Source organism: Bidens hawaiensis, unplaced genomic scaffold (genome assembly GCF_021521415.1).
Source record: "Bidens hawaiensis isolate Kalapana, Puna unplaced genomic scaffold, B.hawaiensis_p1.1 tig00000458_1, whole genome shotgun sequence".
Taxonomy (NCBI): domain Eukaryota; kingdom Viridiplantae; phylum Streptophyta; class Magnoliopsida; order Asterales; family Asteraceae; genus Bidens; species Bidens hawaiensis.
In genome coordinates this window covers 3,272,650-3,343,987 of record NW_027491030.1, presented here as the reverse complement: position 1 = coordinate 3,343,987, position 71,338 = coordinate 3,272,650, and the positions used below count along the sequence as shown (strand labels likewise).

General features: G+C 33.6%; 7 protein-coding genes and 1 long non-coding RNA gene across 10 annotated transcripts; 5 read left to right on the top strand and 3 right to left on the bottom strand.

Moving 5' to 3' along the window:
* The first annotated feature begins 16,520 nt into the window (after positions 1-16,520).
* LOC143628456 (ribosome-binding factor PSRP1, chloroplastic-like) lies at positions 16,521-20,042 on the top strand. The gene is made up of 5 exons (XM_077098054.1): positions 16,521-16,897; positions 17,876-18,019; positions 18,458-18,733; positions 18,833-18,941; positions 19,652-20,042. The coding sequence occupies exons 1-5, from the start codon at positions 16,652-16,654 to the stop codon at positions 19,768-19,770; spliced, it is 894 nt and encodes a 297-aa protein (XP_076954169.1). The 5' UTR covers positions 16,521-16,651; the 3' UTR covers positions 19,771-20,042.
* A 2,463-nt stretch (positions 20,043-22,505) lies between these two features.
* Positions 22,506-26,232, top strand: LOC143628442 (uncharacterized). Of its 2 annotated transcripts, XM_077098049.1 has the most exons (7): positions 22,506-22,648; positions 22,744-23,082; positions 24,214-24,376; positions 24,467-24,643; positions 24,722-24,805; positions 25,509-25,590; positions 25,665-26,232. In XM_077098049.1, exons 2-7 carry the CDS (start codon positions 22,787-22,789, stop codon positions 26,135-26,137), a joined length of 1,275 nt encoding a protein of 424 aa, XP_076954164.1. In that variant the 5' UTR covers positions 22,506-22,648; positions 22,744-22,786; the 3' UTR covers positions 26,138-26,232. The 2 variants fall into 2 exon arrangements, with proteins under 2 accessions (XP_076954164.1, XP_076954161.1); XM_077098046.1 differs by lacking the exon at positions 22,506-22,648 and having other exon boundaries at positions 22,655-23,082.
* A 6,377-nt stretch (positions 26,233-32,609) lies between these two features.
* LOC143626849 (large ribosomal subunit protein P1-like) lies at positions 32,610-34,643 on the bottom strand. The gene is made up of 3 exons (XM_077096801.1): positions 34,544-34,643; positions 34,263-34,478; positions 32,610-32,789 (listed from the first exon to the last, which is right to left on the bottom strand). Exons 1-3 carry the CDS (start codon positions 34,610-34,612, stop codon positions 32,736-32,738), a joined length of 339 nt encoding a protein of 112 aa, XP_076952916.1. The 5' UTR covers positions 34,613-34,643; the 3' UTR covers positions 32,610-32,735.
* A 1,526-nt stretch (positions 34,644-36,169) lies between these two features.
* LOC143628427 (serine/arginine-rich splicing factor SR34A-like) lies at positions 36,170-41,292 on the bottom strand. Of its 2 annotated transcripts, XM_077098033.1 has the most exons (14): positions 39,191-39,279; positions 38,722-39,070; positions 38,426-38,544; positions 37,855-37,920; positions 37,676-37,750; positions 37,458-37,587; positions 37,291-37,337; positions 37,149-37,206; positions 37,022-37,071; positions 36,872-36,928; positions 36,651-36,724; positions 36,509-36,580; positions 36,352-36,394; positions 36,170-36,259 (listed from the first exon to the last, which is right to left on the bottom strand). In XM_077098033.1, the coding sequence occupies exons 3-14, from the start codon at positions 38,510-38,512 to the stop codon at positions 36,245-36,247; spliced, it is 774 nt and encodes a 257-aa protein (XP_076954148.1). In that variant the 5' UTR covers positions 38,513-38,544; positions 38,722-39,070; positions 39,191-39,279; the 3' UTR covers positions 36,170-36,244. The 2 variants fall into 2 exon arrangements, with proteins under 2 accessions (XP_076954148.1, XP_076954153.1); XM_077098038.1 differs by lacking the exons at positions 38,722-39,070; positions 39,191-39,279 and adding an exon at positions 41,243-41,292.
* Positions 41,293-48,978: 7,686 nt separating this feature from the next.
* LOC143626840 (polyadenylate-binding protein-interacting protein 11-like) lies at positions 48,979-52,929 on the top strand. Its single transcript, XM_077096794.1, has 10 exons — positions 48,979-49,195; positions 49,279-49,658; positions 50,460-50,612; positions 50,710-50,782; positions 50,873-50,985; positions 51,086-51,145; positions 51,219-51,266; positions 51,365-51,433; positions 51,989-52,050; positions 52,705-52,929. Exons 2-10 carry the CDS (start codon positions 49,341-49,343, stop codon positions 52,760-52,762), a joined length of 954 nt encoding a protein of 317 aa, XP_076952909.1. The 5' UTR covers positions 48,979-49,195; positions 49,279-49,340; the 3' UTR covers positions 52,763-52,929.
* A 3,743-nt stretch (positions 52,930-56,672) lies between these two features.
* LOC143626833 (uncharacterized) lies at positions 56,673-58,315 on the top strand. Its single transcript, XR_013152495.1, has 3 exons — positions 56,673-56,729; positions 57,566-57,642; positions 58,236-58,315. It is a non-coding gene; the product is annotated as an uncharacterized LOC143626833 (long non-coding RNA).
* A 40-nt stretch (positions 58,316-58,355) lies between these two features.
* On the top strand, positions 58,356-58,926 carry LOC143626822 (uncharacterized). The gene has a single exon (XM_077096783.1). It carries the CDS (start codon positions 58,434-58,436, stop codon positions 58,749-58,751), a length of 318 nt encoding a protein of 105 aa, XP_076952898.1. The 5' UTR covers positions 58,356-58,433; the 3' UTR covers positions 58,752-58,926.
* Positions 58,927-61,082: 2,156 nt separating this feature from the next.
* On the bottom strand, positions 61,083-66,348 carry LOC143625639 (uncharacterized). The gene is made up of 15 exons (XM_077095925.1): positions 66,047-66,348; positions 65,874-65,924; positions 65,210-65,437; positions 65,023-65,121; positions 64,888-64,943; positions 64,623-64,734; positions 64,319-64,498; positions 63,955-64,191; positions 63,655-63,858; positions 63,082-63,174; positions 62,738-63,007; positions 62,545-62,643; positions 62,056-62,438; positions 61,394-61,426; positions 61,083-61,290 (listed from the first exon to the last, which is right to left on the bottom strand). Coding segments are annotated over exons 1-15 (2,166 nt in total). The 5' UTR covers positions 66,167-66,348; the 3' UTR covers positions 61,083-61,289.
* Positions 66,349-71,338: the final 4,990 nt, after the last annotated feature.

Below are 71,338 nucleotides of genomic sequence, written 5' to 3'. Positions count from 1 at the left end.
ACACACTGCAGACCAAAAGCTCTGCGCGTGTTCTGCGCGACGAAGAGGAAAGTGGTCTGGAAGAGCTTTTGAGGAAAAACAAACAGCCCCTAAGAGTAATGCCCTTTAGCCTAAGTAATACATTCATCAGAGAATTGAGTAACCTAACAAAAAATAATTTTATTGAAAAGTTAATCCACATACAACTTGTAACAAAACGAAAAAAAAAAGGTTATTTTCTTCTCCAATTAAGATTTGAACTCTGTTCACCAGTTGTTTTAGTATAACTAAAAAGTAATAACCCTACAACAAGAAAAACTTTTTTATACAAGTTTAATTACACTTGGTCTGAATTTGTATTTGTTTTTTAAAAGATCAAGATAAATGAGTTTTCATTATACAACCGATGTGATTGTTATGGCACATTATTGACAATAGCCATAACGCGCCACAACAACCACATCGGGTGTATAATGAAACCTCATTTATCTTGATCTTCTAATAAAATGAATACAAGCATAGACTAATCATAATCAGACCCGTATTCAAAAACTTTTTCTTGTTTTTTCTTTATATAAGGTTGTTATAGTAGCACTAACAACATTGTGAGTACTTGCATTAGACATTTTGTTTAGAGACTCAACAATCAGAAAAATAATCTAAATTAAAAAAAATAAAAAAATCTTACAAGTCTATATGAGGTGTTTGTATCAAACTACTGATGTGCTCGTCTCAATCTTATCCAAACAAAGGGATAAGATAAAATCTTGGCTGTGTATGGCTCTTTCAATATGTGCTTTGCTAGTTGATTACTTGATCAACCAAGGAGAGTATAGACATTAGATGTAGGACATTAGTATGAAAACCGTCCAAATAACAAATACATGGTTGGTGGCACTTTGTTACTAAAGTAATAATGGTATGTAGTAATCCAAAATCTTCGAATGATTTAGAGTAATGAAGAGATATGGTACCAAATCGGCCTGTTTCGGTTTGGATGGGAGGATCCGGACTATGTCAGGTTCAGCCATGGCGTTTTCCTAGGTGGCAAAATGGTTATGGCCTAAGAAGAGCACGCATCTACTTGACAATACGTAGTATAAATACTAGTGACCTCATGCAATTCAGGTCATTGATTTTTCATCATGTGGCGGGACTGATTAGGGTTATGTTTCGTAGATATAATCATATAATCATCTAATGGTTCTTAGAGTCAATCATCTCCATGGAAGCCGGTATTAAACCATTCTATAATCAATGCTTATTTTTTCATGTGATTATTTTTTAATATGCCTTGAAAAATCCTCGAACACGTTCTCCAAGCGATATATGTATAGTCGATGCTAATGATTATCCCTAGAAAGCTCCATCTAGCTTCATGTCTGTCTTATGGCCAATAACTCTTAAAGTATAAAATAATAATCGAATTACAAAAATATTTTAGGCATTCATGTGAAGTCTTAGAAGATATAGCTAATATTTATCGTATTTGTTAGGAACATTACCAAATACCAATTGAGACTTAACAAATGACTTGCGTGCATTACCATAACATCATGAAACTCTTTTTAAATCGGTAGCTGTAACCTAGTTAAAACCATTCAAAATTGGCTTCCATATCCCCAAATTTTTTTAAAAATAATTCCTTTTGTACTTTGGATTTTCGATGAAGTAAACATTCATAAGAACTTGATGAGCCTCTTAATGGTCTCGTGACACATCGTTTTTTTTATCGTGTTGAATCTTCAAGTTTGATTGTTGCAGCGGCCAATTTGGCCATAAACTTAAGATCACAAGAATTAAACCAGTCGGAAAGCAAGACAAGAAAACTAGAATTAGAAAGCAACCCGATATCACTAGATTCGGCTCAATCCACTGTGTTACTTTGAGTTAAGAAGTTGATTAGTAGAATATTTTAATTTGGTTATGTATAAAAAATGAATGAAAATGAATTAATTTGTTGAGTGAAAAGATGGAAAAGTTTTTTGTTTTGTTTTGTTCTTTTAACGGTCATTTGACCGTTGTCCAATGACACATTCCCCATATTTCTTCCCGAGCTGCATAACTCATCATTTAAGCGACTTTCGAAACCTGCTTGTGGCACGGGGGTTTACCCAACCCACCTAACTCATCCAACCCGTGTCTTTGAGTACCTTATTCCATTCACTCTAACAAAAGATGTTCAATCAAACTACGGTAGAATTACTGTTCAACGAAACCTATCATGAACTTGAAAAAAAAAAGAACAAAATAATCTCTTGTAAATTTAACACTTCAACTTTCAACAATTATAAACATTAATTGAACTGAGGTTATGAGTGACCATTGATGTGTAAAATATTGCACACACTTTTAGTGCCGATCTAGAGAACCGTTTATGCTAAAAGTCACTACTCTTCTTATTTAATAACAAAAAGCATCTTTGTTTGTTAGACTTAATAATAATAAGAATATACTAAGCACATGAAGTCATGAATACAAAAAGCCAGGAATATTTTTATCATGTCTCTCCAAGCCTCCGAGGTTACATTTACTTACATGTGAAAATTATAATTTTTTTTTTCAAACAACCATTTGAATCACTAACGAACTAATAACTCACTCGATCATCTCGATTCTTCCACCCCTAAAAATAATCCTAACATAGTATGCATTGATGTATTATACTAGTAATCATTTGTTAGAAAGTTAATATATCACAATTAGTTATTGACTAATTGTGGTTATAACTAAACTTTTGTATGCTTTTGGATTGATTATAGGATTAGTTTGTGGCATGCTAACGTTGTGAGTTTGGCTTTGTTTGGAAATTTGAGCATTCGTTTTTAACGTTTCTTAACATGTACATGTTGATGATTTTACTGTTGTCACACTATTTGCGGTAATCGAGATTTACCTCTAGAGCAAATGAGATAATATTATATATATTGTTGTGAGTTGAGAGGTGTAGAGTATACACTCGTTTAATGTTATTATGTGTTCTGTACTAATGAACCTTTATGGCTTTAGCATCATAAGGGGGTTTGGAGAGGAGAGTAATTCAAGTGGTGCTAGAATTTGATCCACGTACCCAGGGCCGACATTTAAGGAGGGTAGGGTGATCGACGGACCCTGGCTTTACATCCCGCTAGGCCTGATTTTTTTTAGTTATATATATATATATTTTATGAAAAACATGTATATTTAATGTTTAAACTCAATTACACAACCACTAGTTTGGATTGGTGGCGAATAGGTATGATTCCGAATCAAAAGGTTGTTGGTTCTAGTCTCACTTGAGATATGTTTAAGCTTAACTTTTATACAAAAAGTTATTTACACAACCTAAATTATAACCAAATATACTATTTAAAAATTAAAAATTTTAAATTACACCCCCCCCCCCCCCATTTTTACTTAAGACCTGTTATGAATTACCATTTTATTATTTGGATGACACCAATTATTTGACCTCACCGACAAACCTTTTACATGCACCAATTATGTGTTTTTTGTCCCCTCCCAAATAGTGTATATACAGTTGATTTTGTACTATAAATACGAGGTGATTGTAACGGAGATTTGCATCCCAGTAAGACTAATAATTCTTACTTTTCTTATTCTCTTGTCTCTTGTTAACTCCAAAGTTCATATATTATTCTAATAAGCTTGTTATAATTAGAGCTAATATTATAACACGTTATCAGCACGAGCCGCTTATATCCTAACCAAGAAAGGTAATAGACACAAAGGTATCTACATAAGCATCATAAACACTTCTTTAATTATGTACATTAGATATATATCTATGCATATACATATACTAACTAATATACTGAGTAATAGCAATAATGTGTATAAACATTGTTATTAAAATTTGATAACTATTCTAACTTTTATTTATATATGCACACTAATATCTCATTTAGAAGTTAGATTTATTTACACTAACAATTCTATTCTTATTATTGTGCATACTAATTATGTATTTTATAAAATAAACTGTATTTAATATCTTATTTATTATCTTACTTTAAAATAATTAATATTATATATTATATATATAAACACACACAACAAACGGTAATGTTACCGTTATAAACGGTAATGTAACCGTTGTAAAAAGGTTATAAATTTTCACTATAAATAACCAATCATTAACCCCATTTCATTTACAACAAACATTCTTCTTATTAAATTTATCCAAGATAAAGTTCTCAAAATGATTCACCCGGTTTTGCTGTTGGTCACTATAATGCTTATACTACTTCTCATTCTAATTTTTAATCTCCCATCTGAAGATTTCGGCATTTTCTTTTTCTTTTATATGTTTATAGCTCTACCAATGTATTGTATCTCATTGTTAATTGATATATATGGATTCTAATATTTATCTTATTATTTGCTCTATTATGTTTAGCAACAAAATGTCAAATATAGCAAAACTCGAATTCCCTGCACTCAACATTTCTGGAGAAAATTATATGTCTTGGACAGCAAATGTCAAAAGACATTTAAAATCTATGGATGTGTTAGAAACAATCCAAGAATACAATAATTGCTCTGACCAGGATAAAGCAAGAGCTGATGTTTTCATCCATAAACATATTGATGAATTACTGCAGCATGAGTATTTTAATTATGATAACCCATATATGATATGGGAAGATTTGAAAAGCAGATTCGGTCATCTAAGGGAAGTTTTACTTCCTACTTCTAGAGACGAATGGAACAGTCTTAGGTTCCAAGATTTTAAGAGGGTAAATGATTACACCTCTGCTTTATACCGAATTTGCTCAAAGCTAGAATTTTGTGGGTATCCTGTAACAGAGGAAGAAAAGTTAAAGAAAACTTTCTCCACGTTTCATGCATCAAACATAAACTTGCAAACACATTATCGTTTGCAGAATTTTAGGAGATACTCTGATCTAAATGCATTGCTCCTTGTAGCAGAGAAAAATAATGAATTATTGATGAAAAATCATCAATCTCGTCCCACGGGTTCATTAGCAATACCAGAAGCATATGTTGCTCACAAAAGTTCTCATAAAAATTCTGGTCATAAATGGGAACAAAGTCGAGGACGAGGCCGTGGACGTGGCCGTGGTCATTTTGACAAAAGACATTTTAATGATCGTAAGCTTTCATTCAAATGGAACAATAATTCTTACGGTCGTGGTCGTGGTCGTAACCAGAGAGCCAATAATTATCATGTCCCACACAATACCAATTCCAACCACCAAAATAAATGGAATGAAGCTGGTAGGTCCGAAAACAATGGCACTTCATGTTTTAGATGTGGAAGTACAAACCACTGGGCAAAGGCTTGTCGCACAGCTCCACATCTGTGTGAACTGTACCAAGCCTCTCTAAAAGGAAAAGAGAAAGAAGTGAACCATGTTGATAACTTTAATAATATCAATGCTGAGCTGAGCGTTGAAGACTTTGGGGTGGAACTTTGAAACAAAGTTGCTTGACTACTATAATTAGATGCAATTATTAAGTGTGTTCTCATTATCTTTAATTATGTAGTTCCTCTTTCATGTACTACTTGTGTTTCAATTAAATAAAGTTCTTATTAAAATATCATATGTCTTCGTTATACACTTATTTTTTTTCTTAATATTTTTCAAGATTTAAAATGAAAATCACCGGAGCACAAGATCAAACAAATGAAGAAGATATATGTATAGCGGATAGTGGAGCCACGCATACTATACTTAGATCTAAAAAATATTTTTATAAACTGAAACCAACAAAAGGGATCATCAATACAATATCAGGTCCTACAAACTTGATAGAAGGAGTGGGAAAAGCTAATTTATCATTACCAAATGGTACAAAGCTCAAAATATAAAATGCTTTATTTTCCCCAAAATCAACAAGAAATTTGTTGAGTTTCAGAAACATATATCATAATGGATATTATACTCAGTCAATGACTGTTAGTAATAAAAAATATCTGCATATCATAAGCAAAGATCAAATATTGGAAAAATTGCCAATGCTCCATTCTGGTTTGCATTATACATATATAAATGTGCCTCAAGCACATATGGCAGTCAAAGAAAATTGTTGCGATTCTGGTATCATAAACTTATGGCATGACAGATTAGGCCATCCAGGATCCACAATGATGAAAAGGATCATTGAAAATACACATGGGCATCCACTGAAAGGTCAAAAGATCCACAAAATAGATAAAATGCCTCAATGTACATCTTGTTCTCTTGGAAAATTAATTACAAGGCCTTCGCCATTAAAAGTCGATAAAGAAACACCAATGTTTCTTGAAAGAATTCAAGGTGACATATGTGGACCAATTCATCCACCATGTGGACCATTTAGATACTTCATGGTCTTAATAGACGCATCCAGCAGATGGTCTAATATCTCTTTATTATCGACTCGTAATGTTGCTTTTGCAAAATTTCTTGCTCAAATTATCAAATTACATGCACATTTTCCGGATTATACCATTAAAAGAGTAAGGCTTGATAATGCGAAAGTTTTACATCACATGCTTTTGATGATTATTGCATGTCTGTGGGGATTGTTGTAGAACACCCTGTTGCTCATGTACACACACAAAATGGCTTAGCCGAGTCGTTGATCAAACTCCTACAGCTAATAGCTAGACCATTAATAATGAGGACAAAACTCCCTGTTTCTATTTGGGGTCATGCAATTATGCATGCTGGATCGTTAATCCGCGTGAGACCAAGTGCAAATCATAAATACTCTCCCACACAACTTGTTTATGGAAATGAGCCAAATATCTCTCATCTTAGAATTTTTGGTTGTGCTGTGTATGTTCCTATTGCACCACCACAACGCACAAAAATGGGTCCCCACAGAAGGTTGAGAATATATGCTGGATATGAAACATCTTCCATCATAAGATACCTTGAACCTTTAACAGGTGATGTATTTACAGCACGTTTTGCTGATTGTCATTTTAACGAGACAATGTTCCCGACATTAGGGGGAGAAATGAAAACGCAAGAAAGAGATATATCATGGTGTGTGCCATCATTGTTACACCTAGACCCAAGATCAAAACAAAGTGAGACAGAGGTTCAAAAAATAATACATCTACAAGAAATTGCAAATCAGTTACCTGATGCATTTACTGATATAAACAGGGTCACTAAATCTCATATACCAGCTGCTAATGCTCCAGCTCGAGTTGAGATTCCAAGCAAGCAAAACCATAATAATGCACCTCATGAATCTCAAAAACGTTTAAAACGTGGAAGGCCAATCGGTTCAAAGGATAAAAATCCTCGAAAAAGAAAGGGTTCTGAGAAGGATACTGACCCTAAGGAAGGAATGATTGACAAAACCTTCCCTCATGAAAGAATAAATGATATAACATTTCCTCAGGAAGAAATAAATGATTCCAATAAAGAATTATCAATAAACTATGGTAAATCACATATAATGTGGGATCGAGATGAAATGGAAAATATTGATGATATATTTTCTTATTCTGTAGCAAGCGATATCATGGAAGAAAATGATGACCCTGAACCAAAATCTGTAGATGATTGTAAAAATCGACAAGATTGGAACAAATGGAAAGATGCTATGCAAGCTGAATTAAACTCACTAAACAATCGAAAGGTTTTTGGACCTATTGTCATTACACCAAAGTCAATGAAACCTGTAGGATATAAATGGGTTTTTGTGAGAAAACGAAATGAGAAAAATGAAGTTACAAGATACAAAGCAAGACTTGTAGCTCAAGGTTTTTCTCAGAGGCCAGGAATTGACTATGAAGAAACGTATTCTCCTGTTATGGATGCTATTACGTTTAGATATTTAATCAGCTTAGCAGTCTCTAAAAAGTTAGAGATGCGTCTTATGGATGTTGTCACAGCTTACTTGTATGGATCACTAGATAGTGACATCTATATGAAAATTCCCGAATGGTTTAAACTCCCTGATGCAATAAGCTCAAAGCCTAAGGAAATGTATTCCATCAAATTACAAAGATCCTTGTATGGACTGAAACAATCTGGAAGGATGTGGTACAATCGTTTGAGTGATTATTTGATAAGCAAAGGATACACAAATAATCTTATTTGTCCATGTTTCTTCATCAAGAAGACAACATTAGGATATGTGATCATAGCTGTGTATGTAGACGATCTAAATTTAATTGGGACACAAAAAGAAATTAATGAAGCAATTGCTCTTTTAAAGAAAGAATTCGAAATGAAAGATCTTGGAAAAACCAAATATTGTCTTGGTTTACAAATTGAGCATATGCATAATGGGATACTTGTGCATCAGTCAACTTATACTGAGAAACTCTTAAAACGTTTCAATATGGACAAAGCAAATCCTTTAAGCACACCGATGGTTGTTAGATCACTCAATGTTGACAATGATCCATTTCGTCATTGCGAAGATAATGAAGAGATTCTTGGTCCCGAAGTACCATACCTTAGTGCAATTGGAGCACTTATGTATCTTACTAACTGTACAAGACCTGACATTTCTTTTGCAGTTAATTTATTGGCAAGATTCAGTTCATCCTCTACTAAAAGACATTGGAATGGCATTAAACATATTTTTCGGTATTTAAAAGGAACTGTTGATTTAGGTTTATTTTATCCTAACGATTCAAAAGAAGGGTTAGTTGGTTATGCAGATGCAGGTTATTTATCTGATCCCCATAAAGCAAAATCTCAAACTGGATACGTATTTAAGAATGGAGGAACTGCGATTTCATGGCGTTCTCAGAAACAAACACTCATTGCAACATCTTCAAATCATGTTGTAGTCATTGCATTGCATGAAGCTTCAAGAGAATGTGTATGGTTAAGATCTATGTCACGACACATATTGATTTCTTGTGGTCTAGAGAAAGATCGAATCCCAACTCCTATCTATGAAGATAATGCAGCTTGTGTCTCGCAAATGAAGGAAGGGTATATCAAAAGTGACAGAACAAAGCATATACCACCAAGATACTTTGAGTATACTCGGGACCTTATTAAAGACAATCAGGTTGAGATGAGATATGTCCAATCCAACAACAACTCAGCTGATCTTTTCACAAAAGCACTTCCCACAGCAACATTCAGAAAACATGTCCATGATATTGGCATGCGTCATGTACGAACGATGTAACGACCTGCAACTTGAGGGGGAGCTATATGCTGCACTCTTTTTCCCTTAGCTAAAGCTTTTTCCCATTGGGTTTTTCTTTAGCAAGGTTTTTAATGAGGCAGTACTTCAAGACCCCGAAGTTTTGAAAAGGTGTCATCCAAGGGGGAGTGTTATGAATTACCATTTTATTACTTGGATGACACCAATTATTTGACCTCACCGACAAACCTTTTACATGCACCAATTATGTGTTTTTTGTCCCCTCCCAAACAGTGTATATACAGTTGATTTTGTACTATAAATACGAGGTGATTGTAACGGAGATTTGCATCCCAGTAAGACTAATAATTCTTATTTTTCTTATTCTCTTGTCTCTTGTTAACTCCAAAGTTCATATATTATTCTAATAAGCTTGTTAAAATTAGAGCTAATATTATAACAAGACCCAATTTTTTTCTTTCATATTCGACCCAAATAATTTTAACAATTCTTCTCAGAAACGGCTCTGCACGTACCTTCAAAATAGATTCTCTCCTCACTAGTTAAGTACGGTTTATATTAAATAAGTTTAAAGGTTCAACAAAAGTGTGATTGTTAAGCAAAAAAATTATGTATAATTTTGTTAAAAGTTAGGAGGCCAAAGTAAAATTTACTTTCCACACAGACCATTACTATAACTTGATTATAAAATAATAAAAGTATCTTTCTACTAATACATTTTGTAATTTTGCTAGAGGATCTTAATTGAGTTATATTATATGTGCATGTTCAATGATATTTTGCTCATTCAACAACTATTTATGAAATCAAAAACCTATAAATATGTATTTTATTATTTTATAATTTAACAACAAGTACTAATATTGAGATAGAAATAAATAATCAAAAATAACATTTATAGCACATGTAAGGCTATTTAATATTTATACAAGTTTTTTTTTTTTTTTGGTTCGTCGTTCACAATCGATGGAGAAATTGATTTCAATTGAAGTTTTATATAATTTACTATAAAACGATTACAATAAAGTGGCAGGCAAACGGGCAACAAGCTGCACCGCAACCCCCTTTTAAACAGCAAAGCCAAATTTTTTATAAAATTATACAAGTCTAATTTTATTTATAAAAAAATAATGGAGAACGTGAAGCTTCTTCCGTTTACCTTTTCTTATATATATATATATATTATATATGTTTAAACACCGTCATCAATAGTGGCATCATTAGTCATCACTTACGACACATCATGTACGTGTGGACATAAATAACTAATTATATATTCAAACTAGAAGTATCGCATAACAATCCCCCTAGTTAGCACTGCCGACTTTGAAAGAGGGGTGGAAAGGGTGACCACCTTCGGTCCGATCATTTTGATAGGCCTGAATTTTTTATAAAAACATTATATATATATATATATATATATATATATATATATATATTCTTTGGAAAAAAAATATATGTATTCTTAAACTTAGTTACCCAGTTCATTTAAACATCTTTTTACTAAAATAAATTACACAACCCAAATTATAACCTAATAATTACATTGTAAAAATTTTAATGTTTAAAACAATGGTAAAAAACCAGTTCGCATTAGGCCTAAGTTTTTCTCTAATTGAGCCACACAAAATTTAATAATTCATGTAGGTAGCCCTGCTAGTTAGCTTCAATATATCAGGGGTGTGCACGGTTCGGTTTGGGCTAAAACCAGACCAAAAACAGTAGATTTGGTTTCTGGATATTTGACATCGTTTGGTTTCACGTTTTGGGTTTGGTTCTGGTTTCAATTTTTGTCGTTAGGGCTTAAAAACGTGTGCTGAAAAAAATTGGCCCAAAATATTGAATTTGGTATAAAAACAAAAATACCAACCACACTTAGAAGTATCCCGCGAATATCAAAACCATTAAAACCATTAGTAGGGTTCGGGAAGATTGGGAGTAGGCAAACCTTGATATAAAGACTGCTTCCGATGAGACCTTACATCGAAAGCTATATCCGGTCACGACACAACAACAATAATAATAATAACAAGTATTCACAGACTTTGTCTAGGTCCGACCTTAAAAATTTTAATCGGAAACATAGAATTCTTCCGTGATATGGTTGGTTGTCATAAACGAACGTCTTACTTACACTGGTTGAGATATTGTTTGATGTACATATGATGATATATGGTGCTTAGATTATTGTTAGTACAAATCAAGCAAAATTCACTGACGGACAAATCTATTGGTTCTCACTAACGCACATGTTTTTCGGTTTTCGTGAAAGTATCTTTCATACATAGACGGGACTGAAACTTATGTGGATCATATTTGTAATCCTAAGTGAGGTTAGAATGTGGGATGTTACTTGTCCCTATACAATTATATATTCATAACAAAAACTAATAACACAACACTAACTTATATAAGAGCCACATATATAACAAAATAACTAAGATAATATATCGAAATTAAGCTACATAAACATCAAAAGGTGCTAAAGGTTTGATAAGTTTATTGATTTGTATATAAAAATATGACAGAATTACAAATTTTGTCCTTTAAAAAAAGCCAAATTACGGTTCCTGTCCTTTGTTAAGTTTCCTTGCAGGCGGTGTACTTTAAACATTTTTTTCCTACACGTTATGTCCTTTACGCTAACTGGGTTAGAAAAACTCAGTTAAGTATGACATGTGCCAGACATGTGATGGGCATAATTGTAATTTTAGTGTATCTTTAAATTAAAATATATATATATATATATATAATCCCCTCCTTTCTCTCTTCTTTCTCTCTAAGCCACCACCATCACCATAAACTCCGGCCACCGCAAACGATCCCTATCACCCGAACCCGACCCATCCTTTTCCAAAACCCGTATCCCTATCACCCGAACCCGACCCATCCTTTTAAAAAATATTTATGGTTACATAAATTACTAACATCAACAAAATCATACAGTATCCTTAACAAATTCTTGATTCTAATAACAATTCACAAATTATTTTGGTTTCATACATGAATCAGGTAATGATTGAAGTAAATTAGTAAATGAGTAGCTAACCTATTAAGTCCACAACATTAAGAAGTAGTCGTTCGCTATCGTTTCCGTGCCGGAGAATCATCAACCGGACCTAATATACAGCCTGTAACAACCAATTAAATATAAAAACCTAAAATTCGTAATTAACTAAAAAAATAGACAAATTAAAACTCACAAAACTTATGGCGGTGGAAACGATGTCGCTTTATCCACCCATCAATTGGAATTGGATACCAAGACAACTAACCACTCTAAATATTTTCATGTAGTTGGATCTTGCAACAAAAAAAACAGAAGGCTTTGGATCTTCAACAAAATCGTCGATGTGAAATTACAAAATTAGGTTTTGGCTTCAGATTTCAAACATATATACGATCCGGTGTAGTTGGCGACATAATTAGGTTTTTTCTTGGCGAATTCCGGTTCGTCTTCTTCAGAGGATGGTGACGTGGAGGTTGAATCTATGATGGAGATCGAAGCTGCGGCTAGGGTTAGTATTTGGAAAAGGATGGGTCGGGTTCGGGTGATAGGGATACGGGTTTTGGAAAAGGATGGGTCGGGTTCGGGTGATAGGGATCGTTTGCGGTGGCCGGAATTTATGGTGGCCGGAGTTTATGGTGATGGTGGTGGCTTAGAGAGAAAGAAGAGAGAAAGGAGGGGATTATATATATATATATTTTTTTTTAATTTAAAGATACACTAAAATTACAATTATGCCCATCACATGTCTGGCACATGTCATACTTAACTGAGTTTTTCTAACCCAGTTAGCGTAAATGACATAACGTGTAGGAAAAAAATGTTTAAAGTACACCGCCTGCAAGGAAACTTAACAAAGGACACGAACCGTAATTTGGCTTTTTTTAAAGGACAAAATTTGTAATTCTGTCTAAAAATATACATAGTATGTAATAAAAGTTTTGAAACATTACTCACTTTTGGTAAAGTATGTTAGACGTAAATTCCGAGTTATGGAAATTAGATTAATTAATTATATCAATCATGTATAAGTTAAATGAGTCGTATCTAAATTATACTAGCTAATTAGATTAAGGGAAAATTCCTAAAATAAGCGTTTATGAAAACGTTTTTCAGGTTTTAGGTGTCATTTGCAAAAATTCTCAAAATATGTATTATAATCTAGTCGTGACGAGTAGCTTGTATAACCAATTAAAACTTGACACGTGTCTTTAAACTAACCATAACGATCACATTTACTAACCATGTACTTGTCACGACTAAATAAGTTTTATGACTCGTAATCAACGCCCACGAGTAATTCATAAGTTCTTTAGTCGCGACGAGTAGATTGTAAGGTTAAACTAATTGCGGCGTGTTAACTACTAATAAATTACTCGTGTGAGGAATGCAAACCAAGTAAACTAGTCGTCACGACTAAATGACTTATGAATTACTCGTGGGCGTTGATTACGAGGCATAAAAATTATTTAGTCGTGACGAGCAAATGATTAGTGAACATGCTCGTTACGGTTAGTTTAAGGGCACGTGGCAAGTTTTAACTGTTTCTACAAACTACTCGTGTGCAATCATAAACTACTCGTCACGACTAGTTTATTATACCTATTTTGGGAATTTGTTGCAAATGACACCTAAAACCTGAAAAACGTTTTCATAAACGCTTATTTCGAGAATTTTACCTTTATTTATTATTTAATAATGAGTTTGGGTCAATCTCAAGTCATGGTCTATATAACCTAATCAAAGTTATGATTATGGTTAGACGAGTTATTTAATTCAAATTCATCGTATGTTTTCGTTTTAACAAGTTATATCAATTCGTTCTTGAAACTATACATAATATGTAATAATATTTTGAAACATCTAGAATTAAAATCCATTTAAAACCCAAAAATACGGCAAGTTAGATTTTTAAGTAAATAACACGTTGAGATTATAATGAGATGTGTCAATGTAGTAGGGAAACGCCAAAACAATTGTTGGACGTATGGTCACCATCTCTTGATTTGAAGTCCTCTCACAACGACTTTTAGAGTGTCAAACGGGCAAATTTTTATAATTTTATTATTTTTAAAAATATTTTACGTGTACGAATGTTTAAACCATGTATGTGTTTTATACACATAACTTACATTTGTGTAGATAAACGTTTAAGTATGAAAAAAAACACATATAAACAGATTAGTTTAATTGTTTGTTATGTGCATGACATACAGGGGCGTAGCTCTTTTGGGACCTGGGTGGCCTCAGTCACTGTCGTTTTCTTCGTTAGTGGGATAAATTTCGCGATTTACCCAAAAAATTTATAGGTATTAACCCGGATGTATTTTTTCAAAATACCACCGGTCACCACTGATTTTTTTTTTTTAATATAATACCCTATCGTTTTTTTTATGAAACATCGCAGTATTTATAAACAAAGTAGTAGTCGAATAGTAAAAAATTTGTTTATATAAATATTTTAGGTCTTTGCAATTCTTTTTCTAGGTATCCACCCTTAGGGATAAGATCGGTACTGATACCGAAATCCTGATCCCGAATCACAATTTTTGGTACCGGTATCGATACCAAGATATTTGGTACGATACCGGTATTGAAGGTAAAATTTGGGAAATACTGGTACTGAAACTCAAAACTTTGGTACATATTCAGTATTGATGGTACCAAATCTGTACCGGTTTCAGTACCGTTATCGGTATTAATAGCAAATTCGCTTATTCCAACCCATACTTCCTCTCGCATTATCATGAATTTATAGATCTTTATTGGTTAAAATTATTTTGTTTTTTTATTGTAAGAATAATCGTTTAAATAAATGAAGAAAACTTAGATATATAGATGTTATATTGTTTGATTCGACCTGACCCGACCCAAATCACCGACATGAATCGAATAGTCGACCCGGAAATTTTTGAGTCTGTGACTTCGGTCACCCCATCTTAAAAACAAATACATATCATATGTTGTTTGGTTATAATCAGTTTGGTTTGTGGCAGTACCGATAAAATATGGTACCAACACATGTATAAGTTCACTGCTTACCATACCAAAGAGTATTTTAATAAAACTCCGTTTCCAACTAAATTTATACCGTAACGTCGAGTAAAAAAATTTAAAACAGCTGCATATTAAGCTTTTTTTTATAACAAACACAAGTCATTACGGAAATATTTTTGGGTAAAGGGGTATAGAGTCCCGACAATGATCGTATAACGATAGTAAACAGTTACAAACAGTAAACCGAACTCTAAACAGAGTGTGTCACGACCATAACCTGATGCCTTACGTTTCATGACTATTTTTTTCACAAAACAAATTCATACTAACATCCAAAATATTCAAACAAATAACAAGAAACTTGCAAATTCCAATGAACCTTATGGATCCACTGGGCCCAACATAGCCCAATCTTGACCATTCCGCTTTTGTTTTCTCTTTATTTTATCCAAGTATTTTGGGCTATTGAGAATATTTATCTATAAGATTTATTTTATCCAGATATTTTGTTTCTTTGGGCCTGCCTTTTCTTGTTTCCAGCATTTCTTGTCTGGGCCCAACTTCATATTAACATATTCTTAAAAATCTTTGCAGTTTTAGCCCAATCACTCTCTCATAATACAAGCAACTTATTTGGGTTTTCGTGTAACAGACCATGTTCTCAAACAACTAAACAACATCCAGACCTAACCCGAAGAAATAAACTTCTTGACTTATTTCATAGTTTAACTTGGTGTCATAGACATGAGCGTAGACAAGTAAATGGGAACGGGTTTGACCAAACCCGTACAAATTTACTTTATATATTCGTGTATTTCAGCATCGCACCCATAGAAATTTTGACATCGAACCCGTAGAAACCTTTACACCGAACCCTTAGAAAGCTTGACAACGAAACTTAACCCATATTTCAATTAAAAATACTAACTTGTTAAGCCCATAGCATTAATTTTTTTGCATTTTAATTTGATTTTTGCTATTTTTGTTATGTGACTTGACCTAAACCAGACATTAGTAATCGACAATCGGTCATTCACCCCTTGAAAATTTCCGAACCCGAAGGATTAAAATCCTGGCTACGCCACTGGTCATAGACATAAACATAATCTACAGGTTCTACAACCACCAAAAACTGTATGTTTTCTGACTTGAATCAAGTTGCCGTCACAACGTATGTTTTTATATACGTTTTGATATAAACTTTACTTCATTTTCTTCTCTTTACACACATGAGTTACTATAACACTTTAAGTAAGCTTTAACATTTAACCAAGACATATAACAAAAACATGTAACAAATGTCCTAAAACCTCATAAAATCTTTCCATGTTTTTGTCCCAATTAATTCAGTGTCATCCAAACGACACTACAAACCAATGTTATAATGGCCCAAAATGGGACCAGTTTTCAATAAAATCTGCCACCACATTCTGCATATTATCCACATCCAGATAATAATTCAAAAACTTCATTGTCCACTGTGTAAAACCTTCATCATCTTCCCATTTAATAATATATCTCATCCCACAAACCCTAAAAACTCAAGAAAACTGCAAATTACTACTAAAAATGTCATCTTTTTATGCATCACCAACTCCAACCTTACAATTAACCAAAACCCATTTGCCCAAAGCATGTCCTGTCTTGTTGTCTTCAAGCAAATCCAGTTTCTTCAAATCCAGTTCATTTTTCAAGATTTCAGTTCTTGATGTACCCAGAAGCTGCATCATGAAGCAGAAGACTTCTGGGATTAAGATGTCATGGGATGGGCCTTTGTCATCTGTTAAATTGATCCTTCAAGGCAGAAATCTTGAGGTGATTTATTTATTTAAATGGGATTTTTTTTATTTTTTATTTATTTATTTATTTAGCATGTAAAATTGGGTGAAAGAGTAGTGATTTTAAATTTCCATTCATAGATCTTTATAGCCCATTTTGGATAGTAAAATTAAGTCTTTTTAAAAATTACATTTATAGATTAGGGGTCATAAGTTTAGGGGTGTGCACGGTTCGGTTCGGTTATTGGGCTAAACCAAAACCAAAGTATAGGTTAATCTATTTTATTAACCGGTTTTGGTTATTTATTCATTTACTTATTTAAATGGTATTTTTTTATTATTTTTATTTATTTATTTACCATGTAAAATTGGGTAAAAGAGTAGTGTGTTAAATTTTTCATACATTTTATAGCCCTTTTTGGATAGTAACATTAAAGTCTTTTTAGAAATTACATTTAAATTAGGGGTCATAAGTCTCGGAGTGTGCAAGGTTCGGTTCGGTTATTAGGTTAATCCGAAAAGAAACTTATAGGTTAATCTATTTTATTAACCATTCGGTTTTAGGTTAATCGGTTCGAATTATTCGGTTAGTTTGTCGGTTTTCAGCTCGGTTCGGTTAATAACCAAAAGTCCAAAACCAAAGTTGGGAATGCATAAAATGTATGAAGTGGATACATGAAATGGAGAGAGATATAAACTAGAAATATATTAAAGGATGAATGGTTCGGTTATTTTCGCTTCGGTTTACCAAGTGTACCAAAAAAAAACTGATAACCGATTTTCAGTTTCGGTTATTTTCGGTTCGGTTTTGGTTAACAGTTTGGTTATTGCTCACCCTACTCATGACATTACAATTCATGACCCGTTGGACTCGACTAAGTAGCTCGAATGTCTAAGACGCAAGGGAAGCAAAAGTATCAAATGCAAATATGATTTTAGAAAATTTTTGTAAAAATAGTTTTTTTTTTTTTTTTTTTTTTGAAATTTGAGCTAATTTGATGATTATGTGAAACAGTTGACTGAATCTGTGAAGAATCATGTGGAAGATAAAGTCGGAAAGGCGATTCAAAAGCATAGTCATCTTGTTAGAGAAGTTGATGTTCGGCTTTCTATTAGGGGTGGAGAAATTGGAAAAGGCCCTAAAGTTCGACGAACTGAGGTCTGTTATTATTATTTTCTGTGACTTTCGTCAAACTGCTTGTTTATGTTCCTTCGTTTAACAAAAGAACGAACATGGACAAGTAATATCGTTCTATTAACTAAATAACGGACAATGTTCATAAATGTTCGATAATGTGTTCCAATATTGTGTTCATTAATGTTTTTTAATAAGATTTTGTAATGGCTTTTCTAAGTTTTTCATATAGATTAAGCTAAATAATTAACTATAAAACAAATATATATATAGTATTATGTGATTAAGTAATATGTAAAATTATGAATGTTAAAGAAACACCGCCACAAACTTGGTAGCGAGACCAAACCATTGACACTGACCATTTCCCGCTAGCCAAATCAAATAAAACATTGTTTGTGTTCATTTGTGTTACAGCCCTAAATAAAATATTAATTTTTATGAAATTACTTTAAAACACAGGTTACATTATTTACCAAGAAACATGGAGTTATTCGGGCCGAAGAAGAAGCAGAAACATTGTATGCAAGTATAGATTTAGTATCATCTGTGATTCAAAGAAAACTAAGGAAAATCAAGGAGAAAGATTCGGATCATGGTAGACACATGAAGGGATTCGATAGGCTGAAAGTCCGTGACCCGCAAATATTAATAAATCAAGATTCGGTTGCGGTTCCTCAAGAAGAAGAAGAAGATGATGTTACAAGTGAAGGTTTTACCGAAGATCTTGTTCCAAAGGTTAGCATATAGTTTTTAATTTAAATTATGATCTTCCAGATATATATTATTATTATTATTATTATCATGTGTAGCTGAGTTGTAAATAATTCTGATCAGATTGTTCGAACAAAATATTTCGATATGCCCCCTTTGACTGTGGAAGAAGCAATTGAGCAACTAGAGAATGTTGACCATGACTTTTACGGCTTCCGAAATGAAGAAACTGGTAAAGACTTTTTTGGTCAATTTGTTGACTTGTCTTTAATTTAGTAACAAAGACATCTTGTTGACTTTTTTTTGGAACTTTATAATTAGTTTATGTGCTATACATGCTTACAAGAAGTTTATTAACTCAAAACAGTTTCTTTTTGTAAAATGATTTAGGGGTGAGTTATATACATTTTGGATTAAAAAATGGTAGTTTCTAAAGAATGTTGACCATAACTTTATACTTTTTTTGAGTTTTTTGAACTTTATAAATAATTTATGTGTAACGTTATCAACCCAAACTTTTTTTTTGGGCGAAATGATTTAGGAATTAGTTATGCATTTTTATTTTTTTTAACATTTTGGATAAAAGAAGGCATGGGATCTTCATACACCACTTGGATCTTCACACGTCACTTTTCGCTTATACAACTCGTATAGGCTGCAAAATAGTCGTTTCTGTGTCCCCTCCTTGCATTTGTTATTCATGCGTGGCCTATACGGCCCGTATAGGACCATGGGGGTGGTGTATGAAGATTACATCCCTAAAAGAATGGTAGTTCCTGTAGAATGTTGGCCATAATTATTAGCATTTTTGTTGACTTTCAACCCATTTACCCGTTGGATAAAAATCATAATACAAATTGGCCCATTTAGCTGCTGCCTGTAGTTAGTATTATTTGGTGTTAAAAACATAATAAATATTAATATTGTTTTTCTGTATTCCAGGTGAGATTAATATCTTATACAAAAGAAATTCAGGTGGATATGGGATAATAGTTCCGAAAGAGAACGGGGAAACTGAAAAAGTAGAGGATGTGAATGCTGAAATTCTGAAGCAGCATTAGTTTGAAGAACGAAGACTGGATCACAGACTCGTGAATATATTTTGTTAAAGAAGATGGTGATTACTTGCATATGTGTGGTTGTTCTTGATTCAAGATTAACTAAAGTTTGAATCTTTACGTGTTCTTGATTCAAGATCAACTAAAGTTTGAATCTTTACACGCCCAAATATGTTAAAATGATGTGTACTGTGTTTTGTTGTCATACAAGAAGTAGGAAAACTGAGTCTGTAATCTTCAAGTCTGGAGTAAGTGAATATGTTATTTTGTGCTTTTATGAGCTCTCTAATCCTGAGTTTGGTTAGAAAAAGAATGGTTTTTAGAAAATAAATAAATACATATGCCCTTCTATAAAAAATTAAATACCAAAATGTTAAGGTTGAGGTAAACAAGAAAACGGACTAAAGCTTGAAGGCGCCTAGTCCTAGACACGTCTAAGGGGGAGCAGTGGCGGCCTAATGTTTTTGGAGGCCTCAAGCATACAAAAAGTGGCGGCCTAATGTTTTTGGAGACCTCAAGCATACAAAACATTTGATGCCTTTTTATATATTTTTAAAGGTCTAAAACAGTGATTTGTAAGGTTCTTACACACACAAATTTATGTTACAATGTAGTAGCAAATATCAAACTAATGTTCTAATCTTCTAATACTATATCATATAATAGATGTTCAAATACAGTAGCACATAACAAATTAATGTTCTAAACTTCTAATACAAGTAGCATGTAGGCAAAAATCAATTTTCATTCCTACACTAAGCTATTATTCAGTATCTTTACTAAATATAAATAATTTAATATATCAAAATTAAAAAAATAAAAAATTGAGACCTTTATTGTTTGGGGGGCTTAAACCCTTTCTTGACTTCTTAAAGCACTAGGGCCGGCACTGAGGGGGAGACTAGAAGAGTAGCACCCTCGGGTACCCCAATTCAGTTATCATACCACTTAGTCGAACACCGTCGCCGTTACTTTAATATGCATTTTGGTACCTAATTTAGTGAACTAGCACTTGATGGAAAGAAGAGCGTAACGAGTGTGAGAGAGAGGATAGAGGGGGGGGGGGGTAGTTTAGTGGAATAGTCAATGATTTACTTGAGCTTAAGGTAGTATATGCGATAAATGACAGTGACATTATGGGATTGGTGTGAAAGTTTAGTGGAGTGTTACCTTGAGTGAGCACCCCTCTCCTCCCCTACGACATATTAACCATAAACCCATAAAAGCTCATAACACATAACCTTAATCTTATCTCTTAAAAACTCATATATGCAATTATGTCCTCTAGGAGTTAGTTTGGGTCTATCTCTACTACTCCTCTTCACTGTTTGGCTTTTCACTATTTAAGTCGGCATCTGTCTTTTCTTCACATATCCAAACTATTTCAATTTCTCATTTACCACGGAACATAATAAAATTTTCAAAAAGTATATATATAAAAATAAAAGAAACTTTCATTTTTTTTTTAAATTTCCTATGAAAAAAAAATGTATTAAAATTCTTCAAGGTGGCCCCACACTTCATTCCACCACAAAACAGATTTGTGAACAACATTCACAAAGGAGTGAAGGACCAATGCAATGCGTCGTCTTCCGTACACATAGCATCCACGTGTCACCCAATCGGATCTTCTAGGAGCTTTGAAATTGCTTATTAATATTGTTTTCTTTTTTCCTTTTATTTTTAAATAAACAGTTAAAATAAACAACTGAACCAATTAGGGTTGAACAAAAACCGAATCATGTTAAAAAAACGAACCATTAACCAAACAAAAACGATAGTTATGGTTAAGTGAATCTGATTAACAGTCAATTGGTTATGGTCATGATAATGTATTTGACTATTTTCATTAACCAACTTTAACTGAACCGAACAGAACCAAACTTTATATGTTTGTGCCTTTTCAAAATCAAATTCTTTTACATATATTTTCGTCTTTTATACCTTCGTTTCTAGCTTCAAGCATTTCAATCTATGTTGCAATTGGTTTAAACATATCCTGGAACGCTACCATTAAGATTGGAACCAACACATTTCAGCTTCGGAACTTCATATTGGAATTTGAAATATCATAACCAAACCATTTTTAACTGGAACAACGAAAAAAATACATTGTACTAAGTTAACCGAAGCTTAACCGAAACCGACCCATAACCAATGATTAACAAAGCTATTAGATGTGGTTATGATTATCGTTATTGTTAAAACCCATTACGAAACCAAACCGACCTTACACACCCCTAATCAAAACACGCAACTAACACAATTTTAAATTAAAAAAATATCAAAGACCCTAATAATAATAATAATAATAATAAAATAAAAACCATGTGAGAGGAGGTTACACAGAGGCCTAACATTTATACATGTAATTGACCAAAACCCACCTTGGATTCATCGTCTCTTCCACCGTTGATTTCAAACCAACGGCCGTGATCATCTTTCCAGCCTTATTCACCATTGCCGGTTTTTAATCCAATAATAATCCCACTCATTTCATTCATCCTTATCCTCCTTACATTTTACATTGTAAGCTAGCTGCCTGTAACACCATACAATACAACTCTCCTGTCTACTATCTACATAATAATATCACACCATTTTTCTTTAATTTTTTCACTTTTTCAACGCAAATATTAATCTTTTTTGCATACCAATTTCATAATTCCCTAAGATACGTTCATAGTTGTTATAAAGCTTCAATCTTGTTGAGTCTTTATAACTTTATTTGAGATTCTAAGGGTTTCTGAATTTTTAAGGTTTTTCTGAAATTTCTAGGTTTTTCTTTTCTGAATTTTTAAGGTTTTCTGAATCTTTTTGAGTCTTAGTTTTGAGATTTTAAGGGTTTCTAAAAGATTTAAGGTTTTTCTGAAATTTTAAGGTTTTTTTTTTTCTGAATTTTTAAGTTTTTCTGAATCTTGTTGAGTCTTTGTTTTGAGGGTTTTCTGGGATTTTAAGGTTTTCTGAATTTTTAAGGTTTTTCTGGGATTTTAAGGTTTTATGAATCTTGTTTCAAAGCATGAATCTTGTTGTGTCTTTGTCTGAGATTTTAAGGTTTTCTGAGATATTAAGGAGACCAATAAGTGGTGTAGAGATGTTGGTGTATCTGGGTTGTGTTGCAACTGGTTTCTTGGTTGGGGTTATGGTTGGGTGGGTGTGGAGACCAAGGTGGGCTGGGTTTAGTAGTATTAGCACATTTGATGGGTTGGTAGTCAAGAATCTAATTGTTGAGTCAAACCCGAACCCGAACCAGAATCATTCGGTTCGGGCCAACGAGGGTTTCAAATCGCAATCGATTGATCATCCTAGTTGCAGGTAGGTATTGTGAATTTGTGATTTTAGTTATAAAGATTGTGTTCAAGATTAGTGGTTGTTTGGCAGTTTATGGTTATGAATTATGATCAATTTTTGGGGGGGTGTTTGGGGATAAATGTATGTTATTTTATTTGTGTTAGTGTTTGGGAGTTGGTTACTTGGTTTAACATACTTGAATACTTAAACGAGCGGGTTTTCTTGTTCATGTTTCACGTTAATATTCTAATCGAACAGTTCACGAACATAAACGAACATAAGGCGGACATAAATAAAGATTCTTTTTTTTTGTTTTTTGAAGGTAGTGGTTTTCCCAAATTAAAGTCTAAAATAAAGATTTCAAAAGTAAACAAAAAGATATCTGATAAAGGGTTTTTAATATTTGTTAAAATTAATTTAAAATTAATATTGGCAATAAATAAATTTGAACAAATATTTAAATGAATGCAAACGAATGAACAAAGATGAATGGACTTACTATAAACGTAAATGAACAAATGGGACGTGTTCGTGTTTATTTTTTTTAACTGAATGCACAAAAAATTGTTTGTATGTTTGTTCATTTATTAAATGAGCAAACAATCGAACATAAACGAATTTCTCGTCTATGCAGTCGATATCGCCGATATATCACCGATATATCAGTGATATATCGGTTATCGGTCCCTTAGCGATATATAAATCAGAATATCGGTTCTGAAATATCAGTACCGATAATATCAGCGATATTCGACCGATATTGGACTAATATTTGACCGATGTTGGTGTTTTAAGTCTTAATTATCAACTTTAGCGTTCAATGCTAGTGTTTTAAGTCTTACTCAGTTCTTACTTGTTACGATTGTTACTGTTTTGCAATTTGCAAAAGGTTAATTTGTTAATGGTAGGAGACTATACTCTAGTATTAGTGTTAAATTGCTATTTATATGAATTTTTCATGATATTAAAATTACCGATATCCCGCCGATATCTCACTGCGATAACCGATATCTTAGATATCGGTCCTTGACCGATATCCGATATTTTTCCGCATTAACTGCTTAGTTTCTCGTTGAACAGCTCAGTGAACGTTTAGCTCACCAAATTATGTCTATTTTATCATCAATATTAATATTACTGATATCACGTGTATAGTTCGTCGGTTACCAGAAAAGAGGATGATCATCTTCCTAAAGACGAAGATTTGAAACATTTATGGCAACTTGTCGAAAGGAAAGACAACGGTCCGCCATGGAAGCATATGATGGACCGTTCAACCGCTACAATGACATACCAAGCATGGCAAAGAGATCTCCCGGTACTTTTATTGATGCCACATCACCTCACATGTCAGTATGTCACATGTCGCGTGCCATTTGATTAATACGTTTGTTTTTTGTTATGGTAGACGGGTCCTCCACAGTATTGTAGCAAGACTGTTTATGAAGATGCTACACCTGAGTTATTAAGGGATTTCTTTTGGGATGATGACTTAAGATTGAAATGGGATGATATGTTGTTACACGCAACCATACTCGAAGAGTTTCCCGACATAGGAGCTAGTGTTGTGCATTGGATACGCAGGGTGAGTTAGTGAGTCGAGTTTGGTTGATCTTTCTTATTAACATTTGTGTTGTTACTGATCTTTTACTTGTCGGTCCAGTTTCCGTTCTTTTGCAGTGATAGAGAATACATAATTGGCAGACGGATTTGGGAAGTCGATGGATCTTATTATTGTGTGACAAAGGTATGATCCATGATCGACTAAACTCGAACCTCATCTCGTTTATTTTAAATGAGCTCAAGCCTAAGCTTGAGATAGAGCGCATAATATTCTTTATTTATAACTATTCTTATGTATTATGTATTAGGCTTGTGCAAGAAACCGAAAAAATCGATCATAAACCAACAAAATTGAAAAATCCAAACTGAACCAAAACAAAAACCGACGGTTTGGTTTATGTTTTGTAAAAACCGAACTTATGGTTCGGTTTTGGTTTTGCATGTAATAAAAACCGAAATGAACCGAATTTCTAGATTTTTAGTTTTTTATTTTAAGTATTTTTTATGTTTTATAAGGATCTAATAGATATATATAACTCAAATATTTGTGGCCAAATATATAATAGTCACTTAGTTAATAACTAACAAAATTATTTATAACTAAACTATTATTTTCGGACTAACTTATGTTTTCGGCCTAAATTTTTTAAGATCTAATGACATAACCGAAACCGAAACCAATACGAAAACTGAAAAATCGACAAAACCAAAACCGAACGGTTTCAAAAATCTAAATACCGAAGCTTGAATTCGGGCTTGTTTATTGAAAAAGTTTCTAGTATAAGCTTGAGCTTCATTTGACGAGAGCTTTTAAGTTTTAACATTCGATATCATTACATACGGCTTGAAAATACAAGCTTTCTTTAACCTCATTGTTCTTAATGCAGGGAGTCCCACGCTCTTCGGTCCCAAGAAAGCAGAAGCCACGACGTGTTGACCTTTATTACTCGAGTTGGTTCATTAGACCAGGTATTATATTGTTCATACATAAAACCGATAAAATACAAAATTTGTAAATTTGTTAACTTTAAAACCGATGACAGTTGACTCAAAGAAAGGAAGCAACGAACCGGCATGCGAAGTAACATTCTTCCATTATGAAGACATGGGCATCCCATGGGAACTCGCAAAGTTTGGAGTCAGGCAAGGAATGTGGGGAACAGCCAAAAACATCGAGCGAGGCTTTCGTTGGTACCAAAAGGAACGAGCTTGTGCGAAAACAATATCACGGCATGTAACCATGGCTCGAATGAGTACCAAAATCGATCAAGACTGTTTGTCTCGGTTAGACTCGATTGAAGATAATGAAGTGGTGGCTCAGACTCAAGTGATGGTCAAAGAAGAGAAACAAGGAGGGATAGATATAAACAACTTGCAGAAGCTTTTGGTTGTCGGTGCAGCGGTTGCTTTCGCTTGCAGTCTTGACCGTGGGCAACTGACGAAAGCAGTGATATTCGGAGTTGCAAAACGATTTGGGAATATAGGACGGCGGGCATTTCCGGCATTGCAGTTATGATGTGTTAATTTCTTAAATGTGTTCTTTTGATCTTTTTTAAAATGTATGGAACTTGAATATAGAAACTGAAATTATGATATATACATCTTTCATCTGTTAATAAACAAATAAGTTGATAAATTATGGTTTCAAAAACTATTATTAAGCACTCTTAAATGTATATGATCTACAAGCATCGTCTAGCATGCATATATGAGTGGCGGCAAGCTAAAACCGGACCATTAACCGACAAAACTGAACTGAAATTATCCGAAAACCAAATCAACCAAAACTCAATAACTGATTTGTTTTGTATATGATCTATTATCAGTGTTGTAAAAATCGCTAGTCGGGCGGTGAGGTGAAGACTAGCGATTAATGAGGATTAATCGAGATTAATTGGATTGAACTTTAATGTATAATTTAAAGTATTATACAAGACACACACACACAAGTTTATACTTTAATGTATAATTTAAAGTATTATACAACACACACACATGTTTATATGGAATTTTCAATTTTATACATACACAAACACATTTTGGCCAAAAATTGGCAAGAATCTCGCTGAAAACCGTTGATTTTTGTTGGATAATCGCTGAAAACCACTTATTTATGCCGGAATCTCACCAGACACCATTAATTTTATCCGGAATCTCGCCGGAAACTACTGATTTTGACCGGATTTGACATTGATTGGCCAATTAACTCAAATCAATGAAGTGGGGACGGGATTAATCGACATCTAATCGGAATTTTTGCAACACTGTCTATAAGCATTTTAAGATATGCAAGTAGCGGTATGCTAGAACTGAACCATTAACCGACAAAACTGAATTGTAATTAACAAAAATTCGGTAACTGACTGATGAACATAGCCTACAACCTTACAACACTAGCAATCTTGCATATAGTTTAACACATGCAAGTTGCAGTAATCAGAAACGGATTCACAAAAGAGAAATCAAATTAACCGAAAACCAAATCAACCAAAAAGCAATTGCTAGTTTTATTTTGTATTTATAGTGTAACCAAATATAACCGGAAAAAAATATTCATATTGTCATTATATTAAGCTTTTATAACTTTACTTCTTGAACTTCATGTCTTTAAACTCCACTTGAAACTTTTATTTTATGTAATTCTAAGCAAATTTTTTACACTAAATTTAGTTTTAGTTATTAACCAAACAAAAAACAAACTAACCAAATAAACCAAATCGATTAATAAAATATATAGAGTTAATTGCCCGTTTGCCCCCTGTGGTTTGTCAAACTAGCACGTTTGCCCCCAGTGGTTCCGAAATAGCACCATTGCCCCCTGAGGTTGTTTTTTTAGTACCCGGGTGCCCCCAAACATGAACGTCCGTTAGTTTTCACCGTTTGGTGTCAGAAAGTTAAGGTATTTTCGTCTTTTAACATTGAAATGATGGAACGTCACAGTCAGTTTCACTTATACACATATTTCCCTCCGATTCTTCAACCCCCACATTCTTCGATTTCTTCACAACTCGCACCGGTGATTTAGGGTTTTGATCGGACGAGAATCTTCTTAACTCATACCAGTGAATCTTTGTTTGAACGATGGCTTGGAAATTAAGGAAGAAATACTCTAACCTTAACCCCCATATAAGATATGGTAAGGTTTAGCACCTTCTTCAATTGCGATTCTTGAAAGGCTGGAATCATTAATTTCAGTTTAAATTTTGCTGTTTATATGTTTGTATGTGTTTGTTTTTGTTTTTTTGTAACAGTTGGACAACCTAATTTGTTCTCTGTACGAATAAACTATGGTGGTGCATTTAGGAACTTTCCGGGTAGAAGATATGCTAATGGTAAGGTTGCATTTATAGATGATGTGGACATAGATGCGTTTTCTGTGATTGAAGTCCATTGGATGTTGCGTGAGCTAGAATTTTTTAAAGATGATGTTCCGCTATATTATCATTTTCAAATACCAGGTAAAGATTTGGATACTGGTTTAGTAGCTTTAGGCAGTGATGTTGATGTGCTTAACTTGTCCAAATATGTGGCTGAAAATAAGATTATTAACTTGTTCATTGAAGAATATAAATTTGATGTGGATACTTATTTGAAATCACCACAATCAACATCTAAGGTTGTTATTGAGGAAATAGATGATGGAGATGCTCATGCTAATGCCATTGCTGTTCCTAGGAAAAAAATGGTTCCTAGAAGAAAATTATTGATGATTGAGTATGGTGATAATGCAAAAGGGGGTGAGAATGCAAAGGATGGTGATAATGCAAAAGGGGGTGAGCCGGTTGTAGATGGTTATAACTTTGATGATTTTGATTTTTCTACGGTCTACCCAGGGGGTGATAACGAATGTACGGGTGATAATGGGAATGAGGTTGACAATGGTGAGACTGATTGTGGCATCGAGGATTCTAGTGAAGATGATGATTCACAAGATAGTGATTTCAAGGTGGACATTGAAAATGAATATGCGGATGACATGGAAGTTGATATGAGGGACTTCCATGACTATGTAGATGATGACGAGTCATTTGATAGCATGAGTGATGATTCAACTACCGACCTGTCATCTAAGAGAAACAAGATGTTGAGGGAAATCAGACGTAAAGAAAAGGTTAGTGTTATATTCATTGTACTCTTTTGTTTTTTTACTAGTTATTAATTGTGGGATTAACTTGTTGCAGGGCAAGAATCATATGCAAGCTGCAAGATTTTTTGTTGGTCAAACATTTGGAACTAAAAAAGAGGCTAAGAAGCTTGTTGAAATGCAAGCAATTCAAACTAAAAGAAAGTTATCCTATAAGAAAGATGAGGTAAATAGGATTAGAGTCATTTGTGAAGGAAGTGTTCCTCAATTCAATAAAGGTGATGGGCCTTTACAAATATCTGCTAAAAGGGCTAGCCCAAGAAAAAAAAACCCTATTATCAGGCCCAACCAAATACCAGCAGATCCTCCTACTGCCAATTCAATAGCCTGTAGAAAAAGAAAAGAAAGACTTTTACAGGCAGCTTGTCCTTATGTGTTATACATATCTAAGGAGAAAGATTTGGTTGAAACTTGGATGGTGAAGACCTACAAGCCTGAGCACACTTGTGTACAATCAAGAGATAGTCTTTATTTGACTGCCAAGTTCATGGCTAAAGATAAATCGGTGCTTAACCTTGTGGGATCCAACCCACATATTTCTGCCAAAACCATCCAGGAGGAGGTATCAAGGAAGTATGAACTTAATGTTTCCAGACCTAAAGCATTTAAGGCAAAGGTAAAAGCTTCAAAGGAGATCCGGGGTGATTACAAAGAACAATATTCAAAATTGAGGGACTATGCCATGGAGCTCATGAATGCAAATCCAGGCACCACAGTGAAGATTGATGTTGAGTCAGAGCCTAACCCATCTTCTCAAACTAGAGTATTCAAAAGAATTTACATCTGCTTGGGTCCTCTAAAGCAAGGTTTTAAGGCATGTGGGAGGGAATTACTAGGGTTAGATGGGGCTTTTTTGAAGGGATCTTACCAAGGTCAAGTGTTAGTTGCTGTTGGGTTAGATCCTAACAATGGAATCTATCCATTGGCATATGCAATTGCAGAGGCAGAAAACAAAAGTTCATGGACCTGGTTTCTAGAATGCCTTCAAGATGATCTGGATTTACAAAGTAACAGCAATTTCACTTTCATCTCAGATAGACAGAAGGTTAGATCTGTCTTATTTTTAACCTTATGTCTCATAAATTGTTAATTAACATCTTTTATGTTCCTTCTAAATAGGGCTTGATTCCAGCTCTTGCACAAGTATTCCCAGCTGCTGAACACAGATTTTGCCTTAGGCATATACACCAGAATATGAAGTTAAAGTGGAGAGGCAAAGCATTCAAGGATTGCTTGTGGGCATGTGCAACTGCAACAACAGGTAACTTAATCAATTTATGCAGTTAATACTTTTATTGTACTTTCAAGGTTAGATCTGTCTTAATTTATGCAATTGTCAAATAGTTCCTGACTTTATTGAACAAATGGAAGAGTTGAAGAAATTTAATATTGAAGCTTATAAGTGGTTGGCTGGTATTCCACCACAACATTGGAGTAGGTCTCATTTCACAGGTACATTGTTGTTCAAATGTTTCTTAATCAATATGAGGTTTCAATGAGGTAACTTTTTTGTTTTGGTTATAATTGAACAGGAAGAGCACAAAGTGATGTTCTACTCAACAACATGTGTGAGGTCTTGAATTCAAAAACTGTTGATGGGAGAGAGAAGCCTATAATATCATGCTTGGAATTTATAAGAGAATACTTGATGAAAAGGATCATCAATGTGATGAAGGCACAAGATAAATGGAATGGTCCACTAACACCAAAGGCTACAATCATTTTAGAGAGAAATAAGAAAAATGCACCAAGTTGCATTGTAAAGTGGTGTGGTGATAAAAGGTGGCAGGTAACTGGGACTAGAGGTCAATATGCAGTTGATGTGGAGAAAATGGTTTGCGCTTGCAGGAGATGGGAATTGTCTGGAATTCCATGTAAGCATGTTGTTGCTGTCAACTGGGATATGGTTGTTCACAAACAAGAAGTTGGTCCACTAGAGACATGGGTCAATCCATGTTATTTTATGGATACTTGGAAAGAAGTTTACAAGTACAAGATTGGGCCACTGAATGGTCCTAAGTTATGGCCAAAATGTCAGGTTCCAACAACATTGATTGCACCATTTCATAGAGCACAAATAGGCAGGCCTAGGAAGAATAGAAGAAAGGACCAGGTGGAGCTTGAAGATAATATGGAAGTTGCTGGAAAATTGACAAGGAAGGGTGGCACTGTAACTTGTAAGATGTGTGGTGATAAAGGGCACAATTCAAGAGGTTGCGGAAAACATAAGAATGTAGCTGGGGATGGTGGTGAAAGTGTTGGTCAAACTGCTACTGATATGGATTGTGATGACTCTGTTTTAGGTGCTTTGCTAGGTGATGATGGAGCTGCTCCTGCTAGTTGAAACTGCTTTGATTATATTACTTAAACTTGTTTTGTTATGCTACTTGGTTGTATTAAACATTAGTAGATGTCTTGTTGTCTAAAACTACCTAAAACTATTGCGGCTTATGTTTGCCACCATTTTGGTATGAATTAAGGGTGGATATTAAACATGTTGCTTATGCATTTTGTTGTTAACACTATGTCATGTTTTGATATTTCATCATTTGAACAAGTATGTAGTAGTATATTTCATCATTTGAACAAGTATGTAGTAGTATAAGAGCATTCCTCCATCTTAGTTGAGCTTGTAGTTCCTCCCTCTCTTGGTCAGCTCTGTTTCTTGCTCTAAGCAGTCCAGGGATAATGCGAACAGCCCGTGGGCACATAGGCGGGTCAGCCCAACCTAGAAATCCAGGGCATGTAAACTCCTGTAAAGAGAAACAACGTTTGAAACCGGACTTGTAGAGGTTTGTGAAAACTAAATGCTTACCGGATCTGGACAAGAGTAGAACCGACGGCCAGGGTTGTTATCGGTCCACGATGTTCGGACAACGGATACTTTTCCACACTTGCACACGGCCAGGGTTGATTGTGGTGATTTCAAATAAGTATCCACATCAGATTTATATTCTTCAATGAACAAGTTAATAATCTTATTTTCAGCCACATATTTGGACAAGTTAAGCACATCAACATCACTGCCTAAAGCTACTAAACCAGTATCCAAATCTTTACCTGGTATTTGAAAATGATAATATAGCGGAACATCATCTTTAAAAAATTCTAGCTCACGCAACATCCAATGGACTTCAATCACAGAAAACGCATCTATGTCCACATCATCTATAAATGCAACCTTACCATTAGCATATCTTCTACCCGGAAAGTTCCTAAATGCACCACCATAGTTTATTCGTACAGAGAACAAATTAGGTTGTCCAACTGTTACAAAAAAACAAAAACAAACACATACAAACATATAAACAGCAAAATTTAAACTGAAATTAATGATTCCAGCCTTTCAAGAATCGCAATTGAAGAAGGTGCTAAACCTTACCATATCTTATATGGGGGTTAAGGTTAGAGTATTTCTTCCTTAATTTCCAAGCCATCGTTCAAACAAAGATTCACTGGTATGAGTTAAGAAGATTCTCGTCCGATCAAAACCCTAAATCACCGGTGCGAGTTGTGAAGAAATCGAAGAATGTGGGGGTTGAAGAATCGGAGGGAAATATGTGTATAAGTGAAACTGACTGTGACGTTCCATCATTTCAATGTTAAAAGACGAAAATACCTTAACTTTCTGACACCAAACGGTGAAAACTAACGGACGTTCATGTTTGGGGGCACCCGGGTACTAAAAAAACAACCTCAGGGGGCAATGGTGCTATTTCGGAACCACTGGGGGCAAACGTGCTAGTTTGACAAACCACAGGGGGCAAACACTCAAATATATATTAATCCATGGTTTCAGTTCAGTTGTAACTAAAACCAAACCATGCACATTGCACACAACAGATAAAAACCACTGGTTTCAATTTGTCCCACAAGTAACTTGTTTGATTAATTCAACAACAAAATATAATTATCAAATAAGTACTCAAAATTTAGTAAAACAAACATTACAAACTGAAACAAAAAATAACTAATCGAACAAGCTGAATCCCATATCGTCATCACTCTCTTCCTTTGCTTCCTCCTGCAAAAATTACCAAACCAAAAAAATTTTAATAATTAATCATGCTTAACATTTATATTGTAAGTCTGTTGCTGTAGTATTCTCTTATGTGTTTCTACTTTGGCCATTGTTCAATAAACTGCAAAAACAACCAGACACGTGTGGCAGTACCTTGTTCATACTAGGTGTGCAAACGAGCATAGAAACACACTAACTACTCAGCCCTAATTCATAAAAAGCTCGAAACAAGCCAACCCTTATAAAACATGTGCCAAGCACACGCCTCAAATAAAGCTCGCTTAGTTATCAAGCCGGGCTCAAGCCTAGCATAGGAAGCTCACTTAATCCAATCAAGTGTTTTAACAGTTTTATTTTAAGTTTTATATTGCACAGAGGATCTCGGGTCCAGTTTTAAGGTGGTACATGAGCTCGAGATCGAACTCAACTTAAATGTATTAAAATTTTTCTCAAAAGTATATATAAAAGCAAATAAAATCGTACATTATGAAATTGACAAAAATACCCATAAGCTTTTTTAAAAAAGTTTAAACAAGCCAAGCTTTTTAAAAACAATAAACAAGCGGTGCCAAAACCTAGCCTAAGTTTTGATAAAACTGACTCACAAGCTAACCTCAGGTTTTATAACAAGAAGACCAAGCTCCGGTAAGTCAAAATGAGTCAAGCTCAAGCCTTATAAAGCACGAAATTAGCTCATTTATTCTCCTAGTTCATACGGCAAACAGTGTTGCAAAAATTGCTAGTCGCTAATCAAGCAGTAGTGCAGGGGCTAGCGATTAATCCGGTTTAATCTAAATCAGATAGGACTTTAACGTATAATTTTAGGTTTCATATACACACATACATTTTTATACGTACTTTTCAGTTTTATTCACAAGCTAACCTCAAGTTTTATAAAAAGAGGACCAAGCTCTAGTTAGTCAAAATGAGTCAAGCTCAAGCCTTAACAAGCACAAGATTGGTTCATTTACTCCCCTAGTTCTTACTGCCACCGGTGTTGTAAAAATTGCTTGTCGCTAGTCTGGCCGCTGGCGGTAGAGAAGGGACTAGCGGTTAATCTGGTTTAATCAAGACTAACCAGATAGGACCTTAATGTATTAAGCTTCATTTCATATATAAACACACACACATTATTATACGTATTTTTCAACTTTATACACACACCACACATTTTGACCAGAAATTGGATAGAATCTCACTAGTTCATTAAGTGGAGACTAGCAATTAGTCGAGAATAAATCAACGCCAGTCAGGATTTTTGCAACACCGACCGCCACATCCACTTTACATACCAAACCCTAAATCAAACTCCCTATTTGCAATCTTAAAGTGCTTAATTTAAAATAAATTTTATTTATAACCTACTAGCATAAACTAAAATCCATCTAAGTTTATCTAAACCAACAACCTAATATTTACTAGCATAGATCTACTCAAAACCGAACCGTTGAAAAAAATATTTAACAAACTAATTACCTTTTTCTCTTCAGCAGCAGGAGCGGCAGCAGCCGACTCACCACCGCCGCCACCTCCACTAGCAGCAACAGCCACCGCAGCACCACCTCCACCAGCTCCAACATTCATTACCAAATCATCCAAATTCTTCTTCTCACATAGCTTTGCGAATAAGCTAGGCCAGTACGATTCAATTGTCACGTTTGCTGCACTTACTAGTGTAGCAATCTTCTCAGCCTGATTTCAAAAACAAATCATTACAAATTAATAATAATAATAATAATGATGATGATGATGATTACGGTGATTGCAATGCCATCGTCGTGGAGGATTAAGGAAGCGTAGGTGCAAGCTAGCTCGCTAACCGCCATTTGTACGGGGAGATCTGGTGGTGATATTGTATTGTGCGGCGTGGATGAATAAACGAGGTGAAATGGAGTGTGTGTGTGTCTTATATAGGTGGTTTATATTTAGGGTTCCGATAATATTGGGCTTGTTTTTTAGCTCCAAATAACATTTTGGGCCTAATTTCACTAATAATGTGCACATATCTTATCCATCTACTCGATTTCAGTCTGAAACGGGGTCGGGTTCGGTTTTGGTTTTGGGTCTTGTCTCTAAAAATAACACCCTATGCACCGGGTTGAGTCACGTATAGAAGCGGGAATTTGAATACCTTATTTACAGGTATTGAAAAAGCCCGTATTTTAAGTATTTTTCGGGTATAGATTGAGTTTTCTAAGAGGCTGCACTTTTTTGGGGTAGATTTGTGGTATTTTTCGGGCATAAATCGGGTATTTGAAATACCTTGTCTCAGGTATGGAACCGGTTCCGGTTTACGAGTTTCGGTACTGAAATGCATAACTTATCTGTACCCTGCATATAGGGTCGAGTACGGGTTCGGGTAGTAAAAAATCGGATATAAAAAAGCGATTCCTGTTTTGTTTTGTTTTGTTTTTATTTTGGGGGAGGGGGGTCTGGTTCCGGGTTTGTTTTGCACCTCTTTATACTGTTAGCTGATTTAGTTACACGGTTAAGTTGTAGATTGCACATTTGAGTGTAAACGGGATGAGTCTGAGCTCGACTAAGCTTGAGTTCAGCTCGTTTTGACTTACGTGTGCTCAAGCGCAAATTAGGTCATTTTGAGCTCTTCTTTCAGAAGCTCGAGTTTGCTTGTAATATGGCTTTTTTAAGTTTGGGCTCGGCTCTTTATTATTTATTAACTACTTAATATACAATTTTAGATATATTTATATATTTTGAAAAAAACTTTAAATGAGCCTAAACCCGGCTCAAGCTCAGATGTGTAGTGGAAACAAATACATTGAAGTCCACAAAATATAAAAGATAAAATTGCATCAGGCTAGACAAGATTAAATTTGTTTCCGATACACGAGACGAGCACATGCATGATAAGTAAAAGGAATTCTTCCAAGGCTCCACTCGAGCTCAAAAAAACTCGGGTCATTTAGAGTTTTTTAAATATCCGAGCTCGAGTAGCTTGTAGATAGGCGGCCTGTTTGCACCCTTGTTCATAGCAGTCAATTTAAACTAATATAGAAACAACATATATGAATAAAAATATAGTAAACAATATTGTGAATAAAAATGTGTGTATTCAACTTAGGTATAGCTACTATACTATATATAATAAATACAAAAAATACTTTTAACGTACAAACATGAATACATGAACAATAGTAAAAACGCCTAAACATTTAAGGATGCAACGATGTAAGCATACCTTCGAACATAAACATTTATAGGTTTCTTTGTCGTGCTCGATTTTTCTAGACAAATAGTTAAATGTGATACAAACCTCTTCAACATAAACAAACAAAAGTTTGTTGTTAAGTCTGATTGAAACACAACTAGAAAATGTGATAAGTAGCACAAAGAAACAAGACCAACAGATACATTACATACGGTTCAGAAAATAAGTTCCTACAACATATTAATCCGTAATAAATAGGCTGCAAAACGCAAATGGAGCTATCATTGATTCAAGGACTTGCCACCTGAAAATAAATTAAAATAAGATACGATAAAAATATATCATAGACGTGACACGACTTTATTCATAGCATGCGTGAAAATAAGCATGCCATACCTTACGAGGCGATTCTGACTTTGACTTTGACCTTGACCTGTCCCTGCACCAACGTTGTAGAAAATGACGAGTTGGTCACGGGCATATACTATTTGAATTTTTGAATCTCCCTGTGTTATATATGTGCATACGTGTGTGCAAGCTATATTAAAATTACCTTGGTGACTTCACAGGAGATGCTGATCTGGACTTTGGTGGTGATTTTGACACGGAGCGCTCCAATGATTTGCTGCAAAAAAAAGGCCAATTAAAAAATTAATCGAGTTATAAAACAACCAAATAATAATAATTTTTAATACCTCCTGCTGCGACTCCTGCTTCTGCTACGGCTCCTGCTTCTGCTTCTAGAAGGACTCCTATCATACTCCCTTACCTGCACAATAAACATTATGTTAATGCATACAACCTTTTAAAATTGTGTTCAAAGATTCTTAAAATGTTACTGTAACAAAAATAAACCGTGATCGTGATTGACCTATTAAATTTACGCCATGCTAATATTAGGAAAAAGAAAAACTACCTCAATGTACGTTCTTGTCCATGGATTTCTGAACTCGGTGTCATCAAGCTTTCTTATCTAAGATACAAATTGCACAACATATGTTTAATGGAGTAAATAAATATGTTAAACACGCTATAGCTATTCTGAAATAATATTTAACCAACTTACAGCATATTTCATGTCATCATAGTTGGTATAGTCAACAAGACCAAATGTCCCTGAATATGGACTTTTGTTAGAAAAGAAATCCATGCAATTGATAAGAGTAAATTTATAATAATGTTATAACACGTACCCTTGCTATCACGGGAAACTTCAGCAAAACATACATCTCCAGCCTTACGCATGTGGTCCTGGGAGAAAATGTTACGTTTTCATTTCAGTTATCAGAGAAACAAAAATATAAAAAAGCTAAAAGCATTAAACATCAACAATACCTTAAGATCCTGCCAAGAAGCAGATGATGGTAGCCCTCGAACAATAACTGCACATAAAAAACATAAGATAACAAGAAAAGGGAACTTGTCAAAAAATACAATTGAGAAAATGCAATCATTAAGTTATAGTTTATAATTAATCTATATATGTATATCTCAAGAAGCACCTCGATACTCAGAACGTTGTGAAATGCCAAAACGTCCACCACCACCACCACGGCCACGTTCACCACCGCCATAGCTGCCACGGCCGTCACCTGAGGATGACTGTCCACGACTGCCATGAGCAAGCTCAACCTGCATAACAAAGCATATCAAAGGTTTTTACTTTTTAATAAAATAAAAACATAGCATAAGTTGTAGCGATAAAAAACAAATAACTTACCCTCAGGCGGCAACCATCAAAGTTATAGCCATCCCGGCCCCTGATAGCATCTTCAGCATCTAGAGCGTTCGCAAACTACAAATTTAAACAAAATCAAGCAGTTAATTATTGTCGAATTTCATTCCTCCAGACATATATGTCATACAATCAGAGAATCAAGTTGGACTACAATAAGTTACCTCCACAAAACAATAACAAGGAGGACGATGTGGAATCTTCAATTCTATGTCCAATATGCGCCCATACTGCACGAAGCAAAAACCAACTTAAGTATGCTGAATATATCTTCCAGCTTAAAAAAACTAACATGTCATACTAAAATTTCAGATTCGTAATATGCAAAACTCCTGTGCTATAAACAGGAATGACAATGGCCAAATGTAGTTTTAATCCAGCAAGGACTGTAAGACTTGTAAAAATGAGATTATTTAAAAATCTTGAGTGAGTGCTGCCATAATATCTTCGGATGCGCAAGCAAACAGCAAATGCGTGACAGGTATATAATTTGTATTATGCAATACAAGTATATAACAGATCCTATAATCCTATATGTTAGCATTGTAAATGATATCTGATAAATGTTTTTTTATTGAAGTGCCAAGACGATGAAAATAAACGGCTAAACCCTGTGCATCCTTGGAATGTTTTTGAAAAAGTAATTTACATTTTGGTGGTTTAACTACTTGACTAGAAATTGAAAACAATCGTATGAATTTTTAATTTTAATACAAGGAGACAAATGACAGGCACCTTGTAAAAAAGATCTTCAACTTCCCATTCTTTTATATCCAGAGGGAGATTCCCAACATAAATCATGCGTGAGAAACGGCTACTCATTTTTCAGTTCCAAAGAGACAGCTAACCGAAAACTGCAAAAACTAAATAAATAAAAAACCTATAAAAACAAGAATCACAAAGAGATCATGAAGTGATGTTTCCTAGTTTATAACTACTACCAGTGTGCCGTGTATGTCGTATACACAACTTTAACTGTCATGTGGTATGTTACAGTAAAAAAATGAATTAAAAAAAAACATGAAGCAAACCAAAAGAGCACTCCTCATGATGAGCAGTGATTCATTAGCTCCAATGCTCATGCAATCCATGAAACTCCAAAGCTAAAATACATTGAAATAAAATTCCCAAATCCTCTAAATTGCTCATAAGCGCCAATGTGCTCCACAGATATACATTTTGGCAATAAATTTAAGGTCCAACTATATTTTATTTAACCACAACTCCAAAAGATATTCCCTAAATCCCCATTTACATCCCTATGTATGGTTCCAAAGCTCATACTTGTCCAAGCGGTTGACATCTATCATAAACAAAGCATCTCAGTCATAAGATTATGTAAAATTATCATATGTTAATCTATTTACCTTACTCTTAACACTTGTTTTTGCTCTACTGTAACTCTGTGAGATATACACCCCAGTTAACACTTTTAAGATCCCTCAGTCATATAATGATGTAAAACTGCCATTTTAGAGTATTTACCTTACTCTTTAACACTTGTTTTTAGTGTACTGTGAAATATCCAACCCAAGTATCACTTTTAAGATCCCTCTCATTCATAAGATGATGTAAATTTACCATGGTTTAGTGTATTTACCTTGCTCTTGACACTTGTTTTACTGTAGCTATGAAATGTCCACCCTGGTTATCACTTTTAACATCCCTCAGTGATGTATTTTTGAAGTGAACATAAACTGATAAGTCATATCAGCTGCTCAATTTTTAATAACTTAATAGGAGCCTTACTTTTGGCACTTAATATTCAACAAATTCAAATAATTATGTATTTGTTTCAAGACACCGAAACACCCTCTCACCACTTGGTTCTTTTTCAGGAAGTTTCAAGGCGGAACTTAAAAAGGGGTTCTCAATTGACTATAATTAAGGCTGCCAATTTCTGACACGGACCTGTTAACACGACACGAAACGACGCGGAGTTAAACAAGCTTGGGTTTGAGCTCAACAGGTTTCACGTCTTAAACAGGTCAACATGTTCAAGACACAGTTAAATTTGTATCCAAATACTTGAATTTTTAATTCAAGTACGTTAAGGATTATGTATTAGTTAAGACTTTTATGAACTTTTGGCAACTTTTTTTTCACTACATAGTACGTATGGGATATTTATTGTGTCCATAAACAGGTCGTGTTGTGTAACTTATTTCCAAATAGGTTTGTGTTCGTGTTTGGAAAAAATGGCACAATTAACTATCTTGTCGTGTAGGGGTGTGCAACTGAAACAAAAGCCGATAGTTTGATTTTCTGTTTTTGTAAATAAGCGAAGTTATGGTTCGATTTTGGTTTTGTGTGTAATAAAAACTGAAGAATTGAGAACCAAACCTAATTTATAGATTTTCATTTTCTTTGGAAGTATTTATATAAATTCTAAAAATGCAAAACTCAAATACATTAGCCTAAAATCTAAATGTATAATAATCAATTAATTATTAATCAACAAAATAATTTAGATCCAAGTTCATTAATTTAGGCCAGTTTTTTTAACACAAAACTTTCAAGCTCAAATGAAAAACTGAAGAAAAAAAACCCAAACTAAAGACCGAAAAACCAAAAAAAAAAAACAAAACCCAACGGTTTTTAAAAATTCAAAACAAAAGTTTCGGATTTTGTTTCGGTTTTAGCCCAAAAACAACCCCAACCGATCCCTGCTTCGTGTCTTTAACAGGTCTTGCCTGACCTATTATCCCAACCCTAACTATAATTCATGCATCTCCTTCATGTGTATCAAGATAATTGTGATACTAAATAGGGGTGCAAATGAGCCGAGTCGCTCGCGAGCTACTTGAGATCGGCTCGTTAAAAAGCTCAATCGAGCCGAGCCTAAACAAGCCCCGAGCTCGAGCCTAAAAGTAAGCTCATTTAAAAAACGAGGCCGAGCTTCACTTTTCGAGCTCAAGCCAGCTCGTGAGCCTAAACAAGCCTATACTTTTATAAATTTTATAATGTATATTTGTATATATATATAATATTGTTAAATAATAAATATATATATATATAATGTTATGAAAACAATAACTAATAAATGCAAAATATGTTATATATAAAATAACAATTTAAATATATCATCATCATCGTACTCAGTATATCCCACCAATAGCAATGCTATGGTAGGGTCTGAGGAGGGTAAGATGTAGACAGCCTTACAAAAAAAAGTAGTTAATTACAAAAAATAAATAGTAAACGAGCCGAACTCAAACTTGAAAAACTATTCACTAGCCAAGCTCGAGCTTGAGAAACTACTCACGAGCCGAGCTCGAGCTTTAAAACTAGAGATCGAAATGAGCCGCGCTCGAGATCTATGTAAGTTAATCGAGCCAAGCTCGAGCCCAGTCAAGCTCAGGCTCGGCTCGGCTCACTTACTAATGCACAATAATAACAATAAGTCAACTATATAAGCAATAACTTCAAATTAGGGTTTCAAAAGTAAAACCTAGCGACAAAATAGGTAAAATCACAAATTAACAAGTTAACTGTTAACAAATGGTCTAATAATCACACATACATTAACATATGATAGTTAATTGTTCTTACTTTGAATGACGGTGAATAATAACTCCGGCTAGGGTTTCTGATTCCGATTGTTTCGCTGTAACGTAAAATCACATAAATAATAAACAATAATAATAATAATGTTGAGATTCAAAGAGAAGATAAAATTAAGCCAGAATTAACGATGATTTGTTCAACATTTATGATATTATTATTTGGTGAATGATGAATTGAATACCTGAATGGAATTGGAATTAAGCGATGCGAAATAGGCGTCTCCTGTTTTTGCCTTCTAACAGGCGTATTTCTTGACCAACGGAAACCCGAAACTCGACCCGAGAAAATGAAATATGTACCCGAACCCGAACTAACCTAAACCCGATAAAAGACTAACCCGAATTCGTACCGAAGTAATTCGGGTTGGTTCGTGGGTTTGATTTATAAGTTTCGGGTTAACCCGAATAAACTTTTAATTTTGAAATTAAATATATTTTTAGGTATAATAGTGTCACGCCCTCAAATTTTGACTAACGGAATCTAACCACGAGGCGTGTGACATATCAGGATCTAGCTCATTTGTTATACCAAATATCCAATTCAAATATTTAAAACATTATTTAAGTCTCAAATTTAAAGATCAATCTTACTGTTATGCATGTAGAATTGATGAATGATCAAGAAACACCGTCAATTGCATTTAGTTGGCTTGATTAAAGATGATGAAGGTTGGGTTGGGGTTTCACAATCGTAATCAGCTGGTTAGGAGGAATTAGGGTTTAGGTTATTTTATTTAATATAAATATAATCTAAATTACAAGAATGGTCCTTGTTTAATCAATTTTTGACTTAAACGAACTTTTTAACAATGAACCGGGTTATAACGAAACGTTATGACTAAAACGTTAGTCCAAGTTTATAAAAGTTAACTCTCGTTGTTATGTTGTAACTAATACTTCATAAAAACTTAAAACGTAGAAGTTACGCGCCATTGATCGAAATTTCACATAACAAGCTACGAACTAAGCACATAATCATTTAACGTGTAATTTCATATAGATAATATTATAAACACATACTTGATATATTACTTTTACATGACAACTGAAAGCAGGTTAAGCGAGCATAATATACTAAATCATGTAACACAAAAACTCATCTTGCACATAATAATTATATCCGAGTTATTTAAACATATATGATTCAACATTAATCACCAACGCATTCCAACAGACTCATGTGGATGACTCGGGTAAATGCTATGCATGACGTGTAAGATAACGAAGTTTGGGTTTACGGTGTTGATGTAAAAGTGCGGGGTGTCACAAATAGGCTTAGTCTTGGCCATTAACGTTATCAAAATATGGTCCTAATCGATTGTTGTCATTACAAATATTATAGATCGATTGTTTATTGTTAATTTATGTATTCCGTTTATTACTAATAGCAATCGTAACCGAACAACCAAATCACGCCCAATTGAAGACGATTATGGTTCGAGTTAGTTTTACTCTTTGATTGTTTTTAATCAAGTTTTGTTGGTTTATTGTTTGATTATTTTGCTTACGAGCGAAGAATAACATGTTTTAATTTTTGCATTGTAGATTTTATTTTTTTGTTTTCTAGGGTACTCAAAACCCGATTAACACAACCCGAAAAACCCCAAACCCGAAAACCCGTGAGATATTTGTGTTGGGTTTCGGGTCAAGATTTAAAACTTTGAAACCTGAAGAACCCGACCCGAAAAACTCGAAGAACACCCCTACTGTTGGCCTCTAAAGCGTCTTTCACGACATGTTTACCATATTAATTGTTTTTTCTAATATTACATTATCATAATTAATTTGCTCAAATTTGGTTTTGTAATAACTTGTAATGCATAAAGTTTTACAAATTTTCAAATATATCGTCGATACATGATTATTTTTATCTACATGTTGGTATAAACTTTACTTAAATGAGTCTGGTCAAATTTTATTATGCATTTATTGAACATTTCGATATCAATTTGGCACTCGGTTTTGAGTAAAATTTATGACAGCATGTAGAAAAATTAAACATGTCTCAGCGACATATTTGAAATTATATATAAATTTATATGTTACAAGTTATAAAAGAAAATTCAAATATGGATATATTTAATTGCAATAATTGACGTGTGGTTGAAAAAGTGTGCTTTAAGTATTTTATATTGTGTGTTTATTTTTTTATATGTATCGAACACAAGTACTTTGATTGGTTTCATGTTTACAGGTGATCAGAGCTTAAATGAGCTATTTGGAGCATTTAGGGTGGAGTGGAAATGAAAGTAATGATATAAGATATGATAGAGAATTGAAATACGAAGATGTGGCCGCAAACGGGGAGGAAACTGAGTTGCAATGAAGATTTTTAGAGAAAACGGTGTTTTGGTGTTGTAGACGCCGTAAGGCAGTGACTAGAGGTTTTAGGCTATGGCTATACCGCAGGCTACGGTGGCCAGGCCGTAGGCTACGGCCGGGTCTGACTGGTTTTCTTATATTGGTTATTTTCTTTCATGTTTAAGCCTGATTAAACCCTAGGTCGAATATCCTTCAAAACCTAGCCACCAATGACAACTTTGGAGCAATTCTTCACCATCTTAACACCTCTCAATCACCAAATCATCCATAGTTTTATCCTTCCAATCCATATTCGAGTCAATTGTGATGCAGAGTCAAGGCTAAACCACTTGTGACCGCTTCAGGTTAGGTGTAGGGTTTGCATATGAATTGATTATTTTTATGAACAATACACGTATTGGGATTCAGTTTTGATTAATATTTTGGTTAATTGAATCTATATATTTATTGGAATTGATTAAAAAGTTGTGTTTTTGGGACTTTCGTTTATAATCAATTATTTGGTTTGTGGTCATCAATATTTAGGATTAAGTTCTTATCATCATTGAACCGTTTACCATTACTCACTGATAGATGCTAAGTTTTATATAAATGAACTGGTAATTAAGTAGACCGTGTTAAGTTGCGTCAATTCTTCGGATTAAGTTATGTGAATCATCATAACCAACTATCGTGTCTAGTAATCATTTATCTATTCTAATACACGAATCATGTCTATGTGATTTTCTGATTTATATAAATAATTGTCAGTCAGTTTATCGAATATCCCGAATCTGAAGTGTAGTCACTATTTTCTTAAATTGGTTTACAACTAAATTAATTTCAAACTGCTTAACATCGCCTGTCCATTTAGTTTAATAATTAATAAGTTATTTAATAATTAATAAGTTACGAGTCAAACTTGCATTTCCACTGATTCCCTATGGATTCGACATCTTACTTGTCATTGCTAGTAAATGTATTTTATAAATGTTTTTGATTGACCATTCGACATCGATCAATAATGTAATATTAAAAAAAACAACTAATAAGCCAAACATGTCGGGAAAGACGCGTTACAGGCTAACAAGTCGTGAAAGATGCGTTAGAGGCTAACAGGTCGTGAAAGACGTGTGTTGGAGACTAGCAAGTTGTGAAAGACACGTTTAGTGGCCAAAGCGGTCATGAAAGACGCGTTGAGACCTAACACGACGTTAAAGACGTGTTTGTAAGAGACATTTTTTTAAACTTTTATTTATGATGACAAAAATGGAACCTTTCTCCATTAATAGGACATTGGGATTTTTTTTTAAAATTTTTTCTTTAGAAGTGTGGTGGTGTTGTAGCTCTTTGTAACCCCCCCCCCCCCCCCCCCCGCCGGTTAAGTTAATTCAACATCAAAACGTATTGATGACAAATCGCCCCATTGCGCATATCCTAAGGCGTGTATGTGTTTGGGCTTGTTGAGGGTTTGACACGTATTGATTTTGATTTGATTTGTTATGGTACCGGTATAACGGTATTGATACTTGGATATATATGTTGTAGGATCACTGATAAGAAAGATTTAGAAAATAAAGTCGTAGTATAATCGAAAAGATATATGTATGTGCTTGTTTCGTTGTAATGGTGTAATAGAGTAGCAATACACTTGCCAAACACACTTAATGTTTAGTGATTCAAATGTAGTATTTTAATGGAAACATTAAGATGCTACCAAATAACACCCTTTCTTTTATACACTTTATAATTCGATGTTCTATAACATTATTTTTTCGAATACGCTATTGCGACATGCTTATATTTATATACATTTTAATATTTATGTTATTCAAAACGATAACGTTCAGCTTATCAAAGTACAACAATACAATCATCTAAGTTGCTTAAATGTTTCGATACAACCTTTAATATATGGCGATTTATAAATTCAAACGTTATCATTGTTACATATTTATTTTAATAGCGTTTCGACATAAATTTTTTCCACATGGTGATACTTTTTTATTATTTATTTTTTTATTAACTTTACATTTATATTTTATTAATTTATTATTTTACATATGTTTTGTTTTACTCTTATTTAAAAAAATACATCATAATTTACTAAGTGATTATCTGCGACATAACTCATGTTATCACCACCTAGTTTAACATCATCTTTTGTATTGTCACTATTTAAGTATTTATTGTGATTGATACTTCATCAATATTCGCAGAATGTATTTTTGTTCCGTATATATGCCTTTGCCTTTTGTATTTTAGCTCGAACGATTGGACCAACTAGTTGTTAATGAGGTGTGAGAGATAAAATACAACAATATGTATTTGACTAGTATGACTAGTATAAAAGTCAATTGTCCGTGCCCTTAGCCACGTAGATCCTAGGAATCATTCTTAATACGAGGTACGAGTCACGACTCATGACATGAGTGACATAACCATTGAAAATGAACACTTACTGTATACCATTGTGGACTTTATTAGCATCACAACTTTGACCAGTTTATTACATAATGTTGTCATGAGAATATATAAGTTATAACATATAAAAGTTTATAAAAATGGGTTTACTATTTATTTTTTTTACTATACCATGATAGCAAATATCGATATCGTGAAGATAGGGCGATTATTAGTTATATATTTCTACTAAATTGCGTCCAACATCTAACTTCAACTAATGTGAATCAATAACGGAAGATCGAGCATACACGAATCCATGACTTTACACGTAACTCTTATGACACCCTCGGTTTCCATAGTGAACAGGGATATGTACGTAGAGTACTTATTTCAAAATAATAGACTTCTAACCACATCTTTCATTCCCTGTCCATCGCCATCGAAATAGTGAATTTTATGTTTTTTGTAGTCTAAGTTTTTTTAGTTATCTTGAGCATTGACACTAATTTATAGTTGTGTGAGTTTGAATACGGTTATACATTTGTTGCTAAACTAATTCACTTATTGATGTATAAGTACATAATTACATAACTTATTGCACAATAAGAGGTCACATCTAAAAGAACTTGTGTAGCCTGCCTACCTTTGTCATTTTCAAAATTATTTGTTGATACATCAGTAAACTAATTAATGTATGAAAACGTGTATGATTGTATATAGCCTCGTTCGACAACTATCAAGTGTATATGATATGTAAGTATGCCAACCGAATTTGGTCCAATAGTTGTCATGAGAGCGATTAAGATTACAATATCCATATATATTCGCGTACTACTTAATATTAATCTTCATCATCATCTGCATCTACAGTGATTTTCCATCGATCATTTTCGTCCATTTGCATCATGTTTAATTATGTAGGTTATTTTTTCTCCCGAAATATAAATTTATCATTTTTTAACGACAAATTTATGTCATATAAGAGACTTTGTCTATATGCCGCTTATGCGAAACTCACTTTCGCATCACTCACTAAGACGAAACTAGCACAGTTTTGTCCAACCCTTCAGGTGAAACGATCTTTAAGCAAGACCATCTTCATATGTTTGGTGAGGCAAAAGTTATCCAACGTTTTCCTAAGCCTCTACAAGCCGAAACATCAGATCGTTCGTCTTTAGCTCCTTTTGCTTGAACTGGAAGAATCTAAGCCGAAGAATATGGAGTCGATTGATTGAGGTAACTTGACTGCTCTTTCTTATTTTTTATTTCGATTCTTCCATTTCGATGCCCTTTCGGTTTTGTTCAGTGTTAGCCTAGGATTTAGTTATCATGTTGATTGTGCTTCTTTCTACTTGGTTATACTTATATGTTTAGTTCTTTCTATTTGACATGAAGTGACATATATCAATCTCATACGTGGCATGAAATTTTAAAGCTTGAATTCATTTGTATGCAACATTTTCCTTTTTTTACCTTATTTTAGGTATCAAGTGTGCAATTTTGGAAATAGGCATGATGACACTTTCCAAACATCCACAAGCATATGTTAGCAAGTGTGCAATTTTGGAAGCATGTGGTATATATTAATTTGACAGTAAGATAGTTATTTAGAGAAGTTAAAGCTTCATGAAACATATGTAACTTGTTTGATATAGATTTACTTGTCAGAAGAAGATAAGATGATTACCCAGATCCTATGGAATATTCTCAGAGTCTGCTATCTTAATTTGGCTAAATGCAAAAAAAAAAAAAAAAAAAAAAAAAAACCTTGTTTAATTTAGAAGACAAAATAAATATGAATACCGAAAAGTATATCTTGAATGATTTCAACATGAATAAGAAATTATAACTCAATGTCATAAAAGCCTCAAAAGTTAAGAAAATTAATTAAATGGTTGGAAAACATGATATTTAATAAATATGGATATACAAAGAAGTTTTTAGCTATAAAACTCACCGTTTAAGAACTCGAACCCGCCTCACATTGCAAGTAGGAAACCTTTTCAACGTAATCTCATTTCCACGCCATGACATGACAGTTACGCGGTTTAGTTTTGACGATCTAATCTTAGATGCTAGTAACAAATGTATACAACATTGCATCTGTCATAAATTTATATCCCATTTAAAGTTTTATATTCTTTGTCAAACTAAAACAAATAGCTATCACATTCACAGTCAACTGAAAAAACCGATCCGCAACCCAAAAACCGAACCGAAACAAAAACCCATGGTTTGGTTTTATATTTTTTTAAAACCGAACTAACGGTTCGGTTTTTGTTTTGCATATAATAAAATCCGAAAAAACCGAACATAACCGAATTCCTAAATATTTGTTTTTCTTTATATTTTATATTAATTAATTTATAAGAATTTAATAAATATGTAACTCAAGTATTTTTGGTCAAACTTATAATAGTCTATTATTTTACAATTAACAAAATTATTTATCACTAAATTCATTATTTTTTGCCCAACTTTTTTTTCGGCCTAAAATTTCAAGCTCTAAGTGGAAAAAACCAAGACCAAATCGAAACCAAAACGAAACCGAAAAACCGAAACTGAACGGTTTCAAAAACTCCAAAAACCGAAATCTTGATTTTCATTTTCAGTTTGGTTTTAGCCGTAAACCGTACCGAACAACACCACATACTCCTATATACAGTCGTACATGCTAAAAAGCGTTCCACGATTATTAAATCACATAACTAACAGTTTTTGTAAGTATTGTAAACACACATGTTATACACTTTTTGTTAAACCAATTAAAAAACTATTAAACCAAAAAATTGTAATTTTAGGTTTAACATTACATTATTATTATTAACCCAACTACCACATTACACTAACGATTACAAGAAAGAATCTGAATATAAAAATCATCTTTTTATAAAACTTTCCATGATTAAAACGGGTCCGAGTGGATGATGATCCCACAATTTTTGTCATTATTATATTACACCCAATTAAATAAATAATATTAATAATTAAACCCAATAAATAAAAAAGTAAATAAAACCATGAAGAAAAAATAAAGTGGTGTTGTGCTACATTGAATGCCTTCATTTCATTTCTTCAACATTGACGGATAAATCAATTTCCATAAAGATTCAATCTTTACATTTACACCACAACTCACAATTTCCTTTCTGGGTTTTTTAATTCGACCCGAATTACAAACGGGTTCGGTTTCATTCTTGGTGAATGTGTGATCTTGTTAGCTCAATTTGAGGTAACACCTTTTTGCCCAAAAAAACTCAAATTATTAATTTTTATTGATTTTTTATTGATTTATTTTACAATCTTGATCAACAGAAACAATACCCAGATCATAAAGATTTGATCTTTTGAATCTTTGAATCCAATTTCTTGATCAAATGGCTATTGTTGAAAATGGGTCTGACGTTGACCAGTCAACAAATTCATCCCACCATCACAATCAGCCACCGGTGAAGATGACGTCACTGCCGCCGGCGGCTACCGGAGGTGGTGGTGGTGATGGGTTTAAGAAAGAAATGAGGGATTTGGAAGAGATGTTGTCAAAGCTTAATCCAATGGCTGAAGAGTTTATACCAAATCAAAGACCTGCATTGCTGACGTCATCAGCTGCATATTTTGGTTATGCTGCTGTTAATAATTTCTTGGTGCAAACTAATAATAACAATGGGTTTGCTAATGGCAGTCCTACAAGAAGGGTATATATATTTATATATAATATATGTTATATAAATTTTGTTAATGATATTGAGTTTCCACTTTTGTTTTAGGGGTGTTTGGATAGAAACAAAGTGATTATAAGTTATAAAGTTTTAAAATTTTATTTTCCACTTTTAGTAAAGTAATTTTGATTGAGGGTGTTTGGATGGAAATGAACTGCGATGATCGAGATTACAAAGTATGAATTTTTAATGATCTTGATGTTATCTTGATTCAGGGGTGTTTTGGATAGAAACAAGCTGCAAATAATCTTTGATTATAAGATATAAAGTTTTAAAATTTTTATTTTCGGCTTTTAGTAATCTTGATCGAGGGTGTTTGGATGGAAATAAACTGATTATAAATTATGAATTCTTATCAATCTTGATGTTATCTTGATTCGCGGGCGTTTGAATAGAAAAAAAACTGCAATAATCTTGATTATAAACTTTATAATATGAAGTATTAATTTTTTTAACAATCTTGATTTTCCACTTTTAATTATCTTGATTATCAGTTGTTTGGAGGTTAGGGTGAGAGAATCAGTTTGGAAAATGCTTATCCAAACTGCATATCATATTGTGTTGGTTACAAACGTACAACTGATTATCCAACTGAAATTTACTTGATCCCGTTGGTTAACAGGGTATTTGTGGGCCCATGAGTTTACCAGAACGGGTTCTCGTGGTTACACAAAAAATAATGATCATGTTTTCAAAACGCATATAACAGTTTAACTAAGCATAAGTTATGATTATTAACTTGTAAGTTTGCTTATTATTTATGATGTTAATGACCAGAAGGGGAATTTTAGTCATGGAAAAAGAAGGATGAATAGTCGAACCAGCATGGCGCAACGTGACGATGTGATTAAAAGAACGGTTTACGTGTCTGATATTGATCAGCAGGTAACTGAAGAACAACTCGCGGCTCTCTTCGTTAATTGTGGGCAGGTAACCATGTTATGGTTTGTGAGTTTATTATATTATAACTAGAAACCGACTGATTTCGTGTAGATCTGACCTTTTTTTTTAATTTGGAAAATTTAAGGTTGTGGATTGTCGTGTATGTGGTGACCCTAATTCCGTTCTTCATTTTGCATTTGTAGAATTTACCGATGAGGGTACGTGAATATTGATTTTATCATTTAGTATCGAGTAAATACTTTTAAACTTTTTTCCATTTTTTGTGATTGTATGTATTGTGTTTGCAGAAGGTGCAAGGAAAGCGTTGACTCTTAGTGGAACTATGCTCGGGTACTATCCTGTTAGGGTTCTGCCTTCAAAAACCGCGATCGCACCCGTAAATCCAACTTTTCTTCCCCAGGTGATCCTCTTTTGCCTTTGACTTTTCAAGATTTTGACTTTAGTTGACCTCAATAAGTTATGAAACACATTTTGACTTTTAAAAAATTTGTGTTTTATAGTCTGAAGACGAGCGGGAAATGTGTGCAAGAACTATTTACTGCACTAACATTGATAAGAAGGTAAATTCATTTACTCTCTTTTCTTTAACGCGTATGACAATTATATTATTTTGGATTTACTTTTGTTAATCAGGTTACTCAGGCAGATGTCAAACTCTTCTTTGAAACACTCTGTGGCGAGGTATGTGGCTTCCCATTTTTTAAAAGTCCAAAAAATCTATTCTTATAAGTTAATTTTAAAATTTTTAACCGCACGTTGTGGAATTTATTATTTTCTAGGTTTATCGCTTGAGGTTGCTTGGGGATTATAATCACTCCACTCGTATCGCCTTTGTTGAGTTTGTGATGGTAAATTTTCATGATACTTTTAGCGCGTTTTTGTTGCTGAAAAAAGGAAATAACTTGAAGCATTCTGGTCTTATTTTTATTTTGCTTTATAAAAGATGCTTAAAACATATATAATACACAAAACTTGGTTATTAATCCCTAGTGACGTAGGCCATACTAAATCTCGAATCGTATCAAATTGTGGTTAATACACAAAACTTGTATTTTTTTTTCGGGTTTATTATACTAAATCATAACTTTCTTTCACCTATTTTTCAGTATACGTAAGAAAACAATTAAATTTTTCTTTTTTGCATTATATGTAATATACTTTTAATTTGTTTGCCACTGTATGTGATTAACCTTCTATAGCAGGTAATATGACGACGTGACGGTGTCACGTCACCATTTACCTGCTATAGAAGGTTACTTACGTAAATTGGTTGACAAATATAAGCATGTTGCGAGGAAAATAATTAACATTTTTGCATACAATGACAAAAAGGTGAAAGTTACATTTTGGATTTAGATATATTTTCTTAAAAGTTTAGGTATTTTTTTTATATTTTGTTACAGGCCAAGAGTGCAATTGCAGCTCTGAACTGCAGTGGCGCTGTGCTGGGAGCATTGCCAATAAGGTTGAGTGGTCTTTTTCTGTCGTTTTACTACTCAACCCGTTTATTTATAAACGGGCCAATGCAGGTTATGTTTAATCTTTAATGGGTCAAGCGGATAAAATAAAAAAACAAAAAGCTTTAAAGGAAACAAGGCAAATGGGTCGAAATTTGTCCATAGTGTATATTTAAGGTTAAACCGCACAATATATAAACAAACTCGACACTATTTTACTGATTTTAGTAACCAACTTTAAATTATAAACAAAATAGAAACCGTATTACATTTTCATATTTTGCTGATTTTTCGATAAATACCTATGTGACATGTTATTTGTCATTTTTGGTGTTTAACGGTTTATGTCATGCGCATCTGATTTGATTTTTTATGTATTATTTTTAAATACATTTAAAGAATATTATATTTCTTATTATTTTTTTACTATGTTTTCAGTAAGCATTAATCTGCATATGTGCCGTTCGATGTCCCATATACATTAAAATCAGTTAAAATGTGGTCGGTTGCTAAAATCAATAATTATTTACAAGCTGGTTAATTTACTTCTAAAAATCAGCTTAATATAAATATTAAAACATGTTTACGGTCAACCCAACTTGTCTGACCCGTCCATTTTCTCCCTTGATAAATGCTTCTGATTTGGACCCGTTTTGATGCAGGGTGAGCCCGTCAAAGACACCGGTGAGGCCACGTGCGGTCCGTTCGACTATGAACTGAATTAGCTTTTAATGGATATGGTCCTTCCTTTATATATACATGCATAGATACAGAGAAACTGTTAGAAACATTTTCATGACATTTATGTTTCTAGTTCCTGTCTTATGCATAAGAGTCTGAGATTGATTATTAACCTTTTAGTTAATTTCATGTTCCACTTTTATTTATATTTTCTTTAACCTTCATGTTTTTTTTATCAAGATTTTATGATAATGCACCTTTATAATTGTTTTTATTTATTTATTTATTTTTTTCAACTTAGATTAAGTCTGAAGTTTTGAAGTCAAATAAATCAATAATTTGGTTTCAAGTTATATGTTTTAGTATACAATGGAATTTGATGTTTTAATATTACACACTTTCTGTTTCCAAACAAAACATCAAATTTAGTGCAATACTAATTGTTACAACAATAAATTTAATGATTTTAACTCCTTTGAATATCTTTTTTATGTTATATGCTTATCATGTATTGGCCGGTTGATTTAAATAATTACTAGATTTATAAGAAAATGATTATACAAAATATTGTTACTGTATTGGAGTTTTTAAAATGGTTCAATGTAAAATATAAAATTAATCTTTTATCAAGCATTTATGTTATTTATTAATAAAAATTTAAATTAATTGCTTTATTAAAGAGTTATAAAGTTAAATATACATCATATTTATAAAAAATTTCAACAGAAAATCATGAAAATGAAGAAGTTGATAATCAAAATTGCTGAACAGTTGAACACTGAACAACACAACTATTATAGCTTGTAATTTATAGGTTATAAGTTACAAAGTGTTTGGAAAAGTTAGATTTAAGTGTATAAGTCATAAGAAGGTAAAATAAGGAATCCCAAACACCCCCATAATATACAAACTATGTTTTTGAGCTGGACGAACAAGATCTCGATACGTGCTTTTATTGGGTTAAGATTACGCCTAATAGCGTCTCAGGGTGTAATTTCCATCTAATGAGTCATCATTAACGTATTTTTCGCACAATTTGAACCAAGGTCGACCCCAAAGAGGGCGAGCCACACCGCCGGCCGATGCCTTGTATCCGAGGGCCTATTATACATGTATATATGAAACCTTATAAAAACAAAATTAAAAAAGGTATATTTTAACACTATTTTTTATTATGTTTATTATTATAACTTTAATCGGAATTAATTTATATAATTTAGTGCCTAAGAACATTTTTTCTTTCGGCTCAATAAAGACTACAAATTCTCAGGATTGGTCTAGTATGAACACATGTTACATTTTCATAGGCTAAAATTTCACATACTTTATACCCAAAAATAATATGTGGAAAAAAGTGAATGTTTATAAGAATATTTTAACTTAATTTAGTCACTATCAACTAATTCATTTTCGTTATCTTTCCAAATTTTAATGTATATTATATATATCTAACTATACTAATAAAAAAATAATGAGGATGATGTGATAATCCCATATTCATTCTAGGTCTAATCTCTCTTCTCATTCATCCTATCTATCCATGGGTTATGAAACAAAACCATATTGACAAATGGGTTATAATTTCCTTTCCAGTTCTCTAATCTATCATCTCATTCATAAAATAATTTTGGCAATTGGGTTATAATTTCATTTTCAATTCTCTAATTTCTCGTCTTATTTATCTGGCATATCCATGGGTCATGTGACAAACCAATTTTAAGAAATGGGTTATAATTTCTCTTTTAATTCTCTAATCTCTCATCTCATTTATTATAGCTATCCATGGGTAATTGGTCAAAACAATTTTTGCAAATGTTGTATATAAAAAAATCAAATTTATAAATTTGAGATTTTAGACTTCTTATTGCTTGTATTATATATATATATTTTTTTTACCTATAATTTTGTTCATTTCTTTCATATAATGAATCTTTTTATTTTTATTATTTAACAAATCTCGTGTAATACACGTATTAAAAAGCTAGTATATAGTATACATAATAACATAAATATAAATGTAAACGGGTTCATGAAACATTGAAACCTCATTCAATCAAAAACGTAAGACAATTGAATTCATATTCGGCGGCGTATGGAGACAAAACAATTTATCGGTTTGTCCTTTTTTGTGTGCCAATATATTATACTGTAATACTTTATATTATAAAACTCTATATATGTGATTACTTTAGTTTAAAATGTACGTGTAAGAACATATTCAACCCGTTATTTATAAGTATTTGAGTGTGTTTTGTAAATTAGATGATACGATTATATATGGTGGTGAATAGATAAAAGAGTAAATATTATGTAAGAATGTCAAATATGGGTTTCTGCCGCTCACACTTGTATAATTTTTTTAGTACTTTCTTAAATTGATTATAAATGGAAGAAAAAGAAAAAATAATGATAAATGTATAAAAAATATTATTTAATTGAAAATAAGAGAAAACATGTAATGATTTTTAGTGTTATTATAAGGTTATGGTAGGGAATGGGGTGGGAACGCTATAGGTTGACTAGGTAACAAACCTTTTATACTGCAGCAGCGCAGCGATGCGAATTAGATTGGTATCGATTAGCTTTGTAACAATCTTCACAATAAACTCAAAAAAATACACACATAAAATAATATTGACACTCGTATAATAATAAAAATATGGTCGGTATTAGGTTACTGCACCAGAATTAAACCAAATATAAATTCGACAAAGCTCAAATACAAAAACTAACACATGTGAAAAGCAAAACAAAAAAACAAAACCTATGGTTAACAAACAAAAAAGAACACAAAACCTGCGAGCTGCAATGATGAATTGATATGAATTCGTTTGCTATAGAATGTATCAAAACACTAGATCTATATCGTAAACATAGATTAGTAAGGGACAAAGGTTTACCAACATTGAGCTTTTAAAAGTTGGTTATTAAAAAGTAAAAACAATTTTAAAAAATTTCAATTTGAATCTTCTCTGCTTTCGCTTTTAAAAAGGCAATAAACAATTTTCATTTTTTTAGAAGCTCAGCCAAACACCCCGTAATATAATAATAATAAATCCCAGCTTTGAGTTAAATTCATTTTATATTTAGCTGCGGGGTTTAGGGTTGTGTGCAGGGGCGGACCCACATAGCACCCATCGGGGTCCCGGGACACCAATGTTTTTTGAAAATTATTTAGAGGCAGTATATTAAATTTTGTTAGGACCCCATAAAAATTAATACTTGGAACCCATATTAATAAAGTTAAACTGGTCTAGTGGAAAGTCCCTTGTTTTTCTTTTGAGAGGTTGCAGGTTCAAGCTTCACCATACAATTTTTTGTTGTTTTTTATTGTTTTTTTATATCCATGTCAATATTAGTTATTTAGTTAGAGTATTTGTGTTTTTCGTTAGTTTCTCCCATATAGCCATGTTTTTTATTGTTTTTTTTATATCCTAGTCAATATTAGTTATTTAGTTAACTATTTGTGTTTTTCGTTAGTTTCTCTCATATAGTCATTGTCACCATGCAACATATATAATAGCAACATAGGTTTTGATATTCTTTTATTATTTATCTTGTGTATGCATATTATAATTAATCATTTATTTGTGTTAGAGTTAGTTTTTCATGTTTGGTCATGTATGTAAGACCATAAATATAGCTTAATTACTTTATGTTTTCGGGTATGAATAAAAATGAATTAAAAGTCTATGTTCTATCTAGTTCATAATCTATATTCTTTCTACTTACTCGTTTCCAATGACACCATATTTCCGTGTTTTATTATTTATATATTTTCGACCCGACCCGAATAACGACCGGCCCGAAAATTATGTAAACTGAAAAAATTGGGACCCCATTGACAAAAAATCCTGGGTCCGCCACTGGTTGTGTGACGTGTTATTACATACATACATACATACACACACATACTGTCTCCGGCGACAAAATGCAGCAGCAACCACCACAACCGCCACCGTCCAACATTCCTCTCAGTGCAATCACCGCCGATCAGATTCAAAAGGTTTAAACAATAATAATAATATTATTATTTTCGCTAACATGCGCCGATCGACGAAATGAATATTATTATTATTATTATTATTATTATTATTATTATTATTATTATTATTATTATATTTGTTAGTCACTGATTCATGTAGTTTTATGTTTACAGAAGTATGAATCCGTACATTTCATTTTATAAATTATTTGAACAAATTCTGTAAAATTAGGGGTATAAACAAATTATTTAGTCTCGAGCTTGGATTGTTTCAATTTAAGAGGGCTTCAGCTCGGCTTGTTTATTATTTATTAATTATTTTATTTATATACTTTTGTGATTATTTACATATATAGGGAACGCTAACGTACAAACTAAACAAACTTGTGAACTGTGCAAATCAAGTAGCATAAACATCGTAGTGTAATTACACTATGTTGTATATATAATTACACTACTTGATATGCACGGTTAGCACGTTAATTTTATTTGGATAGATCCAACCCCTACATATATATTTATAGTTATAGTTTTATATATATAGTATCATTATTTATCATTTATTTATATATAATAGTAGTTATCATATAAGTATATTAAATAAAAGCTCGCTTAGTCTCGAGAGCTAGGTCAAGTTTGATATGTGAAGCTCGGGTTTAAACTCATTTAACGAGCTAATCTCGAGTTACTCACAAGCGGCTCGGCTTCTTTACACCCCTAATTTAGACTCTCTTATACATATGGGTCCAAGAAAGCCCAATATTAAATTATGCACTGTCTATAGTACTATAAAGTATAGTGGAGCCCATCGACATAATAATAATATTGGTTTACTTTTGTTCATGTAATTGTTGCAGCACCTTGAAGACAACAAAAATCTGATTTTGGCTATTTTGGAATGTCAAAACCTTGGGAAGTATCAGGAATGTGCTCAGTAAGTTATCTCATATTTAGTTAGAAATAAAATTGGCAATCGGGTAACGGGTCAAAACAAGTTTAGGATAAAACGGGCCGGGCCTGGTCGGGTTGACCCGACAAAGTTTTAGTCCTCCATTTTTGTAGTTTTTCCTTAAGAATATAAGATGGGCAACTTTCAGCCCGGTAATTGGGTCAGAACAAGTTTAGGCTAAAACGGGCCCAGCCGGGTCGGGTTGACCCAACAGATTTTTAGTCCGTTTTGTTTATTTTTTTCTCTTAAGAATATAAGATGGGCAACTTTCAGCCCGATAATTGGGTCAGAACAAGTTCTGGTTAAAACGGACCAGGTCAGGTTGACCCAACAAAGTTTTAGTCCATTGTTGTAGTTTTTTTTCTTAAGAATATAAGATGGGCAACTTTCAGCCCGATAATTGGGTCAGAACAAGTTCAGGCTAAAACGGGCCGGGTCGGGTTGACGCGAAAAGTTTTTGTCCATTTTATAGTTTTTTTTCTTAAGAATATAAGATGGGCAACTTTCAGCCCGATTATACAGCCCGTTATAGATTCAAACCGACCCTAACGGGCCACTAAATATTGTAACGATTTTAGGTACCAAGCTGTGCTTCAGAAGAACTTAATGTACTTGGCTGCCATTGCTGATGCTCAACCACCAGCATCACAACAACAACCGAATCCATCACTGGCGAGTTCTAGTTATTAAACATATTTTATTCCTTACAAAAAACCACCATTTTATGGATTTTAACAATGTTTATATATATATATATATATGATATATTCTAGGCTATGCAAACGCCGCCGAATTCCATGCCTCAGGCGAGCAGTTTCATGCAGCAACCTGGTGGTGGTAGCAGCAGTGGCAGTGGTCAGAATTCGATGTTTCTAGTAAACTCGAGGCAAGCTCAAGAACAGCAACAGCAGCAGCAGATGTTGCAGTTGCAGTTGCAGCAACAGCAACAGTTTTGGGCACAGATGGGGTTCAGGGGTGGTGGTCAGAGTGGGTTGTTTGGGATGCAGTCTGGCGGTAGGGAAGGCGGGTCTGAGGCGGCTTATGGTGGAGATGGAAGAGGCATGTTCTTTGGCGGTGGCGGTTTTAGGGATTAATGAGGTGTTGGCATATATGTTAATGATATACTTTGCTTTTGGTTTAGTTGATTTTGAGTTAAAAAGGTGGGAATATAGAAGAGAAAAAGTAGATTGAATTTTTAAGATTGGTGAAACCAACTCTTTGTTTTGGAGATGTTTTATTTGTAAGCTATCTAGAAGTTAAGCTTGGCTTGTTTCGAGCTTTATATTATTAGTAACTTGAGTTTGGCACGGTTCGTATGAAAGGTTTGAAACTCAACTCGGGTTCGGGTTCGGGTTCGGGTTCGGGTTATGTTTTGTTTCTCATGGGATGGGACAATAAAACCAAATCATAAAGATAAAAAGAGGGCTAGGGTGAAATCGGTTGTTTTGTTGAAAGTGTATTTTTAATGTATTAAACCTCTTGAATCATTTTACTAAAAAGGAGCATCTAAATATAAAAATAATGTAACTTTTGTAATCACTTTGTATAACAAAAAAGGAGTTTATGATTCCTACAACCAATAAGAAAATTGTCACATATTCATATGATACATTCCACAGCCCACAAAATCATCAACCACTAATTATTGGCAAGGTATACTAGCTTAAGTGAAATTTTACTGGACTAGGTTCATTTGTTTGGTTTATACCGCATCATCATGTGACCTTTTTTTTTATAAAAATACTGTTCATTGGTTTAATGTAAGTATTTGTATTTTTATTTAGGAAAATTCCCAAAATGTTCCGTTTATTAAAAGAGAGATTCTAAATATGTCCCTCCAACATTTAAATTCTCTCTTTGTCCCTTTACTAACTCGTCTTCGGCTCAGCGTTAGAAAATCGAGACTACGTGTTTCTTAACTCGCTGCCTCCCCTCCATATTAGCTCATAACCCGTCGTCTCCCCGTCATGTTAGCTCAAAACTCATCGTCTCCCCTCCATGCTAGCTCAAAACTTAATTGAAAATTATTTGAATATTTTATTTATTTTTTTGGTTTTTAAGTTCTTGTATATTGGATTTTGGATAATAATATGATTTAGAAACTCATGCATATCATCAAATTATTTTTTGTGTACCTTGCTTAGATATAAATTTTTAAATAACAAGATTTATTAGATTTAATTTTTTAACTAACACGGTGAGGATGCGACGAGTTTGAGCTAACATGGACGGGAGATAATGAGTTTTGAGTTAACATTGCGGTGACGCGACGGGTTATGAGCTAATATGGAGGGGAGACAACGAGTTAAGAAACATGTCGTATCGATTTCCTAACGTAGAGCCGAAAACGAGTTAGTAAAGGGACAAAAGGGGGGATTTGAATTTTGGAGGGATATATTTGGAATCTCTCTCTAAACATGGGACATTTTGAGAATTCCCCCTTTTTATTTTATATTTGTTTTATAATTGTAAATTTGTTATTTTAGAGTAATAATATGCGACATGACTTGTTTACAGAAAACCAGTGTCGAATTCTAATTTACAAGGCATAATTTTTTGGTTTGTGTCGTGTTTAACATGTAATCAGTACAAGATGCGTGTAGAGTAATGGGTGGTTAATAACGTTTATTTTCATCTAATTTTTATTCTTCTTTTTGGATTAAAGTATTGATATAATTCTACTAATTTCATTTTTGTTTCTTACCAAATAAAAACTAAGATCTTAAAACTTATGGTAACGATAAGACGCTATAGACCTTATTTGTAGTTGTGTACGATTGTTAAATTTGCATCAAATAGTATTTAAATGGGGCTGCTTCTGAGTTTATGAGATTGCTAAATTGATTTTTATTGTATCGAAAATAATAAACAGTTCACGGATTAAGAAAAAGTTGTTTTATTCTTTTGTGTTCCACTTATGTGGGTCAATTTGGGCTTTAGAATGAAATCAAGTTTGGTGTGACTTGGTTGGCCCATCAGCACTTTTTATATAAAACTCATGCCAATTTTACCCTTCCAACTAAACCACTAGGAAATAGTTTTAAAAATAAATTCAATACCTATTTACTTATACTAACATATGGCAAAACAGGTAAAAGAAAAAAATAACAGAACACCAAAACACACACTAAAGATGGCTTTAAAGTCGCTATAAAATGGCTAGTATCGAAGCTTGACGATCATAATCAGTTCTAGAACCGATTCCAAACCAGTTCATGCTACCAGTTCTAAATCCGTCAGCTAGATTCGAAGCCAAACTGGTTTATATAGTAACCGATTATGCTGTCTGGCTGGGTTTTAAAACCTTTCGAGTTCCAGAACAAGGTTTGGGACTCGTGGCTTCAATCCGTACTCCAGTTGCAACAGGTGAGAAAATAGATTTAATTTAATGAAACTAGAAAAAATAAAAAAAACAATTTCCAGCTGCAAGCACAACTTGAAAGACAGCACACTTTTACAACAGATAAAAAAAGTCATTTTAAGTTATAAACGCAATTCCAGTTTCACTTCCAATTCCAATTCAAGTTTAATTCTCATTTCCAGTTTCAGTTCCAATCGGAATCGTACAAACACCAGAAAACCATCTTCATTAACCACTTCAAACTCGCCTAAACTCCATCCTTCCAGAATCTCCTGTTGTAAGCATGAAAACAAAAATAAGTTATTTGACTGAATAATTTATACAAGTAAACTTTCACTATTTAAAATGTAATGATTATAAAACATCTGATCTTACTATTTTCGGGAACCTGGTAATGATCCGGTAGACCTGTCAATAGAAAACAAAAATAACATAAGATCAAGATAATGTCAATAGAAAACAAAAACATATAATCAAGATAACACCAGTCATGATCATTAGGGATGTGCAAGAAAACAAAAAAAAAAAAAACGATCCAAAACCAGAAAAACTGAACTGAAACAAAAACCGACAGTTTGGTTTTATGTTTTTTGTAAAAACCTAACGGTTCGGTTTTAGTTTTGCATGAAATAAAAACCAAATAAAACAAACAAACTGAACCAAATTTCTAATTTTTATTTTTTATTCTAAGTAATTTATAATAATTTAATAAATATGTAACTCAATATACTTTTGGTCAAATATATAACAGTCAATTAGTTAACAAATAACAAAATTATTTATACCTAGATTCATTATTTTCGGTTAACTTTCTTGTGGGACTAAAATTTTCAAGCTCAAATGGCAAAAACCGAAAAACTAGAACCGAAACTGAAACCCAAACGAAAACCAAAACGAATGGTTTCAAAAATTCAAAAACCAAAGTTTTGGTTTTCGGTTTGGTTTTAGCCCAAAACCGCACCTAAGTGCACCACGCACACCCCTAGTGATAATCCACTTCAAATACACGCTTTCTGTACACTAAATGTTAATATTACCTGCCCTGCTGTTTCCCATGGTAATTTGGACCCGACCTCCCATTGTTAATAACCTTGCTTTGACTCCCCAAATTAGGTCTACTCATATTAGCCCCATTACCATTTGCCAATACATGTTTCATTTGATCATTGTTTTTGCCCAAAACTCTCACGCCTATAGGATTGAGAGCACTATTCGAGTTCTGTGACTCGGTGGATGGGACCCGCTTCAGTCTGGTTTGAGCCATTGGCGTCAGAGCAACAGAAGACAACTTTGATGGGTGAGAAGCCCCTGCAGAGGCGGCAACAGTGGCGGCACGGACCTTTGCACGTGCCACCATGCTAGCTATGATCTCCTGTGCGCCCTCACGCACCTGAATATAATCCCCTTCTATCACAAACAGCTGAAACAAAAAAAGAAAAAAAGAAAATAAGTCAACTTACTCTTGCCTGTATTTATCTCAATGTAAAATGTCAAATAATCAAAGTTATGAAAACTACTGAGCTTACTTCAGGATGACTGCCCAAAAAAGCATCAAGTTTCCCATGTTTATTCTCATAATCAGACCAACGAAGTGGTGATAGCATTTTTGTGAGCCGAGTCAGAAGCTGTCAAAAGGTGTTATACAATAAAACATAACAATTGTTAACATATAATTCTAATCCACTTATTGTATGATAAGATATAATAAGCGCTACTAACCGTTGAACTAATTTGTATCCTTCCACCTGGACCAGGCGGTATTGTGCGGACAACACAAGCCAATAAAGTTTCTTCATCAAATAAAGCCTTCCCTGCAGTCTTTCCTCCTGAAGAATTATTCTGTGTGACGATGTCCACCTTGTTTGGTAGGGCCTCACTAGCCTTTACTGGCTGAATAACTTGAGGTGCAATGACAGCAGAAGTCAGCTGTCCTATACTTGAAATCTGAGCTTCACTTCCATGATTAGACAAAAAGATTGAACTTTTTTCCTGTATTAATTAACACAAAGATCAGCATACCGTTACAAAACCAGTGATTTGACAAAACCGTAATTAACGCAAACCTGAAGAGCAATGTCATTGTCAGATTGGTTCAGCCTTAGAGAAGCATGAAACTGAGAAGAAATTTGTTGCAAACTCTGCTGTGAATAATATATGATTCATGAGCATCAACAGTAATGTGGGATTCATACATAACAGACTGATGAATATTTAAAACGTTAAATGTTATTATCTGTTCCTCATTTTTAGAAGGAACGCCATCCATGAATTCAGATCGAATAGTTTGTCCATTTACAGATGCTTAATAGTCATAATTAATTTCTTGTCTCATTTGATTTTGGTCATTTTGGAGAGAATACTGTTCATGATTTGGAATCTGTAAACCTTCTGTGAAAGCCTACCAACAAGTACAGAAGATCATTTGGCAAATCTGTAGTAAATGTCACAAATATAGTAGTGACAATTTCACACGCATACTTTTGATGCATACCATCTAATAAATTGATGTATTCCAGAGTTATTATTGTACTAATATAGTTTAATAAAGTAGACCCAGTGTTCGCATATCAACCAATTTTATCCACGTGTACACAGATTAGAATAAAAGGCAGAAAAATATATACAAAAAGCCATACCTGTTGACTCTGCCAGTGTTGGACGGATGAACTTGCAGGTAAAGAGTGAAACTGGCCAACATGAGATTGAAGAAGATGTGGATTCACATTTTGAGGGTGGTGCAAAATAAATGGAGGCAAAGCTGCCAGTTGTCCAGGGGGGTAGTAGGATGGCATTCCATGTAATGATTGAGGATTCACTTGAACAGAAGTTATATTTTCGGTCTGAAATAAGTAGAGATATATATTCTTAATGTAAATAAATCAACAAAGAGACTTAAAATAATCTACAGTATAACTTGGAACCAAAGACTACTATACCTGAGAAGAGACAATTTCTGCATCGCCATTTTGGAGACTCCTTGAATCATCACTAGGGTTGTTTCCTATGCTGCTAGCTTCCATCTGGTTTCCACTTCCATCGATAAAATGAGGCGTTTCCTTGACAGTAGTTTTGTTTGCATTTGATGAGTTATTTCCATTCTTTTCTCTTGCCTCAGTTAACTCTTTCTCAAGCTGTTGTAATGTGTGTAGATGAAGCCTCTCCATCTCAGCAAACTGGTACAAATTAATACCATAATAAATGTCATCACCATAGTAACCTAATAATATAAACTATTTAGCAAATGTCAACTACAATAATCCTAGTATAAACTGTAGTTATTGTACAGTCAAATTAAAAAACCTGTCTTTGGCAACCAATCCAAAGCTGGTTATGTTGTTCTGTGCGTTCTCTGAGTTCAGCTTGCAACGAGTGATTTGTAGTTGACTGCAAAGCATCCATCTCCTGAACCCGTGCAATCCAAGCTTGTGCTTCCCTTATCTGCTCATCTTTATATATGATAGTTTCTTGAGCAGCTCTATGCTGAAAAAAAGAACACGAATAACAACACTTGAAGAGATGAAAACCATAAATCAATTAAATAAAAAAGATTTAAAATGATGCTTGTGCTGTTTTATATTACAAAAGCAAATAGCATAAACATTACCTGTTCCTGCAATTCCATGAGCTGTCTTTCCTTTTCTTGAGCATGTTCTTGTAATTCAAGAATTTTTTGAAGGTGTTGGGTCCTTTCAGCTTCAGAATTATCACGTTCTATCCTGAAAATGCATACACCGCAACTTAAATTACAGCATCAAACTTAAAATACATCCCCCAAATGTGGCTGATACAAGTGTATGGATTACAGCTATTAACAAGAACATGAATAGTTGAATACATGATAGGTTTAACTTTAAAAGAAAACGATATACCTAAAAGTTGCCAGTTCTTTGTTTTGTTGCTTCAAAAGATCCTCTTTAGCCCATGCCTGTAACAATTAAAAACAAAAAATATATAAAAAAATGACAGACAAAATATAACTATAAGCTGAATCTTTAGGTGGATACCGCTTCATGGTCCAGTCTAATTGCATGCAGCTCCTTATCCTTATCATCCAAAGTTCTTTGCAAGTCCATTATAGTCTTTTCCCTTTCATGCAATTGTTCCTATATGCACACGAATTCCAGTAAGTCACAATTTCATATACACATAAACCATAAACACAAACTCTTCAATCAAGACATTTTACCACACCTGAAGTTTGAGATTCGAAGTAATGTGCTCTTTGATCTGAGACTCATACCGTTCCTGAATCCCCATCAATTCTGAATTAGCTATCAGTCTAGCTTTCATGTTAACCTCTATTTGCTGCAATTGCTCTCTTTGTTTCACAACCTCCTCAAGATGCAATTCATGCTCATTAACCCCATCAACAGTAACCGAAAAGTAGTCCCCATTCACAGACTCTCTCCCCTGATGCACCTTAACAAATCAACAAATATCACTCATAAATCAATCAAAACACAATCTATGCAGTATCGCAGTTAAAGCGGTCCAAAACCAAACAGCAGACAAGAGCCACTATTTGAAATATAGGTTATCGGAGTGAGATAGCTGTAATTTTATATCAGGGAAAATTTATATAAATTATATAAAAAGGTAAATCATATATAATATTAATAATAATATCAAAAGTCAAAACACATATAAGTCAATATTTGAAACATGAACTAATCTAATAATAAGCAATTAAATCTTCCTCCAAAACATCAGCCAAGGAATTCAAACCTTCATCAAGATAACAGTCAAATAGCGGTCGATGACACCGATAATAGCAATGTGATTCCGCTATTCCGAACCACTATTTGACTGCATAGAACACAATTTAAAAAAAACTATAAACAACACAACATTTTACCTCATATATCAGTCTCTCATCACCTTGCCCTAGCTTCGACCGGTCCAAATCCTAATTAATAACAATAATAATAATTAATAATAATAATAACAATATAATCAAACTCCTAATCCTAATCCAAAACCCTAAAGCATTGTTAACGAAACTTAAGCTACAAAATACAAAAATTCAACCTCGTTGCCGGAGTTTTGCGATAAGTGATCGGAAACAACACGGCGTTCATTCCGTGACGACTGCGATTGAGACAACGGCATCGTTATCGATATACCGCGTCCGGTAACGGCAGCCTCCATCTGTATCCAAACCTACACCGTCACGCCACCGCCGTAAACCCTAGCTGAAACCAGAAACGAAACCCTAGGTTAACGAGAGTATGAATCGAGTGAGACTGATATGGATTACAGACGAGTGATCGATGAATGCAGTTGGAATTGGAGATTGAATTGAATGCTAGGGTTTTAGAATAATAATAATATTATTAATTACTAATATTATTATTGTGTGGTGAAGAGAAGAGATGATTTGGGGGAAGAAGTTTTGACGGAGGATGAGCTCCGCTCCCGCCATTTATATATGTGGTGGATTGGAGTGAGTAGTGTGTGTCACACTTCGGGTAGCCCGTTGTGTACGGTTCGGTTCGGTTCGGTTCGGTTCGGTTTGATTAAGTTAGTTTTTAGTAAAATCGAAACCGAAATTATCGGTTTTTTGAAGCTACAAACTATTCGGTTTTTCGGTTATTTTCGGTTCAATTATAGTCGTTTTTTTTAATTATATGTAGACATTGCAAAAATAATTAAAAAATGAAGATGATAATTTTAATTTGTAAAAGTGTATTAGAGTACTATAAATATGTTGAATACAAAAAACGAAAATAGAAGCATGTTATGTGAAACCATATATATACATAGTTGCTAGAATAATAGAGTTTAAAATTCAACAAAGTTTTTAATAAAAATACACTAAAAAGTTTAGTTATAATCTTCATTCATTATCTTGTTCGTCTTCAAAGATATGTCTCAGTCTTCATAATCTTCATCAGCATTAATCGGTTTGGTTAGTTTTTTTTTTATTTTTTAAAAATGGAAAATAACAATTAAGTTTTTGATTTTTTAAAAATGATATATCCCTCTAGATAGCCTTTGTCCAAATATTACAAAACAACTAACAACTACGGAGAAACAACAATGTTAGTCTTTAGCCATATAGCATTCATTAAACCGGTGCGCGAAGTTTGGTCTGATGCGCCAGGATTGGGGGGGGGGGGAATGTGTACAAAATTGCACAAACGATGAGGGGCCGGCCTCAAATTTTCAGTCGAAAAGGACTAAACTTACATTGCGTATAAAAATTTCCGGCCGAAAAAACGACTAAATTTACACTACTACGCACAAAAACAGGGGGCGGGCGACCCCAAGTCTCAATGAAGCTTCGCCAACGCATTTAACCTCACTATATCTCATTTACACAACCCGTGCTATATAAATTTCCATCACATGAGTCATTTCATTCATACTCGTCCACGCATCCGTCTTAACATAAACATGTTCTAGTTATACATTTATCGTTACCTTATATAACTTTTTTTATTAAACATCGTATATTTACTGTGTGTTTTTAACAAGTGATGACCATATTTGCTTGTTGATCCAACTTTTATTATGAGCCAATTACACCATACATTTCAATCCTTCCAATTAAGTTTTTGTTTTTCTAAGAAAATTTATAATTGTGATGTTATAGCGTGTCAAGTGACCAATATATTTAATGAAAACTGGTATGAGAAGTAACCATGTGTTTATGTAGCTACGCGGTGTGGCATGCGATACATGGCGCGAAAAATGCTTGTGATTTTTCTATGAAATAAAAGCTTATTGTATGAACTTTATGAATAGTTTTTTACAATGAAAATTTTTTGAAAGTGAACGTTAAAGGGTTGAGTAACAGAGCATATTTTGATTTGCTGCACTTTTCTTGCATTTTAACTGTGAATGATTTAAGGTGTTAACGCGCTTTACAAATAGCTATAACAAAGTTTTACAAGATTAAAAATATTGGATTGTTAAAGTGAACATTGAAAGTTTTATGATGGATTAAGCGGCATAAGTTGACCCATTTTAATATGTGTTTCAGGGTAAGCGTATGTGAACGGTGACATTGCGTACAGACGAGACCTTAGGATAACATATAAAGTATGAGTATTAAAGTTCTTTTTTATTTCTTTTTTCTGTTAAGGTTTAAATGTAACCATTCAAGTGAAATATTCTAAAATATCTCGCTTTGTATGTGACATGTAAATCCAACATAAATCACGTGCCTGAGTTTTTTGGGTGTGACAATTTCATAAAGACAAAATAATTGTGTTTAACTTGAGGAGGTTAAAAACTATTAGTAAGGCCATTCGTTGTGGATTAACGCCGACTGCCGTTAATCATCATCCACGTCGGGGCCGCCATCACGTCACCATACCCCCCCCCCTAATTTCCCATTTGTTTGTTAACATGTTACCGCCCATCCGACATGGTGTTTAACCGAAAACAACACCATCTAGGCAAAAGCAATGCCACATCGATAGCCATGTGGGTTTAACATTGGTCACTATACTGTCTCACAACGTATAGCCTAATTGTGTTGTGTTAACTTAAAAGTTGGAGTTATTGAAGATTATATTTGATACATGACAAAATCTTAAAATGTAGTTTCCACGCCTTGTAATTTTCAATTTAGAGGTTATATACTACAAACATATAACCATTCATTCTTCTTGTTTACACATAGATATATTTAAATAAATAATAATATATATAAAATGTGAACGTTTTTATTGATATATATGGAAACAAAAACCTTAAAATGAAGGTATGAATACGTTGAACAGAAACACAACAAAAACAAGAACGACGTAACCCAAGTGGAAAAGAAGAACACTGTGACATTTTGGTAAATACTTGTATATTGTAATTACACTATATCATAAAAAACAACTAGAGTAATAAAATGACACTAAGTACGAATATTATAAGTAGTGTAGTAAAATTATTCTACTTGTAAAATTGTCGTGTAATAAAATTTCGCTACTTGTAATATATTTATAATATAATTTTAATACTCTAGTTGTTTCTGTGATATAGTGTAAATACGTTGTTCAAGTATTTACTAAGATGTTGATCAAAGAGTTTTTATTTTCTTCTCGAAAATTTCATTTGTATGATAGCCATCCGGTATATTATATATTATATTATAACAAATCATTGCTTAATAAGCTCGATATGCTTGATATCATTGATTAAATAATCCAATTATTTTTTGCTTAAGTGGAGTGACGTTGCAAATGATATGAATTTGGTAGAATGATAATGACTCGTCAAAGGTACCATACATTATATTTTGATGAATGCTTTCATGATTCTAGTTGGTACATGCTAGTCATTTATTTTGATTGTAGATTGACTACCTCTCGTAATTCTAAAACAAGATTCTTTTTTTTAAACGACAAATAAACTGAGAATTGTTTAGGTACTCTCTATGGAGTGACACAATGGCAAAAGGCTACCGCCAATAGGTCCAAACCAGCCGTACGAAGCCCTTAAGCGCCTCCAAGTTATCTTCATATTCCGAGGAACACCCACCCGCTCGAAGGTCCACTGGTGGTAAAACCCGTACACTCTCACATGATCGAACCAGAGATCATAAAGATCCGGGTCTTCCTTCATTGAGCCACTCATCTCCTCCCCCAAAATGTTGTAAGTGGGAAACGAACTTGAGTCTTCATTGAGAAACCCAAGCTTCCTACCATTACACCACGTTGGAAAGGACCAAAACATGATTCTTTAAATCAATCATTCATCGTAAGTAAAATATTTATTTTTTGGGTTAAAAACTTAAAATCATAAAATCGAAATACCGTCACACTTTAATAAAAAAGTCACTTAACATAACGTCATAATCGTGACACATAAAGTCTATAAACTATCAAAAGCACGAAATCAAGTGAAAAAATCAGGCTTCACCGACCCAATAACGTTTATTTTAAATATATTGGGTTAGGAGGATTTGAAAGATCTTAGATTCAAAAACGACAATAATTAATTAAAAAAAAATCACCATAAAAAAATAAACAATCTCTCATTCATCATACCAATCTATGAGATTCTTTTAACTCACTATAATAAAGTTATACTTTTACACCAACTTAAATAATAAAAGTTAATATTTAAAAGCAACCATGCACATTCGTGCAAATTACAAGATGGTCATTTAATTCCTCTTGTATGGGTAGATACTTGTTATAATGACACTTTAAATATCAACACCTTCAAATATTAAATATCGTTACACTTCACACTTGTTCTTGATTCCAAGAATGTTTCTCATATTCCCATAGAAATCATCTACACAAAACTCTATATAATATTATGTATTTATATATATGATCGTCACCTTCAATGTTTTATGTTTCCCATTAGTTTTCCTAACTAGATTAGTATAATACTTCTCTTCTCTGATACCAACTTGTCACACCCTTATATTACGGTTGAAGGGGCAGTGTTGCAGTAAAGGCGCTGTTAAACCCCAGTCAACCGCAACCGGACATCGGAACCAAGAACCACCACCACCGTCTCCTGGTCCGGCTGGTGGTGGTTCTGGTGCTGCCGACACTCCGGTGATTTCGTTCACCGGAAGTCCATGGCAGATCCGGTGTCCGGAGGCGTCGGCGGGGACGCCTAGGAGAATTTTTAAATGGCCATTCCCGCCGCCGTCTCCAGTGAACCAATAATGTCGGCGATACGGAAACGAACAAATAAAGAAAAACCGGAGGCGGCCGGGACGATATTGGAAGAGGAGGAAAAGTTAGATAAGAATTTCGGGTTTTCGACGAATTTTTGGGCGAAATATGAGTTGGGGAGAGAGATAGGAAGAGGGCATTTTGGTCATACTTGTAGAGCTAAGTGTAAAAAGGGTGCTCTTAAGAATCAATATGTTGCTGTTAAAGTTATTCCCAAATCTAAGGTACTATTGATGATTTACTGTACTTATATACTTAAGTTTTTGAATAAGTTTAAGTGAATAGTTTTTTACTGTAAAGTTTTGATCTTGATGAGTTCTTGCAGCTGTCCATTTGGAATCTTGAATATGTACATTGATTTGCAGTGGTTTACTCTTTTAAGTTCTTAATATCTTGTTTAACTTACGAAGAGCTCGGCTCCGCTCGTGAGTAGATTTTTAAGCTTGAGCTTGGCTCGGGCTCGGCTTGTTTACTATTTGTTAATTATTCTTTATATAATTATAATTATTTTTATATACTTTTTTTCTATTATAATTTTATGTATAAAATAATATATATTGTTTAGTTATTTTTATTTATTATTCATAACATTATATATATTAATTAGCAATTATTAAATATATATTTTAAAACATTATATAAATGACAAGCTTGTTTAGGCTCGCGAGCCGGCTAGAGCTCG

Excerpts from the sequence above, each read along its gene's own strand:
- LOC143628456 (XM_077098054.1), top strand. The coding sequence starts at position 16,652 with ATGTCATCTTTTTATGCATCACCAACTCCAACCTTACAATTAACCAAA. Across the intron at positions 18,020-18,457 it reads CTAAAGTTCGACGAACTGAG|GTTACATTATTTACCAAGAA; the intron begins GTCTGTTATTAT and ends TTTAAAACACAG. Across the intron at positions 18,942-19,651 it reads CTTCCGAAATGAAGAAACTG|GTGAGATTAATATCTTATAC; the intron begins GTAAAGACTTTT and ends TCTGTATTCCAG.
- LOC143628442 (XM_077098049.1), top strand. The coding sequence starts at position 22,787 with ATGAATCTTGTTGTGTCTTTGTCTGAGATTTTAAGGTTTTCTGAGATA. Across the intron at positions 24,377-24,466 it reads CATGGCAAAGAGATCTCCCG|ACGGGTCCTCCACAGTATTG; the intron begins GTACTTTTATTG and ends TTGTTATGGTAG. Across the intron at positions 25,591-25,664 it reads GAGTTGGTTCATTAGACCAG|TTGACTCAAAGAAAGGAAGC; the intron begins GTATTATATTGT and ends AACCGATGACAG.
- LOC143626849 (XM_077096801.1), bottom strand. The coding sequence starts at position 34,612 with ATGGCGGTTAGCGAGCTAGCTTGCACCTACGCTTCCTTAATCCTCCAC. Across the intron at positions 34,479-34,543 it reads ACGATGGCATTGCAATCACC|GCTGAGAAGATTGCTACACT; the intron begins GTAATCATCATC and ends TTTTGAAATCAG. Across the intron at positions 32,790-34,262 it reads CTGCTGCTGAAGAGAAAAAG|GAGGAAGCAAAGGAAGAGAG; the intron begins GTAATTAGTTTG and ends TAATTTTTGCAG.
- LOC143628427 (XM_077098038.1), bottom strand. The coding sequence starts at position 38,512 with ATGAGTAGCCGTTTCTCACGCATGATTTATGTTGGGAATCTCCCTCTG. Across the intron at positions 37,921-38,425 it reads TTGAAGATCTTTTTTACAAG|TATGGGCGCATATTGGACAT; the intron begins GTGCCTGTCATT and ends TGCTTCGTGCAG. Across the intron at positions 36,929-37,021 it reads ATGATGACATGAAATATGCT|ATAAGAAAGCTTGATGACAC; the intron begins GTAAGTTGGTTA and ends TTTGTATCTTAG.
- LOC143626840 (XM_077096794.1), top strand. The coding sequence starts at position 49,341 with ATGGCTATTGTTGAAAATGGGTCTGACGTTGACCAGTCAACAAATTCA. Across the intron at positions 50,783-50,872 it reads TGTAGAATTTACCGATGAGG|AAGGTGCAAGGAAAGCGTTG; the intron begins GTACGTGAATAT and ends TTGTGTTTGCAG. Across the intron at positions 51,267-51,364 it reads TTGAAACACTCTGTGGCGAG|GTTTATCGCTTGAGGTTGCT; the intron begins GTATGTGGCTTC and ends ATTATTTTCTAG.
- LOC143626822 (XM_077096783.1), top strand. The coding sequence starts at position 58,434 with ATGCAAACGCCGCCGAATTCCATGCCTCAGGCGAGCAGTTTCATGCAG.
- LOC143625639 (XM_077095925.1), bottom strand. The coding sequence starts at position 66,166 with ATGGAGGCTGCCGTTACCGGACGCGGTATATCGATAACGATGCCGTTG. Across the intron at positions 65,438-65,873 it reads ATGAGAGACTGATATATGAG|GTGCATCAGGGGAGAGAGTC; the intron begins GTAAAATGTTGT and ends TGATTTGTTAAG. Across the intron at positions 64,944-65,022 it reads TTAGACTGGACCATGAAGCG|GCATGGGCTAAAGAGGATCT; the intron begins GTATCCACCTAA and ends TAATTGTTACAG.